Source organism: Anabas testudineus, chromosome 2 (genome assembly GCF_900324465.2).
Source record: "Anabas testudineus chromosome 2, fAnaTes1.2, whole genome shotgun sequence".
Taxonomy (NCBI): domain Eukaryota; kingdom Metazoa; phylum Chordata; class Actinopteri; order Anabantiformes; family Anabantidae; genus Anabas; species Anabas testudineus.
Window position 1 is genome coordinate 4,959,498 of NC_046611.1, and position 70,477 is coordinate 5,029,974.

Genomic DNA, 70,477 nt, shown 5'->3' on the forward strand with positions numbered 1-70,477 from the left:
GGACCATTTTCCTCACTCTGTTTAAGCCTATTTTAAGCCGTGCATTAAAATTCTTCAGGAATAAACTTCAAGTGACGAAACACTGAATCATTTTGTTTTTGGCTTTCAAAGTGGTAAAATTAATGAGCTTAGAAAGTCAGCCTTGAAATATTCATGATTCATAACAATTGCACTCTGTGTATTTATCTCACTAACTTTTATGTTTTGGGAGGAAATAAGCAATCAAGTCCGATACTAAACCGTCACCACAACGTATGCGTAGGTTTGGTAGAAATGGTAGTAGGACGTGCAGAGAGGCCAAAAACCAAAAGTGCTCCATACCAGGGAGCCCAAATCTCATCCAAGCACTTAATAAATTTGCTGCAGGGGTGCGGGAAGGAATTCTGAGCCCTCATGTGGAGTCACCACACCCCCTTTTCCATTTTGTCTTAAATTGCATAATATTAGTGACATTCCTTGGCTCCTGTCCAGCTATGGGGCCCTAACTGTCACACCTCTCACCTCTAAAATCACACTAATTCTGTGTTGTTGTCTTTTTTTTTACTGCTAACACAAGAATCTTTGAGTGAAAATGAAAAACTACGACTTCTCCAGCATAACAAGTAATTACTTTACTCTGTCCGTGAATAAGTCGGGGTAAAAAGGTGCAGGTCAATGAGTTCATGCATCACTTGGACCACATTTGAGAGCTAAAGGAAAGCAGGGAGGATAGTCAGTATGAAAGGAAGCTGGGATGTGGCCACGGCGATTTGGCCGGGCGCACACATCTGGCCTGACTCGACTTCCCACAGCTTCCTCCAAACATTTCAGGTCCTCTGGTAAATCAGGAGCACTACAGCTGCACTGTGCATGACAGCAAGAAATCTGTTGTTTTGCTGAGCGCTCGAGTCAACTAAATTCTTGGATGGTGGGCCTCCTCTTCTAAAAGCTACAGTCACGCAGTTCTCTGTCAGGCCAGTGGGCTGCCAAACTGTGGTCCAGGGGATAACACGGGGTCCTCAGCAGAAAGAGAAATGATCCTGGTTAGGTGGAGCCGCACGCACAAAAAGCAACGACATCGTTCCTCTGTTTTCACTGTGACGTATCTACTGTATCCACAAATGGATCAGGAGACAGTGATTCTCTGGGCACAGACAAGTAAAAGTCCCTCATGGACAGACAGACAGACAGACAGTCTTATTTTATTTGTTTAGCATCTCTTTGTGATGCAGTTCCATCTCCTTTTAAGGATTTTAAATCTCTTTCAACTTGTCTTGTGTCCATTTTATCTCTGTAGTTATTTTATTTCTTTAGTCAAGCTGAGGTTTGGACATCAGACCGGGGTGTAAATGTAGAATAGACTGTTTTCAGTGCCTCATGGTATTTTCATCTTCTATGAAATTCCTGAAAGTCCCCATGGAGACATGAAGTTTAACTGTGACACTTGGAAAGTATAATCATATTATAAAAGTCCTTTACCGTGAGGGCCCAACGGTAGCGTGGTGCAGCTCAGGTTTCAGGCGAGGGGCCTCCTCTCCTTGAATGGAGGAGGTGCGGGAGGAGGGGGGGGCAGGAGCCTGCAGGATTCAGAAGTCTTTCTTTTGTCCTCTTGTTCGGGACCGCGACACATGGGGTCAACGCGGGCTGTGCGGGTTCACACTGACGGAGCCTCGGACGCGGACGCACGCAGACGCCGATGAACGCGCGCGTTAATTAGGAAAACCTGGTCGAGCAATTAAGCCCGAGGAGAGAAGACGCGCGGATTGGAGCGCTGAAGGTGGGTGCATGGCTGCAGGAAAAGTTTGCTGAGCTGCTCCAGTGTCTTTTTTTACTACTTAATTAAAGCTCGTCTGAGTTTTTCTGACAGCCACAAGTTTCTTTTACGAGTGGGTTTAGTCTGAATTTACCAAGTGAGTTCCGCGTAACCACTTTTGGATCTGAGCTTGCCGGAGAGCGGTAAGTCGTCGTATTTTCGTCATTTTCAAAGCCAAAGGGAAAAGTTTAATCCAGGAAGAGTTTGTAAAAGTCACTGTTAGTGCGGCTCCCAATGTTGTGAGCTCATATGTTTAGGTAACGGTGCCAAAAGAGCTATTTTAATACCACAGGAGGTTGAAATGTTTCCACGTCGGAACGGCCAATTAAACTCACACCAGACTGAGCGTTACAGTGATTTTCCTTAGTTTTTAGTTATTTTAACCAGTTGTTCTCCTACTAATAGTGGTTTAACTTTCCTAACCAGTCGTGTCTGTGACTCTGTTCAATGATGGCTTCATCTTCTAATTCATCGGATTCTTGTTTCCCCACTGAAGCTTGGCAGCACTTTGTTTTCCTCCAGGAATGCCACAATTTCCAAAACAGCTCAGTCTGACTAAGCAGAGCATGTTCAGAGCCTTCAAAGCCCTTCTGAGGATCACTTAAACCTCCTCTCAGCCTCCTTTTACTGCTTATTTGAAACAGATAAATGAATATATCTTGTGGATCAAGTCATTTCCTCCCTCATGACAAACTATTTTTTCCATGTTGACAACACAGGAGAGCAACACACTGACATTTATAGCTTGTCTCTTTCCTCTGTTGTTGCTCAGACTGCTTGGCGAGTTCATATGCCCTCTGTCTGCTCCTTGAACCCTAAAATCCAGCTTTCTGCTTTTGGTTAGGCAGGAATGTTAACTCGCCTTTGCTTTGTCCAGAGCCTTTGCCCAAAACTCTCCAACCCCCTCCATCTCCTCCTGGAGCCGAGTGGCTCCTGAAGCAGAAAAGCCATTAAATCAGTTGAGCTTGGTTTAGTCCACATGAGCAAATAAGCTACTGTTTAAAAGCTGTCTTTAGTCAGCTGTTGGGATGGTGGCATTGCAAAAATGTTTGCATTTACCTGAGCCATGAAAGCAGTTTGTCTTGGACAAATAGACAGTTTGGTGTCGATCCTTTTTCCGCTTTGTGTGTTTATCTAGAGGGGAGGAGAGCAGTGGAGGCATTTAACACGGTGTTAACAAGGCGTGCAGTAAAGATTCTCATCTCGGCAAATGTACACTGTGAAGGGTCTCTAACCTCAGCCCTGCACCTCTGGAAACGCATCAAGGACTGAGCTAAGCTCATCTTGGAAGCAGGAGCACCTGCTGTACTTAGTTTCTATCACATAAAGCACAAACAGAAAAATGGTCAAATGTTGGGACAGTGTTGAGATATGACTGGCGTATTGGAAGTGTTGTGGAAAATATTAAACGGTGTGACCGCCGTGTTAAATGCTGCACTTCTAACCACTGATTTGGTGAGACCAGGTGATTCAAGGTGACTACAGAGTAGTGATTGGTTTGTTTAAAGGTTGATAACGGGGTGACGTAGAACCCTGTGAAGGTCAAATTCAAATGTCATCCACTGGCCTTCTGTTTTGAGAGTTCAAAATGCCGTTGCTGTTTTTTTTTTTTTTTGTTTTTTTTTATTATACCGATATTACCGTAAAAGACAATTAGTGGCTTGACTGCTGTGGACTTATGACCATGATGCCTTTCACTTCAGCAGAAGATGCTTTTGACCAGTATTTTGCATAACTTGTCCTCAAAGCCGGGTTTGAGCTAGAGAAGGCTGAATATCAGCAGCGCTAAATGGGACAGATGAAGTTAAAAGGAACAATGTGCTTCTGAATGTCAAATGATGAAGCTGTGAGATAAACAGTGAAGCTTGTAAAAACGGCCCATTTTTGTGTTTCCAGCTGCTATACAGTACCTCTAAACACCTATGCCACATATACTGAAGGTGGGGGTTGTAATTGTAGGGTAGGGGTAAAACAGAAGTCACGTTGCAGCTGTACTTGTTTTTCTCTCGTACTTTACCTTCAGGGTCATAAAGAGGTCTGTTTTGTCAAACATGTTCACCATTCCCATTCCTGAAAATCTACGTTCAGCAGGACTTTAGCAGAAAGAGTTAATGGTGCTATCCTTGGGGGGTGTTTTTAAAAGTTTAAGTGATTTAGTTTTAGATTTAATACTTTGGATGTGAGCTGAAGTGTTTCAAGTTCATCATCTAAACACGACAGCCTAACCTACAACATGTTTTACGGTTTTGATGCAGCTGGTTACCCTCTGAACTTAAACATGAAAGCCGGTAGGTCAAGCACAGACAAGCCTCACGCCTCACTTTGTCTCAGCATTTGAAGACATCACTTTGGAAAGTTTTGTGAAGGAAATGATGAGTAATCCGGTGAATGAGGGCCCATATATCAGGCACTGATCTGAGGATGCATACCAACAGATGCTTGTTATGGGCTAAAGCCTTGTCTCATTGTAATGAGATTTCTTAGCTACATGCCGTTTTCTGCAGAAATGGGGAGAAGGTAGATCCTTTGTGCTGGTGTAATTCGGGCAATCCTGGCATTAATGAGTTAAGCAGTGTTCTTCCTCCTTATGTCAGTACCAATTTTAGACCAAACTGATATTAGATACCTTTTAAACTTTAGAGATTAGAGTTTATTTGAAGCCTTTTTGTGCTCAAACAAGCTTGAAGGTAAATCTTTTGGGTAGTTTTAAAGGAAGAAACCCAATCTTATCACAAAAAGATATCAAGCTACCACACAAATATTTTTCAAAAGTTTTATTTCCTGTTGGCCTCCAGAAAATGAGGTAAATCAAGTTGTGATTATTTAGTTATCCACATCGTTACTGAGCTGGAAACGGTCCAGCTCTGATCTTTTCTTTGTGGTAAGGCGTCAGGTTGTGGTTTTAAAGAATTTAAAGGGATCATTCTGGCATAGTGACAGGAAATAAATTCCTAACTCCATTCCCTGCTTTAGGATCCTGCAGTCCAAAGCCACAGTGGGTCTCCTCCACAAGCTGCAACTTGCCAGCCCACACTTTGATGTTTGATTAAGCAGCTCGAGCTTGGCGTGGCAGGGAGCTGTAAAAATGTGGGTTTACCAAACTGCTACCAGGACTAGTTTGCTCCGACCAGCAGGACTGATTGTTGTGTAGTTGATGCACGGATAAAACAAAGCATGTGTTTGACCTGCACGACAAGTTACCCAGAATCCAAGGGTTCTGAATGTGCCTTATTTATCCAACAAACAGTCCAAAACTCAGATCAATGTACTGAAAAAAGGAGGATATAAATCTTAGATATTTTTGCTTTAAAGTGACTGAAGCAGCTGATTTATCTTAATATCGTTGTCATGTTATGTGCACAGAGTGCTGTAAGAAGAGAAGTAGTGGAAAAAGTGGCATCGCTGCATAACTCGTCACTATAAATTAGCCCTGTAGGTACAACACACTGTAAGAAAAGCAGTATTGACTTTGTCACCATCTATCTGTTTTTAAAGCCAGAGCTCATTTAGCTCCCCAGTCACCTTGGCACCATGAGTTGGAGCTTCCTAACTCGTCTGCTGGACGAGATCTCCAACCACTCCACCTTCGTGGGGAAGATCTGGCTGACAGTGCTCATCATTTTCCGCATCGTGCTGACAGCTGTCGGGGGTGAAACCATCTACTACGATGAACAGAGTAAATTTGTCTGCAACACGCAACAGCCTGGGTGTGAGAATGTGTGCTATGATGCGTTTGCGCCACTCTCACACGTCCGATTCTGGATCTTTCAGGTGAGCTGCATCTCAGGGTTGAACGTAAAAGATGGAGATCTCCTGCAGTGTTCTATTTCTGTAGAAGTCCAGCTACGTTTGAGTAACATTTGTATGTTTTTCTAGGTGATCATGATCACCACTCCCACCATCATGTACCTGGGCTTTGCCATGCACAAGATCGCCCGCATGGAAGACGGTGACTACCGACCTGGCAAGAAGCAGCAGCAGCAGAAGAAGAGGATACCCATCATCAGCCGCGGGGCAGCTCGGGACTACGAGGAGGCAGAGGACAATGGAGAAGAAGACCCAATGATCATTGAAGAGGTTGAATCAGATAAGCCTGACAAAGCAGAAAAAAGTATGGCTGCAATATCTCAGCCACATAACACGTAATTTTGTCAAATTGGTTTTAAAATAAAGATTTGTGACTAAACCAGTATTTCTCTATTTCAGGCCCAGAGAAAAAGCATGATGGTCGTCGGCGGATCCTGCGTGATGGCCTGATGAAAGTCTATGTGTGCCAGCTCCTGTGGCGCTCTGCCTTCGAGGTTGCCTTCCTTTTTGGCCAGTACATCCTCTATGGCTTTGAGGTGATTCCCTCCTACGTCTGCACTCGCTCACCTTGCCCGCACTCGGTGGACTGCTTTGTGTCGCGCCCCACCGAGAAGACCATCTTCCTGCTGGTGATGTACGTCGTGTCTTTCCTGTGTTTGCTCCTCACCATCCTGGAAATCATCCATTTGGGGGTTGGCGGCATCCGGGACACCTTCCGCAGGCGAGCCACCCGCAACCCGCGCGCCCCACCGCCACGCTCTTCACGTGCCTTGCCGACAGCCCCACCTGGATACCATGCTACCATGAAGAAGGAGAAACTAAAAGGAGAGCTGAGGGATTCACCAATTGCAGATTCCGGAAGGGAGAGTTTTGGGGACGAAGGACCCTCGTGCAGGGAGCTAGAGCGCTTGAGGAGGCACCTGAAGCTGGCCCAGCAGCACCTTGACTTGGCCTACCAGGCAGATGAAGGAAGCCCTTCACGAAGCAGCAGCCCGGAAGTCAACACTGCACAAACGGCTGCTGAACAGAACCGCCTCAACTTCGCCCAGGAAAAGCAGGGAGAGGCGAGTGAGAAAGGTAAATAGATGGTTGCTGCAGCTCTTTCATGTTTATTTGCAACATTTTCTGTATTTATCTCAGAATTATTAGTCACATAGACTGGCTGCAGAAAAAATGGTTATCCATAGATTTATTTTTTTAATCCATGTATAGGTGAGTATATGTGCTGAATATTTTCTCTTCTTTTTGTAGGAATACATGCCTGAGCATGCTTCCTGCCTCAGATGTCTGTCCTTCACTCCTACTGGCCTTTAAACACATGGGGGAAGCACATATGGGAATGCAGTCAGACCACTGAGGGAGACCAAAGCATGTATGTGTGCGAGCGTGTTTGTATGCATGTGTGGACGACAGAAATGAGCCTTTCAGTATTAGGGGTCAGTCCAAGAGAAAGGACAAATGCTGACCAAGCTGTGTTGTGACAAATGGTTCATCTCCAAGACTCTAAACTTGAAAGCCTGCCACATCTCATGTTTCTGCTTGCCAACCTGCATCCAAATCTTGACTGTGCCTTCAGCTGAAACCTTGTCTACACCTTGTTCCTTCACCCACTCTGTTTTGTGGCAATACAGTAATCCTTGTCCATTTCAGATCTTGCCAGGATTATTGTAAGCTTTAAACTCCCCTGGTTAAGTGTACTTTTCTCGTTTTATTAAATGTTGCAATATGTTAACATCTCACTTTGTTGAGGCTTGTTGGTCTCGGAGAGAATCTCAAAAATACAGCCTTAGGTGTTGTCTTTTTTTTTTTTTTTTTTTTTTTAATTGCAACAAGGGAGATTTAACCTGTTCGGGATGAGTCATGTTAATGGAAACAGATCTGATGCTAGGGATTATTGGTGTTCATTAGCCAGAAGAGACACCATTTCAGAAATGTCTGACAGATCATTGAAACTTCTACATTTATTCCAATCGGCCAAAATGTTTACCTGGGAAATGCTTGAATCCTTTGACAGGAAATGTGACAAATTTTCAAGATTCATGTTTTGTAGTTCATTTAAAATACTCAATTTTACCAGAACCTTTTTACTATGACTTGACCAAAGCTCTAAATTAGTTGCCTTTTGTTTATGAGGTCTCCAGAAATACCACGTCTCATGACTGCTGGAAAGTAGGCACTTGGATGTTGGTAAATGCTTTTCTTCTCTAAATTATGTAATATATAAATGATTCACTGTTTGTAATTTCTCATCATTTCAAAAAGATTACACAAATAATTTCACTTTGTAAGGTTTTTTCTAGCCAGCTGAAAACATCTGTCTCCTAGGTTACTGTCTCAAACTTCATCCTCGTCTTTTGAAATTTGCATTCTTCTTTGATGAGACATATTTTCCATCCTTGACACGCACCGCCACTCTTTGTGCTAAAACATGGATGTTTTCATGCATTCTGAGGAGAGAGGGGGAGAAAAAAAACTTCAACCCAGCTGAGGAAAGGATGACCGCCGCCTGCTGACGCACAGCCTGGTGCCATGTAAACAAATATAATCTTCAATTCATTCAAGTTTTTTGTTCAGTTGACTTCAGTGTTCACACAAAGTTCATACTTTTCATATCCTGTCAGTTGGTTTTATTGTCTGGGGCCGGAAGAAAAAACCACGGATTGCTGTATTGGTGCAATCATCTCACTTCCGGTCTTGCTACTTATTGCAAGGTACAACATTCCATTTTGAAAATAGTACTTCAATGATTTCTTGGTTTTTTGTTTTGTTTTTTTTTCCTATTGCAAGTCTTGTAGTTTTTGTAACTGTAGAGATTATTTTGTCTTAAGAGTAAATAAATATATTTGAACGACGTTTGGTCTTTGGGGTCAACTCTTTCTGGATCTTCAGTATTTTTTTATTTTATTTTTTTTTTTCACTTGGATGTTAATCAAAATTTTGTTTTTATATATACTTTTTCTTTATCTAATATTTAAAGAAGTATTTTAAAGTTAACACAGGGATCTCATTTGAAATGTTCACATGTGCACATGACCAAGGTTTAATTCAAAAAGATCTAATATACATTGTTGTCCATCAGTTAACCATTAGAAGTAACACCGAATGTGAAATGATGCAGTACAGAAGTAGGCCTACACTGCCCTCTAATGGTAAGTCACTATACAAACGAAAAGCAATACAGTGCTGGAGAGAAAACACAAGGAAATGGAGTTAAAAGTTAAAAGGCTCTTCCCCTAAAATGTTAAATATGCTTTTTAGTTACCCCTAGTTGTAAATAATATTTACTATGGCCCAGTTACTTAGGGCCTATTTGCTATGGAAAGTTTTGTTTGGGTGTATTTGAAATCAAATCTTTATACCTCACCACATGAAACCAAGAATTTGTGCAAGGCTAAATGGAACAAAAGCTAAATGGAAAATTACAGTTGTGACTGAAATCCTAACTTCACATTAAATCAATGTAGCTTTTATGTGTGCACTGGAGAAGAGACAGTTTATTTTGAAGTAAGTTGGAATGCATTGTAAGAAAAAAAGTTTGGTTTTGAGTGTGCTGTTGAGGGACATTAAAAAATGAACAGATGAAGTAGAAAACCACTAATAAAATATGGAAGGAACTAGCTGCAATTTGATTGGCATGCAGTGGCAATAATATAAACAGTTATATATACTTTATGTTCTTTTGTATATTAATTCCAAACAACAATAAGTAGAGTAAAATTCTACAATTTGTGTGTAATAAAGTGAACACTAAATAATTACAGTGAAAGGGTTAAATCTTAAAACCACAGCACACAAGAACAAAAATCACATATATCAAATCACATAAGCATAAAAGAAATGTCCTTTGTAAAATAGGCGAACTGCCCCTTTAGGATTTAATCTTCAGATGCAAGTGCACTCTTCAGGTATGATATTGGGCAAAATCTCATACTTGAACGAGTAGCCTCCATCAGATGTGGTGGTGATTCTCAGTGACTTCATAGTACCTGGGACAGGGGCGCAGCACTGAGTGATCCCCAGCATGGTAGTGGTTCGATCCCAGGCCGAGCAGTTCCCGTGACAGTAATAGAAAGTCAGAACCTTCGGATGCACGATCCAGTTGTCCCAGCCCAGCTCCTCAAAGCTGATTTCAATCTCCGCTCGGTGGCAGTCACTGTAATGAGGCCTGTCCAGAGAGGGGCGCTGGAGCAGGTCGATAGCAGTAGGAGACCAGGGAATGGTTACTGGTGCATGACGGGGTGAACGGACAGGACCACGAGGCTGAGCATGGACGTGAAGAAAGGGCATCTTGTCTGATTCGCTAGGGTGGCAGTGACAGGTCAGACAGCGCACCTGGAGCAGAAAAGGGCCTTTAGCCACAGAGGACAGCAGATTCTGATCCAGGTGATAGGTGGTCCATCCATCAGAACTCTTCTTTGATGGAGCTTCTGCTGCCTGAAGAAGCTGCTGCGCTGCAGTAAGAATGAACAACGGGGCCGAGGAGTTGTCCGAGACACCTTCACCTACATAGAACCAGAAGTGGGCAGATGTGGCCACAGTCTCATGGTTGTTCATGGAAGGCTGGAAATAATATGTGAAGTGGTTGCTGGTGGTTTCTCTGGGAGCAGAGTCAGACCTGGCACAAGATGAGTCTGCCAAAGAAAAAAGTCAGTAAGTGTTTATTTATTCCTGATGTTTTTTAGAAGCCACACAAAAACAGGGATTTACTATGCCATTAAAAAGTCTTGTTTTTACTTATTTGGGCGATGGCATTTCATCATTACGATAATCAAACCATATGCAATACACAAATGACTTAAATGTAATATTTTATGAAGTTATGCATGTGGAATATGTCACATTGCAGTAGTCTTGTGCTCAAGGGCCCTGTATAAAAACATAAAATATTTGTGGCTTCAGCTCTTCCATGCAAATCACAAACAAGTCGAGTGGTTCTGCATATGACAAAAATCTTCTAATGCCACTCATACTCTGCATACCCATCTTTTTCCAAAGAAGACTGGTAAAATGTGCTTTTAGGAATAAAATCTAATGACAGTCATTAAACAGACTTTATGTAATAACGATCGGAGAGAGCCTCTGGCTTATTTTCACTTGATCTGTTTTGTTGTGCTATTAAAAGAAAACTATGATATGAATTGTGCTGTATTGGAATGTAATTGTACTATTTTTTTCTTTTGCCAATAGATGTAAACAACAAATAAGCAAATTAAACCAAGTTTCAGTGCATAGCAGTAAAAGCACTATTGGAAGTTGCAGTTTTGAGCATGTTAACGCCACATATCACCGTAGAATGCATTGAATTTATAGCATACATGATGACTTTATCACAGTCTCCCATAGAAAACAGGAATTTACATTTTACATATGTAGCTATAATGGATGTTATAAGGTGAAAAACAACAATAATAAAGCTTCTTACCAGAACTGGGGAACAGAATAATTTGAGATGTTTCCTGGGTGGCACTGCTTTTATGGTTGACCCACGCTGTCCTGCTAATCCTGGAAGCCATACGATGCAAGTGCCTTGTTTCTGGCTGTGCCACGTCTCCATCAGGACCCTGAGCTGTGGCCACAGGAGACTCCTCCAGCCCGAGGCCCTTCAGAACCCGCTCTCTGAACCAGGACAACACCGCTTCCCTGGACAGCTCCTCTCCCCTGCAGGCTTGAATCAGGCCGTAGAGCCATAAAGGACTCAGGATAAGGAGAGCACAGGAAACCATGACTGTAGAGTCTGACAACCACTTTACACTAAATACCTTGCAGGTGTAGCAACAAAAAGGTTAAGAACTCTGACTGTTTATACTGGTCCGGAGTTATTCTATGAGGATTAAGTTCCAATCAGAGCCAGAAAACTGATTAGCGTCTGTGACTTCCCTTATTCCCACACGCATTTGACTCTGCAGCTGTCTGTGTCTGAGCAAAGGCTGCAAGCAAAAACACAAACGTGAGATAGCAAAGACTGGCCTTGACAGTTGGGATATTGCATTATCAGTTTTTGTAGCTGTTTCACACAGTATTGGAAGAATGTGTCCACATGTTTTATTTTCTTCCTTTTTGTTCTGCAGAGTTGCTCTTGGTTGGGTTAGTTCAGTCATAACTTGAGGGTCAACACATCCTTTAACGAGCTCTTTACGTGTGTTGTTAACGTATTGCGCAGAAGACAGAAATGTTTAGCCTTGGATTCTCTGGTATAAATATTTCTACTTTCTATTATTTACTGACTTTAGTGCAACATCCTCTTCAGAGTGATTCTGCTGTATGTGAAAATCAACCACTGTGATGTAGTAGGAGAAGTGTCCATTAGACATTCCTATATCATAACCATTACTGTCTTTGTGTTTGTGTTCTCTGCAGCTGAAAACACTCGGTCATATCTCACACGACGCACCCGTTCTCCTACTAATAAGAAAGTCATTGTCTACTGGGACCTCTTTATCGGACTGGCCTTGAATCCATGAATCAATCTGAAAAGTATTTTTTTATAATGTATCTTTATGAGGACATTTTATCAGTGATTCAACTGGACACAGACCAGATGTTTTCAGGAGTTTTTCTGTGAACCGACCACTTATTTGTTCTTTGTAGTTCTAAAATGAATTCAAGAGCTTTTAAAAAGTGTGCTGTAAAAAACTGAAAGTTCAGTCGGAGTGAAGCTGTCAAACTTTATAATATAATAATATATAATATAATATTCAACTTTCACACTCAAGATGTTTTATTGTTTAGAATAAAATTAACAAAGGAAAAATATTTGGTCAAACTGCAACAGGAAATGAAAGCTAATGATTAATTAAACTGATAATTTACTGAAATATTACATAAACTTCATACGCCATACATACATTTATATCCTATATAAATAACAATTATAATAATTATAATTATAATTATTATTATTATTATTATGACATGGTGAATAATATTGCATTCATACATACTGTTAGCAACTATTAGCACCTGTCCTCTTCCCAGTACAACATGACGTTACATTACTGTCTGAGAGAAACAAACAAAAAACAGAAACAACAAACATCTATGAAGTATGTATGATACTTTTCCTTTACTGTTGTTTAATTGTGTGTTTAAAACTGTGAAATGTTTGAATAACTTACCAAGTTGCAGAGGTAGAGAAGCAACCTTTGCTAGTGCTAACGTTAGCCTTTAGCCACCATAAGTTTCTGGTCAAACCAGACAAAGTTAGGCTAGGGAAACAAAACTTTTTAATTTGGATTTTCTTTTAACACTTACAGATTGTTTAAAGAACAGTTTATTAAAATGACACATAATTTAACTAAGGCCAGAGAGCAGTTAGCCTAGCCTAGCTTATCATAAGCAAGGGGTAGCTAGCATGGCTCGGTCAACTCCAGAAATATGTCCACCATCGCCTCTAGCATTAAAGCTTATAAATTAGCACCTTGCAGTCAATTATGGAATTAAAATATTCACTTCTATAGTCACTTCTACATACACCTTGCTTGTTTTACAGGGGTCCACACTTGTGCACTAAGCGTTGCCTGCCCTCGGTCTTCATGCTAAGGTAAGCTAATTATCAGCGACAGCTATAATCTGTGACTTTTATTATTTTAAAGGTACATTTATTGATATATGCTGGAATTGTAAACATCTCATGGTCTATGTTCTTTAGCTGGTGATTGTGAAAACAGTAAAATGTGTTTAATTTAAAAGATATAGTATATTTCCCGGTATATTCAGTAAACTGTCAGCACAGTTCAGATGCAGGGGCTCAGTACTTCTTCATCACTGTTGTATTTCTCTTAAAGCTCTTTTGTTTCTTGTTGCTTTCTTCATAGTATTGGATAAAAAACACATACAATAAGTATCTTGCCTTGTATCGTACTGATGTTAAAGTACCACAGAGTGTGTACCAGCAGAGGGCGTTAAAGTAAAACACGAGTCTGTTCACTGTTTTTATCACAACCCTTTGAAAAAGCACTTTATTCTAAAATCTACATAAGTCTACTGTACTGATATAATAAATTCTCACTCACCACTAACTTTGATCACCATATTTAAATGAAGAGGACACTCTTTCGATTTGTACAATTATGCTGTAGATCTGCAAATCCTCTGAAATGATCATGATGAATGGAAACGTGGCTGCACACTTACGTACTTAATAAGCATTATCTCAGCTGGTGCATTTGCAAAGCAAACATCCAAGTGGGAACTTGTTGAAAACCAACTACTGTACAGTACTCAGTGTTTACAGACCTATATACGTTACTTACATTTGAAAATGTTGGTATTTCAAACTTTAAACTTTTTTTATGTTTCCATAATATTCTACATAAATCATATCGTATTTCAAAGTAGAATATTCTCACCCACTCCACTGCATTTATCTGACAACTATGGTAAAAAAAGCCTGTCAGTTGAACATGTTACACACAAAGCCATAGCTTACTAAGTGTTGTTACCCAACAGTATATATCAAATAGTTTAACGTAGCTCCATTTCAAGCAGTTAAAGCTTTAAATTGCACTTGTCATGCATCAGTAATCATAGACAAGATATACCATAACAAAATGTAATGGAAATGGCCATTTCCAGTGGCTACTTTACTACTAAAAGAGTTTTGCTTGATGACTACTAGACATAGCCCACAACTGCTATAAAAGCCTCACAATGATGCTAAAATCCCACGTTTGGTTCTGTAAGGCTGTGTCCCAATAAAACACTGGGGATAGTTGAATGTGGGGCAATTCGACAGACTGTCCTTGTATCAGTTGTCCTTTAGTCCTTTGACAGTACACAACAAAAGACAACATGACAGCGATAGAGACAGCTTGTTTTAAGGCAGAGGGATTATGTCAGAAACTGTGGGGCTCCAGCATCGTGGTTACTTACAGGTTCATCAAGAATTCATGTCAGAATTCATTCATGCCTGTCACCACAGCGACCTTAAAGTCAAAGCTGCCAAAACTAGGGTAAATTCAGAGGTGACCTGAAGCATGTCTAGACCCCTTCAAGTTCAGTCAGCCATTAACGCAGCTCCAAACAAAGTGGCACTTTACCTCAAAGAGGTGTCAGTGAATCATAGTGTTAGACTGAAGTGTCCTTACTGTATATACCTCCAATAAATAAGGTCAAACAAATAAATTCTTTATTATTTAAGAAATACATTGATTTTATGTAACTGAATGATTAATAAACTCATTTTAATATACTACTAATTCATAATTAGATTGGCATATAATCAATGCGATTACTTCTAGTAGTAATAAGATCTACTGCATATCTAGAAGTTTCAAGGAAAAATACTACAGCAACTGAAATAAATGGGAAATATATGAAGGAAAAACTGTCTACTGCTAGTCATTACTTAGCCAACAAGTTATTTTTGCCTCAGTGCATAGTTGTTGCGTTGGATATTTATATATAAGTATATAATATATAAATACATAAAGGTGTAATATTTATTTATTTCTTAGGTGGTCGAATAAAAGCCAATGAGCAGGCTAGAGAGGATTTGAAGAAAACTGGCAGAAATGTCCATTATGTTTTTGTTGTGTTTGAATGCTTATTCCAAGGCTTACATGTTAAATAGACTGAAATTTACTACAACATAGCTCCCTGTTCGACACAGCTTTATTACTAAGTAAAGATAGACTTTATGACTGTCAAAATCTGTATTATTTCAATGAAGTTGACAGATATGAAGATTCACAAGCATCTTAATAGCAGTAGTATTATTTTTAATTTGGTATTAAAGGTGAACATAAAACAAGTTTATTGTTGTAAATCAACATTTAATATGTTCATAATTTCTATACTGTAGCAACAAAAGAGTATTTGAAATAAACTACTCAAACTGCATCACGGTTTGAGCATTGTGTTCTATTGTGTCTACTGCAATTGTTCCAACCTGTTATATTGTATTGTTATATCACTGCCCTACAGTTGTATGAATCACTAAGTCCTGTCTTTATTCTTAGACATTCTTTTTATAGCAACTCCAACTGTCACACGCATCCTGTCTCTGCCTGTCTATCTCACACACATACACATGCACAGGCACCCACATTTTGTAGTTGATAACATTATCTAAAGGTCTTTGATGTGTGTGCGCGTGCGCTTGTATATGTACGCATGTGTGTGTGTGCGCGCGCGGGTGTGTGTGTGTGTATGTGAGCGTGTGTGTGTATAGGTCATACATGGCAGCCTAAGAAATGTGACCTATCTCTGGTGGTGCAGCTGTCGTTTCCAACCTGAAGGAGTTGGGGGTGAAGCAGTGAGATGGGGAGACTGGAGAGAGAACATGAGCTGATTTCTGTACTTAGAAGCCTAATAAGGCTGCAATTATATTTTCTTAACTGAAAACATACTAAACCTGAAGACTTAAGTAGTTTGGCATATAGAGAAAAGGATCTCACTCTCTGTCTCACCTCTCTTTACTGGGGCTGAGTTTGTTGAAAGGGACCATGGTAGTGACTGCTAATGCTACATGATCTAGGGTGGACTTACACCTATGGCCGATGCTTGCTAAAGGACAAACAGAGACACGGGCAAGCAAATTATTTCGGATGAAGTATTTTGCTCCATGGATCTTGTTACCACAACTTGGACTTGTCCAAAGAGATTCCTTTCGGCTTTAATAGCAAAGGTGAGGTAAGGTGCATTTTTTTCTCATTGCATAAAGCCTATTTTAGGCAACTTGTTGGATCAGCTAGTGGAATACTATACATTAGTATGTAAAGGCAATCCAAATTATAATGTATTCTTACACCAGTAATGGAACTTTAATAGTTGTTTTGCTAAAAATTACTGAAGTAAAATTGCTAGTTATACTTAAAACATTAACAGTGATCTGGGTACATAACATTTATTTACCATGTGAACTGTGTGACACAACCTTAGAAACTTCATTATAGGAAGTAATAACCAGTTCATTAAAATTAGAAAAATGTCAATGCTGAATGTGGGTGAGAGTAGAAGCAAATCCTGCCCTTCATTGTCAAAGTCAGACACATTGCAAGTCTATCTAATGGTAAGACTTTTATAACTTATGGTAATTGGTATTATTTTCATGGTAAATCCACATAGCACTGTGTGTCACAGATATCTTCTTTGCTCCTTGGATTGTCACATCCTGGCTACTGTCCCTTGACTATCACTGAGACATCAGGTGTGTACCATGGGTGTCAAAATAACAAGATGATTGGTATGTGTTGCACTATATGGCGTGAAACAGACAGGCACACATAAGTCTACAGATTAAATCATGTTACTTTTTGCTTTGCAAAATAGTACAGTACTGTAGCAGACGAGTGAATAAATATAAGTTGGAAGACAATTAAGAATGTTCAAAATCAATATAGCTGAGGTTGACATGTTGTGTCTTTACATCACTAGAAAGCATTAAGCTTCAAAAACCCTGACTGTAGATGACTTTCTCCTCAGCCTCATATATAAATAAATCACACAAGCTTTCACAGACTATGAAGTTAGGCCTCATCATGACTAAGTTAAAATTTTACATGCTGTTGATTTTAGGTTCAGGTTTTTGGATGACCAATGTCATCATATTTTGGAATTGGGCATATACAATACAAAATCTTAAAATGCACCAGTGCTTCATCTGTTATCTTTCTGATAAGCACAGTTAATGTTGATCTGATTCATGTTCTCTATACCTCTGTCTCTTGCAGTCCTATGTCCAAAAACCCAGGTGTATCATCTTCTGTGCTCCCATTGCTTCCTGGGATATCTGAACCCATGGTTTACAATAGCTGCAGCTTATTGTGAAAGCCAAATCGATTTCCATAAAAAGTGCAAAAGAGTGTGAAAAAAATCAAGATGGCTGAAGGCTCTGGATCCAGCCCCATTCTGAACATCCCTTCCAAAAGAGCCAAAGTCATAAAGGACCAGGTTGTTCCAGAAACTGGGGCTGCAATACAGGAACCCACGCCACCAGTCTTTATCCGTAAACTTCGCAAGGCGGCAGGCGGAACAGGCTGTGATATGCGACTGAGGGTGTCTGTGGCAGGATTTCCAAAACCTTCACTGACTTGGTACCACAATGATGAGCTCATTCCTCCATCAGAAGCCCAGGATTCAGGGGGACTATGGATACGGGACTGTCACACAAGTGATGCTGGCTTGTACACCTGTGTGGCCACTAATGAGCTGGGAGAGTCAAGCTGCAGTGCTGTCTTGGCAATTATGGACCTTGGTGAAGGTAATCCATAATTGTTTTTTTATAAACTTCAATAACAATAGGAAGACAAAGTTTATTCTTGTTATTAAAATAATAATTTAAGATACACTTAACTTGACTACACCCACTGACTTGAAAAACTGGAAGAATAGTGTATTTCAAGAAAGAAAAGAATAAATGTATCATTAGTAATTAGTATAATTTGTTTGACCCCTTATCTCTCACCCAGACAAAACAACTGTAGGTTTAATACTGTATTTTATTACTGGCCATTAACACTGTTGTCTGTGTATGCAGAGCTGCACTGGAGTTCATCACTATTTTTCATGACTGTGATATGCAGTGTTTACTGTCTGTTTGTGTAGGTTTTACCTACAGGATTATACTGCCAATACAAAACCCATTACAACTGATTCAATAGGACAATGCCATGTGGGCAACAAGGCACCAGTTAAGCTTTAAAGATGATCTCTAACAGTTTATTACTGCTGTTGCGGCTCTGTAACCTTTCTAAAATTAGAATGCTTTGGTGAGACAGTTTTACTTGATGTGGACAGCATCAGCATAAAATCACACAGGAGAGCATGCAGGACATAAATCATCATTTTAAAAGGGCTTTAGTAGAAACAGTCTCATCATGTCCCATTCTCCACATCATCTTTATCACATCTCACTTATGTCTCTTGGAATATAAGCTTATCATTTGCCTTGTCAGTGTAATATAGATACGCTCCTATTTATTTCAGGTAAACTTATAAGTTGGTGGCTGTGTCCATAGCTGAGGAGCAGTGTGAAAGTGCATGCCTAACTTGTTGGGTAATACTTTCAGAGTCCTGCTCCTACACTTCAGCATTATAGATTTGAATAGATTGTTTATTATTTTCCAGTTTACCTTCTCACCTCTGCCTTTTCATTCATTAAGTGTGGCTTGTGTGGGTTCCATTCTTATGAGATGCAACATAAAGCCTTACGTACAGTTTGCAGCAAAGGTTCAATTGTTAAACATTGTTGAATTGATTGAATCATTGACATTCAAGCAATCAGGCATACTATAATTGCACTTCTGTTGCGTTGGATTAAAGTAATTAGAAACTGCCGTCACTTGTATCCAAACGTCAGATTCTAATGAGTGATGATTTTCTACTTTGTTAGGGAAATAATAAGCAGACAGTGTCTTGCTAGTGATTTTGAGCTGCTTACTCCTGACCGTTTCTTTGCATTGAAAGTACAGGTTTTTGTAAGTTTTTTTCAGTAACATATTGAAGTATATAAGTTTTTTGGGGGGTATTTCAGCTTTTATTTGATAGCATTAATAAGAAGGCAGACAACAAATGTGGGAAAAGAGAGGGGGACGCCAGAATGCTGCAATTACATGGCATGTGCTGTAACCATTGGGCTACTAAGACCCTCTGATTTCTACATTTGATCATGGACTTGTCCTGTGGAGAAAGTTTACAGTTGAGCTCACATGTCAGCAGCTCTCACAGTATGAGCTGGCAAACATAGTCCAGCTGGCATATCACTCAGCACCTCTCAGTCTCGCTCTCCTAGTTTTCATTTTTTCACATGAATTTCTATGTTATGTCAGTTTCTTATTCCATATGTCTACACTTTCTTTTCATCTGTCTCTCACTGACTCTTCTTTTGTCTTATTGTGTTGATTTCAGCTTGGTCAAATAGTATGAAATAGTACATATACTGTAGCAAGCACACAAAAAAAATTATAATTAAAGTTTTTATTCCCTTTGTAGTCATTGTTCCTAACTTGACTTTTTGAGACTTAAACCTCCCCTACTATACCACAATGCCTCTAAAACTAACTAAAAGCAACAACAACAACGAGGTTTTGACCTTAAAAACTCATAGAACAATAAAAACAATAATACAATGGTTGAGCTTGCATAACTATAAATCTTAAATAATTAGTTTTCACCATATTTAACAACAACAACAACAACAACAAAAAAAACCTCAACCTCACACAGCTTTGAAATGAAAATATTGAAATGTGTTATTAAAAAAATACTTATGAAGACTCATAGACTAGACTTTGACTTTCCTAAAAAAGAAAGCCATGGCTTGGGAGTCTCCAAAAGATTATCTTTGTTGTTTACCTATTCTTTGCTAATGAATATAAATAATAAAAGATCCAAAGACAGAAAAGTAACATGTTTTTTCACCACTGTCCCCCCATTTTTATCAATTTTGCTACGTCCTAACTGTCTTACTATCTGTTTGACCTCTGCCTTCCTCTTACATGTCCCCTCCTCTCTCTCTCCTTGTGGTTATTTATGGCCTGGTATGTGCAGTACCAGCCAGAGGGCTCGTGCTCTAGTGATGTGTGGTTGCCGCCGGCCTCCTTCTCCGATTGCACCAGCAGACATCACAGATAATTATAGCATCACCACGGTCAAGACGTGGCGCTGTCACACTCAATCACGGTCAGCGTGATGAAAGAGTTGGAGAGGGTTTGCTGAGTTAGGGGGAGCTGTGAATGTGTATTTCTGTTGGTGTCTGTTAGTGTCTACCTGTGCCTGTGTGTGGCTAGTTTTAAAGGCTGTTCTGGCTGCTTTTGAGTAATACTCAATTAGTCAGTCAGGTCTGTCACTTTAAGAAATCACTCTGACAGATCAGACCAACCAGAAACCAATGGTGTTGTGGCACAAGTCTAGACTTCTGTACTGACGTCACCCTCTGGCGTACATCTTTTGATTAACATACTGTCAGGCATCTGTTGACTGGGTGCGCAGTTTGACTGAAGCACTGAAAAAACAGCGCGTCGTTCACCTGTGGTATTTTACTTTTACAATAGAAGATTTTTGTGATGCAGGAGCATGAATGTCCCAGACGTGGCTTGGTGTTACCTATAAGATAACATTTGAAAAGGTCATTGTTAAACCTTTTTTAAAGCAGCTGTTCCCATGCTGGGGTTTAGAACCCCCTAAGGCCCCGCAAGATAAATCTGAGAAACAGCAACATGACTAACTAAGACAGAAGAAAAGATGAAAAGCATGCTGCTAAGACATAGACTTTTTTTTCTTGAAAATATTGTATAATATCTTATCCTCTGGGCTTTAAAGATTATTTTTAGAAGAAGACATGACTTGTCTTCTTCTTTCTTGACATTGTTTTGATGAAAAATAAATTGACCTTTTAGTCAAAAGTTATCATTCTTTTGAGAATACAATAACAAGCCTAATGGTGTACACAAATGACTTCTGCGCTTATCAGCAAACTGCCTGCCGTCATCAGTCAGAATTGGCATCTCACAGTCTGGTAAAAATAAACATAGGAGAGCAACAACAGAGACATGGGTGAATGGAGAGGATGATGAGATGAGGAAGTTTCCGATTTGTTAGACATTTATGGATAACCTTCTGTTAAAGCTAGACTAAAGGAAACTGTGTGATTTTCTGTGTGATCAGTCTAATTCAACACTAAAATTAACCCTTCTTACTGGAGACACCTGTTCAGATGCCGTCATTTCCCAAATATGTCATTTTCAGCAGCATGGACACCCATTATGAATGCCGGAACATCTGTTACATAATCTGAGAGACATTTATAAAGCAGATAGTTTGGTTAAAAAAAGGTTCAGTCTTACTGTACAGGGCAAGCAGGTCTATTAAAGCTTATAGCCAGAATGTTGTCAGCATTCACTCAGGAGACATGACATTGAGACATTCATGAGATATGTTCATATTCATATTTAGATTACAATGAATTCCACACATGCAAAGCATCGGTATAAATACTTTTTATGTCTGGGCTTTATTATTAACTCATACAAGGCTACAGAGTATTTTTCACCTCGAACTCCACGCTTTATGAGCACTTAGCTATCTGAAATAGATCCATCACACTTCAAGTGATGTCCCTGTGACTGTATTGTCCCAAAATCTATGTGTAGTTGTAGCGTATCATTGTCATCAAGTTGCCTTAGTCACGCCTGCTTTGTGCTAGAGTTTCAAAACTTCTGCAATTCAAGCAAGTGACCTAGCAAGGGACTGCAAAGGTCGTTTAGTTTCTGTGTGGACGTGTGTTTAATCTCTGCTTTAACTGGGGGCAGGCCTTCTGAAAGGGGGTGCATAAGGAAAGCACAGAGCAACTGAAGGGGTTGTACTATGCAGGACTCGAAATAGACTACTGAAGTTAGCAGTGAAAGTTAGGGAGGACTGGGGGAAAACAGAGCAAGTAAGACAGCCATGGGTTGAAGAAGATTTGCTTTAAGGCCTTGCACCCATCTTAAGGTGGCGTATCCTTGCACTTCATTTGGTGCTACAGAGGAGGCCATTTTAAATCCATCATTATAAGAAAAGATGAAACGGAGAAAATTAGGACTGTTGAAATCATTATTAAGGAAGTTAATTTGTTTTAGTGATGTGTCTCAATGGAAAAGACTCGGGGAAGACTTGTTCTTCAGGGCAGAAGTAGCCATCTAGATTGTTTTTAAAGGAATATAAAAAAGAAGACGAAGACAATGTTGCGAAAGGAACTGCTGGATGCACGGAAAGCTTTGAGGAGTGTTAGGGAAGGTGAGAGTGGGCCGAGAATCGAGAAACAGAGAGGTGAGTGGGAGCTGGTATCAATACAAAATATGTACTGCAGTAGCATAAAATGGTTTGTTGAGGATCATGCTGTAGCAGGGAATTACACAATGCATACTCAACTGAGTGGAACAGATACAATGGAAATTAAAACAAGGTAATACACTGGAGGTTGCCATTGTGCTGCTTAATTGGATTGAGTTTGTCTACCTTGTATCGTCATGGATAATGTTTTTTACTGCAGTTTTTTTGTTGCAGGTCTTCCATTTCACATGGAAGATCTCAAACTTCTTTAATAAAATGGTAATAGTAAAGACTGTCATCTGTAAAGACTACCAAGACATTCATAGTGTCATGTTTTAACTCTGGTTACCAACATATTAAATTATTTTTCCAAACAAAAAGGAAAATATAGTTATAATTGAACTATTTATAGGAGTACAACTCAATGCATTTTACAAATGTACACATAGGGGAGTTTATATGTGAGAGTGAGACTTCAACTGCTTACTGCTACACTATAACTGCTTGATGATTTCACATTCTCTAAATATTATTGTTAAGTGGATTAAGGGTACAGTACAATTAATTAGGTTCAACATTCTCAAGAGGCAGCTGAGACAGTATGTGAGGGTGAAGCCAGAGTTGTTTCCCTGGTGTTTGGTCTGGCAAAGCATGTGTTTGTGTTCCATCCCACTGGTACACAGTCATTCACAGGAGCCCTGAGGGATTTGGTCTGGATTAAGTGGTAGGATCAGATTGCAGTGTGACTGTCAGCATTGGCCAGTGTCATTTGGGATTTCCAAACCACTTCTCCAAGTGAACTGAATCAACATACCATCACTCATATTAACTTCTGAATTGTTTTGGTGGCACATAACAAAGTGTTAGTTTTATCGCAGTTTTTGTGCAGTTTGTGCTCTAAGTTGTCTTCGTGGCCTAAGCTTTAGTCTAAGACTACATATGGACTTCAAATACAGCTGCATAACACTGCCTACGTCTTCACACATTTCACGCAACTGTATATTTAAAGCAAAACATTTACCACAAGTTCTGACACCAAGCAGAGAATACTACCTGTCAGTATTTTTTAGGTATGATGCAGATTGTTTACTTAATGTAAATTACAACCAAAAAAAAAAAATATATATATATATATATGTATCCGTATTTTTTCTTTTTTTTGTTGCAGTATTTTTGATTTAATATCACTTTCCAAAACTCAAACCCGTTGTTGTATTTTGTCCTTTATAATAAACAACTTAGTCTGCAATGGAAAAACCTAAACAGTTCGGCCACAGCACAATAGAACAGCAGCAGAATCGGTTTTCAGTTACAGAGATTATGCCAGGCTTGCTGCTGATAAAGCTGTATGCCTGGAAGGCATCCATCAAGGCAGCTCCAGAGAACGCAACCTCTGTCACAAAATCAATGGGTTTCTGTGAAGTCCGCTTTCTCTTTTGTTGTTTTAAGCTAATTAAACTATGGCATGCTCCAAATTGCACCTGTCCAAAGTATTTTTCGTGCTCATTTAGTATCTGTGTCGAAATTGCATTTGTAGGTGAGGCTCATTCAACTGATGCCTAATTTCACTCCCCAAAATAAATATACATCAACATTTTGTTTGCTCTGGTATGTCTGATACATATTGTGGGTCAGTAGTCACAATTAGCCTATGTCCAAATCTGTGTATGCTGTAGGTTTAAAGTGTGGCATTCTGAACCTTCAAACAAGCCAGATTCTGAGTAAGATAAATGACATGCACCAGTAAAATCTAATTATCCTTTCTAAATGGCTGATGTTCTATGATATCCTAGCCAGAGACTGGTTGAAGCTGGGTCATTGCGGCTTTTTATGAGCATAAAAAATAACCTCATGAGAGGTATTTCCAAGCAGCATGAAATGGAATCTTTGCCACTGTTATCTGGCCTCTCATCAGATGATGGTCGAGGAATCTTGTGTTATGATGGGCTTATTGATCTGGGGGTGTTTGAACTGTTGCTTGGGGGTGTATCCTATATCACGCATAAAGCATTGGTATTGATTGCTGCACTTTATACTGGACCGAATACCTCTCACTGGTGATGGATGTGGAGGAGGTGTGCAAGGCGGGTGACGGTGAAGAGGGGGAGTTTTGTTAAATTAGCAATAGCAGATTTACTGCAGGTTTGTCTAAAGTGAAAAAGGATGACTATTACATTTTAAATCTAGACAGGGATGTCCTAAATAGTGGGAGCCCTTTTGTAGATAAACATTGGCTAGTTTGATGTAATTAGGCTGGTTAGATCAGTGATCACTATCCAGTTTCAAGCACTGAGAGATGATCCTGTGTCAACTAGGATTTGTCCTACATATATATACTCCTAATTCATGACAGGTATACAGTAAGTCTCACATTGATTTTTTTTGTTTACAAGGCAAGAAACATGTATATACCTCACATAACAATGCTAAAAAGCACATTGCTTAGCAAAGCAAGGCAACAGTGGGAAGTGATGAGGATTCTGGGTGGCTCTTTGGGTAGTATGACCTGGGTTGGCCTGCTATTATTTTCTGTTTCATGATGGAGAAGGTGTGGGCATCACAGCTGTGTCTGAAAGAATAATTAATGTGTCAGAGTATGTGTTGGAGACACAGAGGGAGTGGAGGTAGATTGTGGGAAGCAGTTACATATTCTTGTCACGTTTGCTCAACAAATCAGGTATACTGGAGGAGGGAATTTCATGCTATTCTTTGTCTGATTTACTCAGGCCTGTGCGTTGAAATAGAAAGCATTACAATATTAATAATGGTTTAGTGAGAGGAAAATAAGATAACGATGGAAGAAAGAGCAAACATTTGATTTCTAATTTATCAAAAAAAAAAAAACATATTGCGTTGAAAATTTTCAGCAATATTTTTATAGCATATTTCCCTGGATTTGGAAATTTTGATTGCTAAATTGCTAAAAATGTCAAAATTCTAATCAGTATTTTGCTGTATGTTTGTCATTTTCTAGATTAAACTATCAATCTAAAATGACTATTGTTATTAGATTAGATTGAACAGCAACTTGAAATACAGTAAGTAGCATGCATCATGTTGTAATAAAGTAAGGAAAATGTATTTGCTCTACTATTCCAAACAGCCCTCAGCTGCTTGAGGCAGTAACCTTGACCCAATCAGTGGTAAATGCAAACAGACATGGAACATAGATAAATAATTTATCGCTTATGGGTTTTACTGAGGGCTGCTAGTTTAGAAATGAAAACAAAAGAGGAGAATACAATGAGGGGTAGAGGCTGCAAGGATTTGTTTTCGTTTGTATTCAAGAGATTTACATATATTTATAGTTATTAGTAAAGTGAGAAATATTTCACCCCCTCCCCCCATGTCTAGCCATTTCATCCCCTCCATCGTATCATTTGTTCTTCTTCCTCTAGCTTTCTCAGTTTCTCCCCTGCTTTGCATCCTCCCTTGTGAATCTTTTCCCCTCCATCCTTGTCTCTTGCTCCCGCCTCCGCTCTCTGCTCTTTGTCTGTTTTCCTCTCTCTTTCTTCTCTCTCTGAATCCTTCTTTGCCTCAATCTTGCTCTTTGTCACTTTTATCTTTCATTCTTGCTGCGCAGGAACAAAGTCAACATGCTCTGCTGAAGACAGTTGTTTTCTTCCTCATTTTTTCCACCTCCTCATTATTCTTCACACTCATCACTGCAATCAAGACCGCGCTTCTGCTCAGACCTCCAACCCCCACCTCCTCTTGTTCTGAGTGCGCTCTTGATTGAAGCAAAGCGGGCAGCGGGGGGACTTGGATGGACAAACCAGCTGAGAATTGTCCCTCTAAAGGCAGCCTCTACGTCAGAGAGGGACGCTGTTCACATCAGCGGATACGCACTCAGACACAAAGACACCTGGCTTCATCTTATTTGCATTCTCTCTCTCGGTTTCTCCTCGTCTTCGCTGCCAGACTGGAGAGTAAACACACCCACGCATAAAAGGCACTGAATGCCTTTCTGCATTTTAATCTTTTGTTATTTTGTTGTTGCTGCCACACCCTGTTTTTTTTCTCGGTTGTACGGATGTTTTTGTGAGCTCATGCCACAGGTAATCTTGCACATTTGACAGGAAGCGCTAGTTGAAGATGAAGAAGATTTGGTCCAAGAAGAGATTTCAGGTCAGTTTGCTTATTTTTAAAACACATTTATTGATGTTGTTACTAAGCTACATCCATGTCATTTTAGGTATGTTGTTTTTACATATTTGGATGTCAAGCCACACCCTTTACTTGATAATTAGATGTAAATGTAATAATTTTAAACCTATAACAGTGCTAAAATAAAGATTTGACACAACCTAGTACTGAGTTCTGCTGGCAAAATGCTGAAGGAGCAAAGTATGGATAAATACAGTATAATGCATACTATTTGTGTTTGTTGAATGTCATAAAAATATGACAAATTAGCACAGCCTAACCAGGAATGCCAGCCCAGGAAAAGTCTATTTTCCAGACAGAAAATTTTATTTTAGGACAGTATAAGTGATTAATATTTTTTACAACCATCACGCTGAAATTCTGAAATTACTGTAATCCACATTGACAGCAATAAACAGTCCGGATTTCTGTTGTACTCCCCCTGTCCCATTGTGCACATTCTGTGTCGTGAAATATGTATCTTGCTTCGGCAGTCATGACAGTTTTGTTATTTAATAAGTAATTCAAAATTTGAGGCAGGTGAAAAGTGTGTCAGTAGGCTACACTCCATGGAGACATGAGAATTAGGGCAGCCAGTCACAAGGGCTACGAAGTGAGCAAAGCATAAGATGTAGCTGGTTTCTTATGGTTACTTTCTGCATTAGTGTCAAAGCTCTGAGACATGTTCTTTTGTTTCCAGTGGCAAAAAATTAGAATAATACTGGCAGGATTATTATTTTTTTTATTTTTTTTTTTTTTTTTTTTTTTGCCAAATCGCCTTCTCAAAAGGATGTCATGTGTGGCTGGGCTTTGCTGATATGACTGCCTTGAGGCCATAACAATGGAGATCACCACAATGATGGAAGCTTCTAGTGGAGTCTGTCAAACAGCAGCTGCCACGGGGCAACAGTTAATCAAATTGCCTAACGTGAAAACATTAACCACTGGGGAGTGTGCAACAAACCTAGAGGGGGAAATTTGTGTGAAATGAGTCATTTAAATTTTTGCTACTTTTGCTTTCCCTTTGCTGCAAGGCTGTGAGTCATTCTGAGGAGCTCTCCTTGGTGCTGATTGACAGACTGTCCAAAGAGCAGTTTTACCAACTGTTTTATCAGCAGGAATTCACATTATATATATATTTAATTCTAGAATCTCGTCTTTATTATACATTTGGCTAGGTGATGATTCGCTGGTATCATTTATCAATTGTCGGAGTGATATGCTGGCATCACGTTATACTTTTAAGGTCTGTCACGTATTATAATTGTAAGCTAAATCGCACCAATCGATGATGAAATAAGTAGCTGGTTTAATTATATGAAAACAAGGCAAAAGGTTTCAAAGTAAATGAGGACAGAAAAGAAGGACATGAGTTCACATCTGACTCAACAAATTGTCAATCCCCAAGCTGCAATTTGCAACATGCGATTTTCTCTTCCACCTCACTTTGACACGTCACAATAATCATTACGAAATCCGTATTTGCAAACCATGCAAGAGCCCCATAGGACTCCAGATTTCCTTTGACTTTGCAAGTGAGAATTATTGGGAAACCATTTGTGAACTATGTACAAAATGCCTTTGTGAAATTGGATCTTTCAAACTTACATACCTGCAATGTTACTGGAGAAATTTAAAACTTAAACTTGCAGGTCCACTACAGGGGGTTATATTGTTACACATAAATGATCTAGTGCATAATGCTGTACAATGTAATCGAATTTAATCTAATGTAAAAAGTTTATAACAGTTGATCTTTAAACCTTTTAGGCATTTCTTTCAGTATAGGTATTGCATATTAAAAGTGAAACCGCTTAGAGTTAGATGTGATAACAACAGTACTTTCGGGTTAAAGGGAATTGTTCACTTTGCACTCTAGTGTTTTGTGTAAAACACATTTGTTGACTGTTTACTGTTGAATAATAGATTGTACTTTGTATCTTGTTTCAGAGAACTGGGCATTCTACACGGACATTTGGCAGATTTACCCATGGTGTGTTGTCAGTATGAGCATTACACCAATTCTCTTCTATTCTGTTGTACTCATGTCACATTTCTTTCTGTTAAAACTACTGCTAGCTAAACTACTGTACCATTATGATTTACTCAGGCCTTTTCCCCTGGTTGTGTTTGTGTTTAAGCCTTCAACAGCATGTGTTTCATTTTGATTTAATTCTCTTGTAACTCTTCTATATATGAAAGTTGCAGTTGTACAACATCTGTATTGCTGTAGTGTATTTGTTTTACCGCTTGACTGCTTACAACAGTGGGTTTTATTGTTGTACATCCACCCCCATAGAGCAGTATTTTTGTAATCTCACTGTTGCCACTCTGCATAAAATCCTTGAGTGAATAATGTCATGCCTTGATGGTTTATGGTATAGTATTTGGCAGTGTTTGTGCAATCTATTGTCTAAGCCAAACAGAGACTCATGCACTTGACTCCAAATCATATTTAGATTACAATTCAGGGTATACACTGTGAAATATATTCTTGCATAATTGCATTGCTGAGTTGATCTCCCTCGCCTGGTGTGCAGGCTATTTAACTTTATTTGATACAGCTGGGTGGATCTACGTACACACACCCATGAAAACACACACATGCTGCTAGCACTGTAATGAGGTAATGTTTACTGTTCATGTTACACTGGCTTTCTTATCATTAGGCAGACCTTCTGGAATTATCTAATCAGGATCTGACTTGATGTGAGGCGCAATGAGGTGCAACCTATTTTGTGGTTGTCGTCCTCCTCCTTCACGAGCTCTCTAACCAGTAAACATATCTGTCAGCCACCCAGCAGTGTGGCTGGTGATTTTAGACTCTAATGGGTACGAAGAGGATTGGTCGTGTGGGTGAGAGAGATGCTGGTTTCCATAGTAACGGTGCTCTCCCGTCTGCCCTCTCTTGCTGCCACTATGGAAGCGAAGTTTTCCGCTCCTGCCGAAAGCAAAGCTATGGTAAACCTGCCTGTCTTGATTCATCTTCTGTCCCTTTTTTTCCCCTTCCCATCCATCCCTGCCTGACTTCATCTGTTCTCCCTGCTAATGTAATGTGATCTCAACCACAGAGATCACATTTCAGTTCTGGAGATGAAGAAATCTCACTTTTCAGAGATGTGGTTCCAGGCCGTTTATTATGACCCTGTCTGTAGTTTCTGTTTTCCTCAGTCCTGTTCTTTTTATTGTGTTTTCTTGTTGTTAATATTTTTGGCCCGCTTCCTACAGATATGAAAACTGCATGATGTTTTACTTTTCTGCACTGACACCACCTCATTTTTCCTTTGTTTTTGAATTTTGTGGCAAGAACACAATAAAATGTTGTCCCCATTTCTCTTTCTTGATGATACATATAATAATTTGTGGTTGATGTGGTTTAAGTTTAATTTTCTGTAAACTGTATCTACCATTTATCATGTCATTTCCAAAATGGATGACATTTCCATTTCTATAAAGAAAAATCAGTTCTTGTTGTTTCACATCCACTGATTCTTTATAAATGTTACCCAGTTAAAACACCATTATTTATCTCATAGTTTGATGTGAAAGTCTTTTTTAAAATGAAAATTAAATAATTATTATCTGCTGCTCTGCCTTGAAATTTGTTTAAAACATGTACGTAAGAGGTAGCATCTTTCAAATTAGTTCAATAATGATTTTAGTAGAGAAAATATCTTAATCAAACAAGATTTAAAAAAAGAAACAAAGGTCAAAGAATGAAACTAATCTCAGTAAATTCAGCTCACCCAGCCATTTTGTTAAGTAAAACCAATCTATACCCAAGGGATCAACATCTATAGCCCTCCCCTCCATGTATCAGCCATGCATTTTTATACGCCACAGCAGGCTTCATGTCAGGCTCGGGTTTCAGCCCATTTATTTCACTCTGGGGGCTCTCCGTGGCTCTGTTGGAGGATTCATCAAACTGCTAAGCAAATGTGAAATGTCATTTTCACCAGTACTGTGTTTTTTTTCAGTCTCCATTTTTTTTCGTTCACCTCATTTCTTTTCCTAAATTTCCTCTTTCCATCTTAACCCATTTGCGTGGCTTCTCTTTATTTCAGACTCTGAGACCACAGAGGATGAGACCACAGAACCTCAGATGGAAACCAAAGAGGGGCCTGGGAGGCACCAAGACAAGGCTGGGCGGAGAGGACCTTCAGGTATTTCATCTCAGATCTGTTGGGGTTTATGAACACTTTTGGTACTTCTGAGATTAGTTTTCACAACTGTCATTTTTTTTAGATGTACATGTTTTTATAGCTGCAAAGAAGCAATTCTGGTAAAAGATGATACCGTAAAATGAGACTCTGGAGTGCAGCATGCACATATTACAGTAAGCAGCTCTTTTATGAGGCATTAGTGAATGTGATTTACTGCAGCACCAACACTGCTGCCAAAACACACTTCTTCTAAATCAAAATTAGGATTCAATGCAGATCAATAGATTTAATGGAGGGTTGTTACCAGCTTGGCCTGAGACGAGTTGGATGAAATCCGATATTGCAGAATGCATTAATCCCTCATGGTGTGATGCAACAGTGTGACACACTGCCCTACTTTTCAGGAGGGAACCTTTTTCAGGTCTGGATCTCACCTTATACCTCCATAGAGAATGCAAGAAACATGAAACTGGTTCTGTTAGATAAATGAAGATAGAACTAATGGCGCCAATGATACACTGCCCTACACTGCAGTTTTATATAGTGTCAGTGCACCTATCTATAAAACCATCACAATTTCCTAAGATAACCCACTTTTAATTTATCTCAACTATTAATGTAAATAATCTCTTTCAGTAGCAGACATTACCCAGTCTGAACCCAAGGACTCCTTCCCTTGCACCATTGCTTAGATGACATTTCCAAAGATTCCTAGAAGAACATTTATTCATCAAGTGGTGATGGAGCGTCGGCGTCACAGAACCTGCATATCCTATTCCTAACCAAGCAACAAGGTGTCTGAATATAGATCAGAAATATTGACACCCTTCTCCTCTACCACAAAGAAATTTTGCATTCTTCCCTCGCTCGCACACAGTGTTTGCACTTTCTAAGCTTTTGTGTTGGCGGGCTGACTACGCCCTCATCACGTCCCTCCAGAGACAAGCACAAAAAAAAATAGAAAAAGAAAAAGAATATCAAATGAGGGACGGATGAGGTGATACATCATTTGTTCTCTTCACGAAACAGAATCTGGCTGCTTCTGCATATAAAAACTAGAATGCCTTATTTAACTCAAACACGATGCATTGTTCTTCCCAGATTTCTGCAGACTATTCGGTTTGGTATCACTTCAGTCAGACCTTGTTTCGATCCCACAGATGAATATGAGACAATGCTGGTGATAATTATGTTCTCCATTAGCTAAACAACACTTACCCTGATCTGGCTGTTCAGCCAGTAATGTTAAAGATTCTGATGAACAGTAGTGAAAACAGAGTTGTAAGGCTCAATAGGCTAAGGCCTTGAGTTTGGTCTCTGATGGTAGCACTGAGTCAGTCAGCATTTATGATTGCAGTCAGAGACTGTTGTTTTATATCCTTGACTCCAGTGCTGTTTCAAGGCTTCCATCGTTAACAGAAGATGCTGACTACTGTTTCTTTTTGCTGCCAAGGCATTCCTGTCTCTGTTGCTCATCACTAAAATGTCAATCATTGGCTGATTTGCGATGGGGGAGGGTCTGTCTAAGTGGTGCACAAACCATAACACAGTCCTGAGACTATCTGCTTTATTTCCTGTTTTCAAGCAATCAATATCTGTCTCTTTATCCTGCCCTATATCACACTTATGATGTTCTTGTACTTTTTTTTACATTGGTATTATGTTCTACCAACTAAAAGATTCTTGATTTTTTGACACATCTTTCAGTTAATTAATCAATACTTTTTAGTTTTGATATAATAACTCGATAAATGATCTTCAGTTCCTTTCGATTTTCAAATATTTAGACTTTTTTTTTAGTAAAGTTATATATTTGTGACCTATGTTTTGTGTAGAGCTAACTGTTTTTAGGGTTTAGACTGCATTCTTCTCTTTTCCTCTTTGATGACATTAAGAAAAATATAGCAGAACATATTTAAAATATAAACAAGCTTTATTGAAAGAAAGTAATTTGTTTCTCTCTGTTATCAAACGTCTCTCTGTATGTATCCAGCTGAGGGAGCGAGGATGATGGACTATAACCCAGATTCTTCAGACCGCAGAGCTACCCTCCCTGGTGCCTATGACCCTGTGGTGGAGCGAGAACTGCGTGCTTTGGGATCCCGACCTCCGGGGCCCCACTTGGATCCCACTAACCCAGCCAGGCAAGCTCTCGGTGGGGGTCCCACTGAGGGGGCCCCCCCTGTCCGTCACCTGGGTGTGGAACCTCTGATCCGGGCGTCTCACGCTAACCTGGCTCGGCCTGTTCAAGGGTCAGAGGAAAGTGTTTCTGTAGGCAGCGACTACTATGGGAGCATGTTCAGTCTCTACAGAGGGAGAACATTTTCTATGCCATTATAGCACATGGCTTTTCATTTCCAGGATTCTCTAAAAACAAAAAAGACTGGCCACAAATCTCAAATTGCAACAAGAACTGACACATAGGAAAAGACATAATATCCTCCATAGACTCAACTCGCAAAAATTGTATTCCATCAAAGTTATTAATTTTATTTTACTCTTATTTCATATAATCAAGCTTTAATTCCATACAGTGTTGTTTCTGCCCATTTTTATTTTGATGTCACACTTTCCTTTGACTCAGCGTTTTTTATTGCAGTGAATGTGGTTTGAGTTTAATCTAACAACTGTTACAAGTCTTACAAAATAATGTTAGTATTTCTTACAGCCATTAGAGAGGACACAATAGTACAATCTGCTAATATGTATTATTCAGCACTTCTGAGAACTGTGATTACTCTTTTTACCCACTGCATGTTTTATAGAGCAGCCCCTCACTTTTGAATTAATTTCATATCTTTATAGTTTGCTATGGCATGCATGGGTTACCGGCTTTGATCCAAGCTAATATTAGCATGAATGTTATCACAAATTAACGATCATGTGATTCAGAGGTTCTGTTAGGGCATGTTTTTGTATTTGAAGTTAAAACAGGGGCACCTATTCTGGCATTTTGTCCGAGTTCATATTGTAAATTTGCTATTTTTGTTGATGAAACATGCCTCATTTCCAGGTGTTACTCACACCTTCAACCTTCAAGTTCTTAAGAAAGCCTAAAGATAGGCACTATTATTTTGTATTTCTTTCTTCACCATTTCATTTTTACACTGATGTTTTGCTCTCTTAAAATGAGACACAAAGAGCACAGACAACACAAAGGACTCACTGGTACAAACATAACATAAAATGACACAAGTGGACATTCATCTGCTTCTTTATTACTCTTCCAATGTCTCCAGCAACTCCACTAGATCACTAACATCACACCTCCATTTCCCCTCAATGCTTACATCTCTAGGACTCAAACTCCTGATGAGTCAAAGGCACTCTCCTCATGTGTCCCCCTGCCTTCTCCTCCGCCATTTATCACTACACAACAAAACAGCATCAGTACCCCAAACCAAGGCCTGGATAAGACCAAATCCTCGGATCCTCAGTCTGGGAAGATAGACTCGTCATCTAGTGTTAACAGTGTTGTCATGACGCCCAAACTGGCTCGCGCAGGGCCCAAAATTTTTGACAAGGTCCGGGCTTTTGAGGAGCGAAGGGCGAGCATTGATCTGCCAGGAGGAGTTGGATCTGTTTCAGGATTTGGACGGCGACCCTCCTTCGACTCAGACAACAGTGGAAAGAAGACAGGAGGCCCCAGCAAGGAGGAGGACCGAATCCTGCAGGACGCAGCTGAGAAGCGAGCAGCATTCAAGCAACGAGCCTCTTCCTTAGAAGACAAGACAAGTTACTCTCAGAGGGTGCAGAGCTACCAGAACAAATTCACTGAAGAACTCCAGAGGATCAAGAAACTCGTGGGGAAACCAAGTTTAAAGAAGGCATATTCCACTGAGCAGCTGTCCCAGAGAGAAAGATTGACCACAGGGAAGCTAGAACCAATTCCTCTTCAAGTCGTTAAAAAGTTGGAGGCGAGGGAACAAGTCCTGCAGAAAAGAAAAGTTGAGGAGAGCGAAGGAGAGAGGAGATTGCAGATTTCTCCACAGGCCCAAGGCAAAGGTCTGTGTAATCAAATTAACAGCCCTGAGAAGGATAAGATGACAAAGGCAGATTCACAGGGGATGCCAGTGGACAGCTCATCACGAGGAAGCACAGGGAAAATCTCTGTTACCATGGAGACAGCACCAGTTCACCAGTTACCAGGGAAACCATTGCCACAAGGCACAACAGCCACAAGGACGAGCCTCTCCAGGTTTGAAGATGATCTTTAGTGATGAATTTGCCAGAATTCAGAATTATAAGTATATGCCTTTAGTGTGTTTTCCTTGTAAGATTAGTAATTTGCAACAAAATGGAAATGATTTACCACTGTTTCACATCACACATTTATTTCACACTGCTTGTCAGTATTGCGTAACAATTCTAACAATTCTGGTCTTCACACACAGGGAAACCCTACAAAGCTCTTCAGTAGCTGACAAAGACGCACTTGTTGCCACGTCCCACAAATCCTTATCCTCAACCAGAGTCCCGGGGATGGTTTCAAAGAGAGACACCAAGATGGATAACATATCAGAGCACAGATCATCTAGCCCGAATGGGAAGAGGGCATCCCCAGTCTCTGTGAGGGAACCAGGGTCCCAGTTTCCACCCAAGCCCCCTCGGCTCAACTCTTCACCCACTCCTTCCATCAGCCCTCTCCTGAAAAGGAGGAAGGCAGAGGTGGGGCGGACATCTCCAGCCATGAAAGTGAACATCCCCACTGTCCTGATAGAGGATGAACCGATGGAGACAGAATGTCTCGCAGACAGACACAGTGAGGAAGACAAGACAAGGAGGAAAGTGGAGACAGTTCGCAAGAGCAAAAAAGGACGATCTTCTCAACCCCGGTCTCCAGAGAAAGGTAGGACATATTATCAAATCTTCATTAAACAAACGTCAGCCACCACAGATGAAAACTGAAGGCAGTCCACTGATGGCTTAACAAGTGTGACACATTTAAACGCACTAAAAGATATAGATCTAATACTAAACAAAGTAGAGCATGTATCTGTAACATGTTGTCCACCATGGAAAATTAATCAGATACTCACTGATAGAACTTGTGAAGACCCAAAAAAGGAAAATAGCCCATGACTCATTTTGGGTATTAACCCATTTACAAAAACAGGTAACAGAGTACATGCAGTTCCACATTACTCGACCTGTTGTTTCCAGGGGGCTCATCGGATGACTCCTACTTGTCTGCCGATGAGGAGCCAGCTGAGGGTCCAAGATTTGAGAGGCCTCTTGAGGACACTACGACACCTTGCAACTCAGAGGTCACACTGAAATGTATTGTCACTGGGAGCCCAACCCCTACAGGTACAGCTGTTTCATTTGTTAAGTTATGACCCAATTAAATATAGCAATTAAATAAACTTTTAATTACTATTGAATAAGAGACAGTTTACATCTTTACACATTTCTTACCTTTTCTGTACTGGACTTTCCTTATATATAACACAACAGCATTCATAGTGGGACATAAAAAGGACAAAACACTTAAAATGAGCAATGAACAATGAGCCTTCTTTATTACACATCTTTTTAAGGTGGAATGCGCTATATTTGTTCTTTCAGTGGGAGGTTTATTGGGTGTTTGTCATGTGTGTGAATGTATTTCTCTCTACACTCTCAGTGACATGGAGAAAGAATAATGTGGAAATTCGGAGTGATGCCTATCATGTGGTGAAGGCCGAGGGCGAGAAGCATAGTCTGGTGATAAAGCAGATGAGGCCGAACAACGCAGGGTCGTACTGTGTCACAGCCGTCAACACAGCGGGCAGAGCATCCTGCAGCGCCACACTCTACATGCAGTCAGGTGAGTCCGTTTCAGGTCGCTATATATCTAAAAACACAGATGGATTTGTTAAATCTAGTGTTACTGTGAAACATTTATAAGCATGTGACAGTAATTTAAATGAAGACAGGAACATTGGGGCACATGAAAACAATGCTTTCCTTGAAATACATGAACATGTTGAGTCACACACAAAATCCATTGCCAACCCTCCTCCGCCTGACATTCTGTCTTAATGACTACAAAGGCCCGCTGGAGCTCAGCATCCCGACCAGGGCTCCTCACAGCGATAGTTGCCATGACAACCCATTAATTCTTAAAGGCACTGAGCTCCCCTCGGTAAAGATTCAAAACACGGACCTGTCCTGTCACACCAAGGTCTCCTGAGCCTTAAAGGCAGCCATGGCATACAGAATCAGGAGTAAACAAAATAAATATTCTTTTTGGAAAAGGTTTCTGTTATTAATGTGCCTGCAGTGGGTATGTTGTTGCTGAGATAGTTGATTTACTGCATGTAAATGCAATGCTGTTCCTCAGTTTTGTCAACAAATGTGAGCGTATGCTCTGGTACTGTCTCTTCAGCAGACCGGGGCCTGTGTTGCCATATTAGGCCAATGGAGTCTAACTTGCAGGAGTATTTTTAGCTGCCCTCTTGTTCTCTTGAGTAATTCCAGTCTGCTTCATGTCCCTGTATGAGCTTACCGCTGCAATCATGGAGTTTTCATCTCTCTGGAGTTGACTCTGCAGTGCTTGGAGTTGGAGTTGTCAAAATGTGGTGGGAGATTATGTGGGTCATTTTAGCTGGTTTAGCTGGGCTCAGAGTAGATTTCTGGCATGGTAAGCCAAAATAGTGGGAGAGAGTGATTTATAGGCTACAGAGAATGTCAAACCTCAATATGGCGAAAGAGATTAACGCTACATTACTGTAATTTTGCATAAAGCATTGAAAATCCTCTGTGAATGTGGATCTCTTGGTATAAAACCATCAAAACTCTAATGAATCTACATAATGTTGAACTTTTCTGTGACTAAAGCATTGACATCCAGATCAGTAATGTTAGGTAAAATGGACCTGACAGCGACTGGAAACGGAGGAGAGAATAGAGGATGAGACTGAAAAGGAAGGTTAGCTGGCTCAGATTGTGCTGCAGTTGTGTAAGAGTTGGCAGGTTTCAAGTAAATACTCCCAGGAGTTATCCCCTGGTGCACAGACGCTGCTCAGAGATGTGACTCTAGGTAGGTTATTATGTTATTTTTCCTTTTTAATGCCACTGTGATGACAACTCAACAGTATATCCACCTACATAAACATTGATTGTAAATTGTGTTTTCTATGCAGAGGAAATCAGTGTCTGTAAATGCATGAATCTTTACATGAGAACTATCTATGACCTGTAGCATAAAGCAGAGGACTTTGCTTTCTCTCTTTTCACACTGTTGAGATGATTTAATATGAGCAGTTAGGCACTTTTATCAATCTGCTCTACTGTTGTTGCTCTAGTCTTCATGTGTCAATTCTGTTCCACAGATGGATTTTAGTAGTTTTCAGTTGTCACAGTTGTTTGCTCATGCCAGATGTGAGTTTGAAGCTTTAGAGAAAAAGTGCAAAGCTGAGATAAAAATACAGTCACAGAAGCAGGAAGAGAAAGCGTCAGTAAGAGAGGCTGTGTTATTATATTGCTCCATCCAGTTGTGAACTAATTCTGACTTAAGTAGAAGTTGCCAAGAATCACTGTATCTTCCCTGGAACTACGCTGGAATAAGAGAGTCAGGGATTAAGGGATTAATTCATTATTTGTTCACTTATGGTTTAGGAGGTCCCTGTGCTCTGTGTGCATGCTTGTATATGTGGGTGCATGTGGCCTACTCATCTCTAACGCAGTGCTCTATGTTGCCAACTGCTCATCTTGGCAAAGAGTCTTCTCCAGAAAAGCAAGGAAAGACTGTAAACATCAGAGCTCTGACAGATTGTTTCCATCTAAAGGTTTAACAAGCCGCTCTGATGCCATGTTAACCATATTTCAAAGAGATTTGCAGTTAATTAGTCAAATTAATAATACGTGTGCAAATCAGAGTTGACTTTTTAATGAACGTAAGAAAAGTGAATTAGATGGTGCTGCAGTGTGCTTGCAATTCTTTTAAATTTACGTACACTCTGCTGTTCTTCCAGATCCGACCCACATACAATGTGGGAAACCAGCTTTATCGTTGGAAGTTAGTAGTCCGACCCAGTCAGATGAGGAGTATTTGAGCCCTCAGGAGGAGGCGATGGAGGTCGGGGACTCGCCTGCTCTCAGTAAAAGTGTCCACTTCAAAGAGCCTCCCTCTTTTTGGGTATGAGAGTCTCATAAATGAATTCTTAACCTTTTAAGTATTGTAAAGTTGTCACTCTCTGCTTTTTTGGTCAAATTCAGGATAGATGAATGGAATCATCTTAATTATTTTTTCTGTTGATTAACTGGATGAATCGACTAGTTGTTGCAACTCTAATTCAGTTACATTTTTGGATGCTTGCCTGGAAGCCAAAATCAGAACTTTTCAAGCCAACTACATCATGTTTACGATTTTGTTTAAAGGCGGCACCATGTGATCAAGTGGTAACTGAGGGTCAAGATGTTGTCATCTTAGCCAAGGTGGAAGGACATCCCAAACCTATGGTTTACTGGTAAGACTTCCTTTTTATTATCTCAAACTAGGTCACCAACCTTCCCTGTTACACACGTCATTTTATAACAGCAGACTAGAAATGATAGTGACAACCTTTTTTTTGACCAAGGTTGAAGGACAGAGTCACGTTGAAGACAGCAGGGCGCTTCACTGTGCAAGACACAGAAGATGGCAGCAGTGAAATGAGAATCAGTTCAGCTCAGAGGTCAGACACAGGGCTTTACATATGCAAGATTGTCAACGAGTATGGAACCAAGCAGGCAGAATGCAGAGTGGACGTTCAAGGTGAGTAATAAAGAACTCAGTGTTTCTAATTCAGTCATATAAATATCTTCCGATATTTCTTTGCTAATGTTCTTTCTGTGTTTTAAACGTCATGTTGCAGCACAAACAACACTGAAAATCATAAGGGAGGTAAAAGATGTGGCAGTGAGGGCAGGAGAATCGGCCATGTTTGAATGTCACATTACAGGACCTGTAGATGTTGACGTGGACTGGCTGTCCAACGGGAAGCTGATCCAACCAGCACTGCTCAACTGCAAGATGCACTTTGATGGAAAGAGGTTAATTTATGTCATTTGGTGGTGTCCTTTGTTGTCCCTTGTTAGATAAGATAGAACCAGCCTGGAAACAGTGCATTATTCTAAATTTTCAAATTGCGTTATTTTACAAGGCTGTTCTGTTCTTATCACACAGGTGTCGTCTGTTGCTAAATTCAGTACATGAGGATGATAGTGGGGCATACACGTGCAAACTGAGCACTGCCAAAGGTACAGGAAAATGCATATTCACATGTTTACCAGTTTCATTGAAATATGATGAAAAGTGACCAAGAATTTATGGATCAGCCACCATTTTTTCTTCATTTTGAGTTGATACATACCATTTAACACTGAAGCTAAAATTAACATTAGGGAAAACTCAGAAACTCTTAGTAAGGGATGTATTATTGCCTTTACAGAGGAGTTGACCTCAAGTGCAAACCTGAGGGTTACTCCATCTAAGGAACCTTTGTTCACCCGTAAACTGGACATCTTGGAGGTCATTGAAGGTCGCGCTGCACGGTTTGACTGTAAGGTGAGCGGCTCACCTGCCCCAAGAGTTACTTGGATGCATTTTGGTAAGAATCTCTGTGCTATGTCTGATATTTCATTCACGTGGCTTTCTAGATAGCTAACAGCTAGAACTCGCCACAGGAAAATGTGTTAACTTTTTTTCCCTCTTCTTCTTCAGAGACAAGAGTGGAAGAGAGTGATAATGTTCGCATCCTTCAAGAGGGGGGGCGTCATTCACTTGTCATCACTCACGTTAGCAGTGACACAGAAGGCTTCTACACAGCAATCGCTCAAAACATTTATGGAAAGTCTGAATGCACTGCTGAGCTCTACATGCAAGAACCCCGAGCTGCCATCTCTTCTCACATGTAAGAGAAGTGATTCATATGGAAAACAACTCTATGAGCCATGGTGTCATTTTGTCAGACTTTGAAAAATTAAAACAATATAATAGAAAACATCAGAGGATCCATTTTTGCTTTCAAAGGCAAAGAAAAATGCTTTGAATTCGAGGAAATCTCTCAAAAGGAGGGAAGACGTGCGGCAGAAATTAAATAAACCCATTCATCTTTCAGTGTACTGTATGTTCTCACATTTCAGTCTTTCCTTTCTTTCTCCAGGGCGAAGTTGGAGAAGATGCCGTCGATCCCTGAGGAGCCTGAAGTGCTGGAGAGTGAAGTGGAGAAAAGGACCATGCCAGACTTTGTCAAACCGCTGGCTGATGTGGAAGTGATCGAAGGGAAAGAAGCAGTGCTGAAATGCAAAGTGTTGGGCATGCCTTATCCAACTATTGCCTGGTACCACAACGGCAAGCGCATTGAGAGCAGCGAAGAACGCAAAATGACTCAGTGTAAGTCAAAAATCTAAAGATAAACAAAGCTAAGCCGTTTTCTAGAAATAGTACAGTAAATAAGAAACCTTTCTGTGTCTTTCAGACAGGGATGTCCACAGTCTGCTTATTCGCAGCGCGTGTCATGCTCATGGTGGCGTCTACAAAGCCGTCATATCCAACAAAGTGGGCAAAGCTGCTTGTTATGCACATCTATACGTAACAGGTAGAGGCTTAATGTCTAACTGCTGATAGAGTGAAAGACGTTCCCTTACAGCCTTTATATGTGTATGTTAATGGATTTGTGTGTCTGAAAACAGATATTGTTCCTGACCCCCCTGATGGCCCTCCAGTGATTGATGCCATAACGGGGAAAACTATAAGCCTGAGCTGGAAGAGACCAAAGAGGCTTGACCCTTCATTTGGTAGGTTTTTCTTTATTTTTTAAATCCTTTCTTTGGCCTAGATCTCGCACAGTTTAATTTCTTCTGCAATCTTGAGGACGGTTTTATTTTATTTAATAAAGTAAACATGAAACATGTCCCTGGAAACACTATTTAGCACAGTTTGTGTTGTTTATTGGCTTTATTTTCTTTGAGATGATTTTAATCCCCTTGGATTTTTATATCTCATCAGCTCAGATTTGAAAAAAAAAACAAATTAAGTGTCTCTCTCTGTATCTTAGCACTGCACTGTCGGTTAGTGCCCAGATAAAGAAATCACTAAATGTGTCCACAGATGCCAGCTCCTTGATGTATGTGGTTCAGCAGCAGCCTCTTGGCTCTATCCAGTGGTCTGTCGTGGCATCCAACCTAAAGGAGACTAACTACACGGTCACCTCCCTGTCTAAGGGAGTTCGTTACGCTTTCAGAGTCCTGACGTCTACTGGCAAGACATTTAGCAAACCATCACCTTCCACTGATCTGGTTCAGCTGCTGGATAGAGGTATTAGGTCTGCAGAAGGCTTACACTGTCACTGGTCCAAATATTGAACCTTAAAGAACGTGATATATATATTTTATATATTAATTTGTATTTACTAAGTTCCAATTTTACATAGTTCATTTTTAATTTTACTCCTCTATAGGACCATATTTGAGGAAAGCACCAGTGATTTTGGACAAACCCGACACTGTTTATGTGGTTGAGAACCAGTCTGCCAGCATCACTATCACACTGAATCACGTACATGCTGTTGTCACATGGAAGAGGTGTGTACTTGTTTCTTTAATGCCAGATTACAGGTGCATCTGTAAATAATTTTGTTCATAGAGTTGGTAGTTTCCCAGAAATCATACACCAAAGAAAGAATTCTACGGGATGAGAGAAAGCCCAACTGTGGCTGAGGCGTGTGCTGAATTAATGAGTTTTGAGTCTATGTGTCAATACAGTGTCGTATTTCTGCTATCAAAGCAATGTCTACAGAAAGAGTCTCTCAGGAGCAAGAGCCCTGCTGGTCATCCTCATGAGGGAAAAGTTTTAAAAATTGTGGGATGGAATATGTAACGATGCTTATCATAGCTGAAAAATAGGACGAGTCTAGATCCAGAGAACCAGGAAAGAGAAGCACTGCTGTGCAGTTGCTTATATTGCTTTGATGTAATTTAGCATTTGACATTGAAACACATGAGCTCTGCAAGTCCCTGGAGAAAGGCTTTCTGTACTCAAGATTTACCTGTCTCACCTGATTTTTTATTTTATTTATTTATTTAAAGAATACAAGTCTCCATTAAGTGTGTGTTGTGGAAGTTAGTGAGTCTCAGTGTCTTAGATCTCTGATCTTTGTTTATAATACATAATCCAACTGTAAAAATAACCCCAATGAAAAATCCGAATGGCAATGTGACAGCATCTTAAAGCAGAGAAATTGAGCTGCTTTAAGGACATGGGAACAGGTCTTGACTGTTATATACTGCCTTTGTGTGCTTGCCAGGAGGGGGATGGTGCTGGTCAACAAACCAGGGATGTATGAAATGAGCATGCCAGATGATGATCAGCACACCCTGAAGCTTCAGCGAGTCAGGAGCACAGACCTTGGGCAGTTGATAGTCACTGCCAGCAACCAGTTCGGCAGTGACCTCTGCACCCTTCAGCTGGCCATGGCAGGTCAGTTTAGTTCAGACACAGAACCACATGATAAATTTAGCATTTTAGTGAGAATCTAAAGAACGTACTACTTACTCTTGGTAGTATTAAATGCCAACAAAGAAAGCTGCTTGTAATTTAACTTTAGCTGTAGCTATTTTCAAGTAATGTAATCATACATTTTATAACTGTTCTGTTTTGAAATGTAACCCCTTTATGTGAATGTTTAAAGATTTTAAAATAGAAAAACATCAGCATCCTTGTGGGACTTTAATTTTAATTAATTTAAATTTAATAATTTAGTGACCTAAAGAAGAGAAAATTGAGAATTTATTTATGATCCGTGTAAGATAAATTCATGGTTATTAAAATCTAAAAACATGAACTCTAGAAACTGCATTAAGGGTGATTGTTTCCCTTATTCATAAATTTTGACCAGTTACAGTGTTGAATGCTTTAGAGGTCTTAAATAGGTTCTTGTTGTTTTTTTTTTTTTTTGCTTTTTCTTTGTAGTGGCTCCTAAGTTTGAAACCATCATGGAGGATGTGGATGTTCACACTGGGGAGATGTGTCGTCTAGCTGTTGTGGTTGAAGGGAAACCAGACCCAGATATTCTGTGGTATAAGGTGATTGAGAGTACAAACATTAAATAATAATTTAAAAAAGACAGTTTCATATCATGTTGTTTCCTTCGCATACATTTTGCAGTGGTGCAGCACAACAGACAGGAAAATGCTGCATTGATATTAGCAGTATTATTACTCTAATTTAAACCATTTTGATAATTGCTTGATCTGTTGCAGGATGACGTGCTTCTCTCTGAAAGCAGCTACTTTACATTTGTGTATGATGACCCAGAATATTCCCTTGTTGTCCTCAACGCCAGCACTGAACACTCTGGTGTTTACACATGCACTGCGAAGAACCTGGCTGGCTCCAACTCCTGCAAGGCTGAGCTCACGGTCCATACAGGTCTATAACGACAACAACACTGTGTGCACAAACACACTGCTTTTACACACGTTCAGTTGAAGAGATAATAAAATTGTGAAACCAAAAAAAAGCATGATGAGGTAGAATCTTTTCATTATAAATTAATTCAGTTGTGCAGAGAGATAATCATTGGAATATAATGAGAAATAAAAGAAGACCTGATTACAAACTGATTTACCAGAGGCCTCTCCTCTATTTGCTGATTATATTTACCATTTAGTTCAAATTATATTCATTTACTGTTGCATAACACACCAGTATAAGCTAGTTGTAGTTGAAAATTGCGCCTCTAAATCTACACCATATGGGCGGGCCCACAAGGTGTTTGGAGTCTACAGTATGAAACCATCTGTCACTGTGCTGGCACACATGTATTGTACAGTGAAGCACACACGCCCCAAATAAAGATGCTTATGTCGCTGTTCCCCGCAGAGCAAAAAGAAGTGGCAGAGCCAATGGAGGACGAGAGAACCATTCTGAGGAAGATGAGGCGTTTGACAGATTACTATGATATCCACAAAGAGATAGGGAGGTGAGTGTGTGTGTGTGTGTCTAATGTGTGCACGGTCACACAGTCATGGTGTCTGTCATCCCTCCTCATACTGCGAGGGTTGGGCTGTGAGAGGGGGTGAGTGTGGGGGATTGCACCTGCTTAACAAACAGTAGACAGAAGCAAGAGATGAGTCACCAGCTTGAGCCGAGTGAATACATTAGCTGACAGATGATTTGTTTTGGTCCGCCTCGGTAGAGACGTGCATTTACTGTGAATTGTTGAGCGATCGGAGCGGGAAAATCTGTTTCCCAACATGTGATGTGTTTTGATTATTAAACAAAGTGGGAAACTCACAAATGCAAATCAGATTCTGATTTCTTCTAACCAACACTACTTGAAACCATCCAAGGAGAATGGAGGTTAATTAAACAATACCAGAGTCTCCCCTTTTGTCTTGCCATTTTCCTGGAATAGTGGTTTTAAATTGAAGGGAAAGCACAATACTATCAGTAATCCGTATTTCACTTTCAGTTATCCTATTCATTTCAGTTAAAATAATCACTTAAATAATAATTATTAAAATAATTATTAAATTATGTCAATGTAAATGTGGCCTGCCACAGAATAAGACGCATACACTCTTGGTTGCTCAAAATGCTATGGTTGTGATATTTTTTGACCTTTTAAGTATCCTTTACATTTAAAGTGATTTAGATTAACATACCCCCTGAAATGAAGTGGTTTCACTTTTTACCCTGCTTCAGTGCTGTAGAAGATCTAACATCAGAGATCATCTTCCTTGCATTTCATAATCTCACATTGTAGCTATTTTCCACATATTATGAGCTGTGAAAAGCTGTTAAGTGGCTTTTTGAACTGATGTTATCAGACATAGTGTTCACAAAGGTCAAGAACGAACGTCAATGATCTAACTATAGTTTGATATGTGGACTGCAGCGATGCCACGGCAAATTACATAATTATGTTAAATAAAGGTACAAACAACCTAAAATATACATGTATGACATTAATTTGTATTCTGCCTATCACATTTGTTTTATTGTGGGACTACTGAAAAGAATCATAACTGACTCAAGCTGAACAATTAACAATATATTTAGTGCATATTAAATCCTTAATGCTTTCATTGTGTGACTGTTGGTGCAGGGGGGCTTTCTCCTACGTGAAAAGAGTGACTCAGAAGAAGGGAAAGGCAGAGTTTGCTGCCAAGTTCATTTCTGCACGAGGAAAGAGGAAAGCCTTGGCCCTCAGAGAGATGGACCTGCTGTCGGAGCTTGACAATGAAAAGATTCTCTATTTCCACGATGCCTTTGAGAAGAAAAATGTGGTGGTTCTAATCACAGAGTTGTATCCTTTCAATGCAGTAGTTCTGACTGAAGCAAGATGCTGTATTTTAATATGCTGTTCTATTGTGCTGTTTCTATTTCTGAGACAATTTTCAAAATTACCCACATATTTCTGTTAAAAAAACACACTCATCTGTGCAGTGCAGTTCAAAATGTCTCTCATTGCTGACCAAAAGTGAAGCTTAAATCCATCCCGAAGACACTCAAGATCCAAAGCATTAATCCTAATGTCTTACAAAGTTCCCTGGAGGCATGAATGAAGTGCGGCACAGCTTTTTCTTTTTCTGACTCATCGCCGATGAGTGGAATTAGCAAGAGATAGGATGTGTGGGAGTTTTGCTCATTTATAATTCATTGCTCATGCACCTACCACTTGGACTGTGAATTCAAGTCACAGCTTTTTTTTCCCTCAACTGTTGTGTGAAGATGTCACGAGGAGCTGCTGGAAAGAATAGCCAAGAAAACAACAGTCATGGAACTGGAGGTTTGTGTGCTTCTGGCTGCACTGTGCTATCATTATGTAAGAGGACTTTTGAGTTAATTAGCTAATGTTTCTCTACAGATCCGCTGTAGCGTTCAGCAGGTTTTGGAGGGTCTTCGTTATCTTCACCAAAAGAGCATTGCCCACCTCGATATAAAGGTGTCTGTCCATAACAGTGTTGCTGTATCAAATATGTTAGAGTTGTGTCATATTAATTCATTCCTACCTGACATTGTTTTCTTTGGGTACGCCCCTGCAGCCAGAAAATATTTTAATGGCAAGTCCCGGGAGTGACCAGATCCGCATTTGTGACTTTGGGAATGCCATAAAATTAGAGACTTCGGAGGAGTACTACTGCAAACATGGAACGCCAGAATATGTCGCACCAGAGATTGTTAACCAAACTCCTGTCTCCACGGCAACAGACATATGGTGAGCCACCTGTTCTTCAGCATTCAGAAGTGGCTGCACACTGTAGGCACCATGTTATCTGCTGCAAAACAGTGTTTTGTGTGCTTTTATGTTGTTCCTGAAAGACTTCTAATTAATCTGTCCTGCTTCCCCACAGGCCTGTTGGTGTCATCACATATCTCTGGTATGTTAAATGGATTGATAAACGGATTAGCACTATAATATTAACCAGAATAATTACTCATTTTCTTTCTTGAAAATGTTGTTCTTCTTTATTGCAGCCTGACTGGTGTGTCACCTTTCGCTGGTGAGAATGACAGAGACACTGCCCTAAACATCCGTAACTACAACGTGGCATTTGAAGAGAGCATGTTTTCTGACCTCTGTAAAGAAGCGAAGGGATTTGTCATCAAGCTTTTAGTAGTGGACAGACTGTAAGCATATTGATAACTGTCCTCTCTTTTTACACAAAAAAGCATTTAGTTTAACCATACTGTTTGACAGTGACTAAACTGTGATATCCCCCTCTGTCTTTTTCCCTCTACTAGGAGGCCCAGTGCCATTGAGTGCCTTCGTCATTCGTGGTTCAAGGTGCCCTATCATTTGAAAAGCCAACATTTTTCTCGAACTTCTCAAAAGGTCTCACGTTTATATTTATGTCTCCACTAAGGCTCATGATGACTCCCGTCTTTTTGTCTTTCAGTCAACAATGAACAAGAGCATCAGCACAGCTATGCTGAAACAAGTTTTGTCTAGGAGACGATGGCAGGTAAGCCATGTGGACAAACAGCCTGCTAAACACTCACTTAGTATGTGGAAATGTAAAAACATACATAAACATAAAATAAAGAGAGAGAGCGTAATTAAGGTCAATTTCTAAACTTACTGTATATAAGATTTCTCAGACTGTATTTTACAGAAGATGTTTACTCTTCACCGCAACTAAATAAAAAGTTAATTAAATTTAGGGCTAAGTAAATTATTCAATGGTGGTAGATTTAACCATTAAGAGGGAATTCTTTCTGTCTAATTGCATTCTTTGACAGAAGCAACCCACTCATTTTGATTAAATCAATTTCTGAAACCACTTTCGCTTGTCCAAATGCAATTTTTTAGTAAATTAATATTTTACAATTTAATAAAATCTTATGCTCTGCAGTTAAATTGAGTTTTATTGTGGAGAACACTAAAAGTTCCCCCAGGAGTCATCAATATTCAGAATGTCATAGCTGAGTTGAGTTAGGCCAACAGAATATACGCATGCTATATGAGGCAAGGTTGCAAAACTGGAACAGTTGATTGTTTCATGGTGACTACAGACTTTCCTTTGTTGCCTTTTTTCAGCGTTCCCTTGTCAGCTACAAATCCAAGATGGTGATGAGGTCCATTCCAGAGCTACTGAATGACTCATCCAGCCACGTCTCCATTGCTGTGGCTCGGCATTTCAAAGAAAGCTCCCCACCACCTTCCTCTTCTTCTGACTCCGATGCAGATGTGGATGAGCTTCCTTTTGTTCCTATGCCACTGTCCATGGTCTTTTCTGGTTCCAGGGTCTCCATTAATGAGATCCCAGGGGACGAAGATGTCGCTGGATGTTCCAGTGTTTTTGCTGATGCGACAAGAAAAAAGGATAGCATTGACGTTACAGGTGCAAGAGGAGTGGCTAGTAAAAGGGCCAAAAATGAAGTGGAAACTCCAAATGAGGAGAGAACGGAAAAGACAAAACAAATTCCCCTTAAAAAAGGGTCAAGTATAGAGTCAGACAATTCAGAAATCAAAGCCAAGCGAGCTACCATGAGGAGAGGCAGCTCTGCTGATTCAGCACTGCTTCTCCACATTGACCCAGAAGAGGCGAATGCCAATGAGGATTCAGAAGCGAGTAACAAGAGTCTAAAAAAGGCTGTTTCTATGGAATTACCAAATCGCAGCCCAAGCCCTGGAGCAGCAAAGTTAAGCCAGGAGGATTATGCCCTAAAACTGGAACTGATGAGACAGCGGCTGCTAAGGGGAGCAAGCATGGACAAAAAGATGAGCGGCCTGCGAGGACCTCTGTTTGAAACACTTGGCATGGATGAAGAGAGGCAAACAGTGTCTCTAGATCGCAATTTGAGGAGATCCAAATTGGGGCCATCATCACTAACCAGAGCAGCTTCTTCAGACAGTCCTGGAGAGGACACACCAAAGACCAAAGTTTTTCGCAAAAGCTCCTCCTTTACTCAGGGGGATTCTGAACCCATGCCGCTGCACCGCAGGTTTGGAGCCCCCTTAGAGATCCCATCTGTTGGCAGTGATAGTGTAGAGGGCAAGAAGCTCCAGGAGGCAACCTCAATGTCTGCACTAACAGAACAAACAGAGGAGTCTATGTGTGCATCCGTTGCAGAGAGAGAGACTTTTATAACCCCATCACCAAGAGTGACAACAGAGAAAATTACCCAGATAGTAAAGGCCGATAAAGTAGATTCTGAGTCTAGATCACACTCTATAATTACTCCTATAATTGTAATAGAGGAGGACGATGAAAAACAAGAAAAGAAAGAAAATCAGGAGTTAATAAATAATATTGAAAAGAATTTGAAAGGAAATGAAGAAGTGCGACCAAATAGTCGGCTTTCATCTTTACATGAAAGGGCCACTGGGGCAGTGCTATCTCAGTCATCTGACGAGGTCCAATCCAAAGATCCTTTCACTATAGCAAAGTCTGCTACATCACCATCACCTGAATATCCAGCAGTATTTTCCAGAGTAGCAGCTGCAGCCCAGCCTCCTGGCACTGTTTCCACATCCTCAAACCCTGACGTTCCTGTCGCCCCACGCCAGCCTGTGCTAAGAACAGATATTAAAGACATAGATTCAGAGGAAGTGTTTGAAGCAAGGTTTAAGAAACGGGAGTCGTCTTTGACCCGTGGTCTCAGAAAGTTGACTAGAAACAAATCAGAGGAGAAATCACCCGTACTAAACCGGAAGAATGTCGACAGGGGCGAAGAGGTTTACAGACCAGGGCCAAGGGGGGCCCCTCTTGAAATGATATCCAAAGGACTACAGGAGAAATCCAAATCGGTCCAAGATTTAAGGGAAGAAGACAAGGATACAGGACTTAGCCTGATTGGGAGGTTCTCCTTGCGGGGAAGGAGGTCAACATCCATTGAAAAGAAGGGTGAGAAACCCAAAGAAGAAAAGCATCAGGATGTGCAGTCAGCGGCTGTAAGCAAGAGGGTTTCATGGGCTTTTGGTCGCAGTAAGTCCCTGGATACAGGTGCACAGAAGCAGCCCGATGACACCGAACATCAAAAAGCTGAGGAGTCATCGGTGTCTGCTATGAGGCGCAAGTTTGAGTCCAAAGTAGCAGGAATCTCTGGCAAAATAAGGACCCAGTCAGAGGAGAGGAAGGACAAAGATGCCCAGGGAAGTCAAAAAGATGTGAAGAAGGTTACAGATTCCCCTATCCTGGCAATGCGACAGAGGTTTGAGAACAAAGTGGCAGGAATATCCTCAAAAATCCGTAGTCAATCTGAGGAGCGAAAAGGAGATGAAGAGAGAACAAGGACACCGCTGTTTACCCGCCATCGTCATTCACAATCTGAAGGGCGCGGACTCAAAGGAATGGACCTCCCAGAGAATCAGTTAGCAAAGCAAACTGGCACTGGTGCATCCAAGGAATCCGTTGAATCCACGTCTAGCATCCATTCTGAAAAAGCCTCAGAAAGTGACAGAAGATCACGGTGGGACAGGTGGGGATTGACAAGGGGCAGAAAAGACAAAGCTCCATCCCAGTCCGATCTACCTTCATCTATTCACAAAGAGGATGGTTCGTCAAAAACTCAGCAGTTTATCCTCTCTGCTTCGGATTTTGCTCCAGTGTTCCACATCAAACTGAAGGACCAGATTTTATTGGAAGGGGAACCTGTCATTCTTAGCTGCCTTCCAGCTGGAAGTCCACATCCAGTAATTACATGGATGAAAGGTATTGTACTTAAATTGTTTGGCATCATAGTGTTTTTTTTTCTGAAACCTGCTGGACGGTTGCTTAAAATGTTGTGTCTTTCAGACAGAAAAGCGTTGGAGGTAGATGACAGAATCCACTTGATCTCCCACCCAGATGGCAGGCAGCTTCTTAAGATCACAAAGTCCACTCGAAAGGATGCTGGAATTTATGAATGTCTAGCTACCAACCCCATAGCTAACACCACCACTTCCTGTATACTGTCCATAGCTTGTAAGTAGCTTATTTAGGCAAAACCCTATTGAAATGTGTTATCTAGTAGTTCAATTGTTATGTTATTGAACATGGGACACGGAAACTCAAAAATATGTCTTAGCTTTTCTTCTGTTACTAGAGGTACAACTGTTCCTTTGCCTTTCATGGACATGCAGTAATTAACTTCATGCTGGGATGTATTTAACATAATTGAATTTTTATTGCAGGGACAAGGATATGAATATTAATACAGCTGAAATTAATGTGAGAAGATTAACTTTACTGAAGATTAACTTAATGGATTTTTGGTTTTCCTCATATTCACCTCATATTCATGAAATGGGAACAAATGATTTTTCCTGCTAATTGGTAGATATTGCCCTTTTGAAATTGACTATGACATGGCACATTCAACACTTTAAATGTGACCTTACATGCCTTTGCATAAAATTCAAAGTGTGTAATAAGAACTAGAAGAAGAGCTTAGATATTGCCAATACTGCACAAATGCAGCCATATTAATGACATTTCTGCATGTCACGTGGAGTTGATAGCATTTGAACTTTATTTATTTGTTATTTGCTTTGGACATGTAGTATTACTTAAATAGCACTGATGCTATTTGTCTTCCCTTGATAATTTATCAGTAGAGTGAAACATACAGCTTATCTCCCCAGAGGCATTGGCTCCATCGTCCATACCAGCTTAATAGATGAATCATTGTCAAATTTGACAATGACACTTTGAGTTTGGTTTCGGCTACAGCTGCCCAAAATTACCACAGTCTTCTCCGTCCACTGAAAAGCCAGCAGCACTATGGTCTGGAACATGTGTCTGCATAAAAGTTTACTCTCACCTAGTTTGTAATTTTTCACTTTTCTCTTATACAGATGTTCCTAAACGACCAGGGACCCCTGAAGTCCCACAGACTTATAACAACACAGCTCTGGTGCTCTGGAAGCCAGCAGATACCAACTGTCCTTGCACCTACACACTGGAAAGAAAAACAGAAGGTGAGTGAGTACAGAAATTTAACCAACCATGAACTACCTCCTCATTACTTTATCATTTAAGAGCATCCAGCTTGTCATTTAGGTATAGGTAGGTCCCCCCCAGTCTATAGGTAGATATAGGTAGTTGGTGACATTTAAAACTATATTCAAATCCTGTAGTAATATAATGCATGAGATGTAATACCTCATCTATTATAGTGATATAAGGAAAATTTTAATTCAACTCAGTTTTTCAAGCTCCTCCTTTGTACTGTATGTGGTAAGTGCACAGATACCACAGAGCAAATGAGTCAGTCCACAAGGGAACAGCAACTGTACCAGTGCTGCTGTCACAGCTGTCATTAAAAAAAGTAATTATACACAGTGAGTCATTGTAAGAAAGAGAGTCAGAGTTGTTAATATTTATTGAACATCTTGTTCTGACAGGTTCAGTTCTGGCTTGTGTTGCTTTTAATCTTTGCTGCACTGACAGACATAGGTTTTCACTACGAGTACTTCACATTTTAATTCAGGTCTGTTTCGCTGAGTCTGCATAGGTAATTGTCATAATAAGACAGGCAAACTGTGCATTAACTTGTTTTTATATACTGTACATACATTTCTATCCATGAGCCAATCACCACCGTATCCGTTTGACAACACTGCCATCATGTGTTGAACATGTGAACTAAAACACATTTTACCATTCAGTTTTGATTTGACTTGTTCATCTGTTTTTTTAAGAATCTCATCTCATTGATCTCATTACCATAAATACTCAAATCTAATGTGGATACTGGAACGTATATAAACATCTACATAATATCTGGTGGCTTAATGTGCGAGCAGGATGTTATAGCAGTAATATCATAGAAAGTATACTCATCTCATTTCCCACTGTCCTGCAGGAGACTCTTCCTGGGTGACAGTCGCAACTGGAATTGTTGACTGTTACTACAATGTCACAGACCTGCCACAAGGTGGCACCTTTAGGTTCCGTATCTCCTGTGTCAACAAGGCCGGACAGGGACCGCACAGTAACAGCTCAGCACTAGTCAGCCTGGACCCAAAAGGTATTTATACCTATATATAGCTAACATCAGAGGCACTGGAATGTAGTGTATCAGGATGCCTCTGATGTCAACCATCGGCTTTTTAAGTTGCTGGAAACAACTTTACACTGACCTTAGAAAAACTGTATGTGTAGTAGGAGAATTAGCTAAATGGCAAATTTCTATTGTTTCAAAAATACATAAAAATGGGTAAAAGTCACAGCAGGATAGATAGAATAAGTAAAAGCAGAATTGGTATTTTATTTGGTTTTATTGCATCTGTCACTCTGTATGTGCAGCTGCAGGAGTATCACCCACCGTAGCTGTGGAAAACACAGTCTCATCTCCACCTGAACCAGCAACCACCACCTCAGTGACTGTGCCCACAATCAAAACAGAAACAGTTCAGAACAATGCTCCGAGGATACCTGTCCCCATTACATCTACTTCCACCCCTCCAAAACACACAGCCCCCCCTACTGCTTTCCCTCCACCAATTGCATCACCGTCCCAAATGGCGGTCACTCCCACCCCTCCATCTTCTCTGCCCTCCAGCCCTTCAGAAAATCCCCCGTCGCAATCTTCAAACATAACGACAGAGCAAGGTCAAAAAGCAACCACTCTACCTTCTGCATCCACAGTTAAAGCACCTCCACCCTTTGTCCTCCTAAAACCCCAGAGTCCAGTAAATGTAGTGACGCCTATGACCCAGACTCCACCCATAGCTCTCTCACCTACTCTTGTCACCCCACCATCAACACCAACCAAACCAGCAGTGGCCTCTGTGCCCACATACATCCCTACAACCACAGTCACCGCTCGCGTGGCCCCAACTCCTGTGTCCTTTACCCCGCAAGTGCTCCAGACATCAGGTCTGAGCCCCATTGGTGAAGGAGCCAGCACCCCCACTAGAGGCACCCCGTCAGGACGCACTACACCCTCTAACACCCTAAAACAGGGAGTTCCCCAGAAACCTTACACCTTCCTAGAGGAGAAAGCCAGGTGAGACAGATCATTGATGGCCTTTAAACAAAGTGGATCTTGATCTCTTACTGTTGTTTCTTACTAATATGCTCCATCTGTTGCCAGGGGCCGGTTTGGGGTGATCCGAGAGTGTCGAGAGAACGCAACAGGCAAAATCTACATGGCGAAGATCATTCCCTACAGCCAAGAGAACAAGCAGGAAATTCTGAAAGAGTACGAGATCCTGAAATCACTTCACAATGAAAAGGTCATGTCTCTGCATGAAGCCTACGTGACTCCACGCTACCTGGTGCTGGTGGCGGAGTACTGCACTGGCAAAGAGCTGCTTTACAGCCTCGCAGACAGGTAGATGTTAGGGTTTCATTACATTTTACCATCTCTATGTAGACTTAGTTAAACTTAGTCCTTAAATGATAAAACAGACATTTAATTCATCTCTTTTAAGTCATAATTTAAATTCTGTTAATATCTTGTTAAATCATTCAGTCGTCTATTAAAACTGTCCGTTTGCTCTCATTAGGTTCCGTTACTCTGAGGATGATGTGGTACTTTACCTGGTCCAGATCCTCCAGGCAGTAGAGTATCTCCACAATCGCCGGGTCCTCCACCTGGACCTCAAGCCCGACAATATCCTGGTTACCAATCTTAACGCCATCAAGATTGTGGACTTTGGAAGTGCTCAGAGCTTCAACCCACTCAGCCTCAAACAACAGGACTCAAGAAGAGGAACCCTGGAGTACATGGGTCAGGAAACACACCAGGGTTACAGATGTTCATGCTGTTGTTGGTTTCTTCCTTTTATTAACACCAAATTGTCTTTTTCTTCTTAATATATGTGATCCAAGCTCCTGAGATGGTGAAAGGTGAGGTACTTGGTCCTCCTGCCGATATTTGGACTGTTGGAGTAGTCACCTACATCATGTGAGTGGGACTCTTTTGTCTTTTACTGTGTTTCTTTTCATTACATTGACAACGATGACAGGTAAACCACTGTTTTTAAAGTGTCAGCAGTGTTTTATACTCAAACACACTGTACTGTACACCTGATTGTAGATAAATTTAAGGAAAGCATGTTTATGAGTTTTCTTAGTGAAGCGCCCAGTCAGTGCTTCAGTATATTATTATAAAACTCTGTTTGGTGCCACATGAAGGGAATTTTAAAAGTTGGAATTTGCCTCTATAACCTTGATTTTTCTGTGTTCACAACCAGGCTAAGTGGTCGGCTACCCTTCGAAGATAAAGACCCTCTCCAAGTTGAATCCAAAATCCTCATATCAAAGTTTGACCCAACAAAACTGTACTCAAATGTGTCTCAAAGTGCCTCTGCTTTTCTAAAGAAGATGTTGAGCAGTTACCCCTGGTGAGTTTTAACAAGCTCGTTTACATTTGACATCTTTAGACTAAGGAAGAAACAGTTTTAAATGAATAGTTTTACATTATTTCTACAAGTCATCAAATAAAAGCTGCTTGAAAATGTATGTTTTTGAATTGTTAAGGATGGTTGCAACAATATACTTTGATATTTAATGTACGTATGTTCAGGGCGCGACCAACTACACGAGACTGCTTCACGCATGCCTGGCTGCAGGACTCCTACCTGATGAAGCTGAGGCGGCAGACTCTCACCTTCACCTCCAGCCGGCTCAAAGAATTCCTGGTGGAACAACAATCCCGTCGCACAGAGGGCGCCACCAAGCACAAGGTGCTGCTGCGCACCTACCAGAGCTCGCCCCAGTCTTCGTCGTCTGGGACTGCGCCACATGTTCCCAGCTCAAAGTGAGACGATGGGGAAAATGCAGCACCCAACGTGGGCTTGTAGACACTGCACAAAGTGAAACAAAATAACACCTCTTTCCATCTGAAGTCCTCTGTGAATTACTGATGCATGAAAAATGTCAGCCTGCCAAGTGAGGCTCAGGCAGACACACAGGGGATGGGCCGACAGCAGGATATTGCTGAAATATCTTAGAAAAAGACAAGAGTCCGTGGGTTATTTTGGGAGACTTCAACATTCAACACTAATGGGATTCTGAGATGAAACATAAACACAAAAAGGAAGCAAGCAACGTGTTTATTGAATTGATAAAGTTCAGAACTGCTCATAAACCGTTCCACTGGAAGGACGCAGGATGTTCGTTTGTTATCTTTCACGGATTGCACAATTTCTCAGTCATATTGTGAATTCTGAAATTGCACATTGTTTGATTTAGATAGACATTGTTCTCTGCATGATCAGCCTGGAACATGTGTATCATTAACGTTTCTACAGTGTAACCTTATTTATGTCACTGAATTTACTAGTTAACTACTCATGTGAATGTACCATGATTTTAAGCTGCTAATTTATTTTTGCATTTACTTACTCATTTTAAAACTCAAAACCAAAAATAGTCATTTCTTGAAACTGTTTACTTTTTCCATGTTAATTTATTTGCATGTGTGCGCGTGCATTTTTGACTCACTTTTTGAATTAGCTTAGAGGCTAAAGAAATAAAAATAAAAATAAGGAGTGTCTTTGTGATTGGTGTAAAGAACTCGCGCAGTAACATTGAACTGTTTCGGGTGAGATAGGAATTTGTGGTACAATTTCTTGTTCTGTGGTTAAAGCTGAACTCTAACTGTAATACAACTACAAAAAGCAGTCTGTAATGTAGATAACATTTTTCTTAGAAAACCCATACACGCTGGTAAATTGCTGTGGTTTCTCAGTATTCCTATTGGTTGGTCAGGTTTCTCAATTCATGATCACCCAGTCAGTGCCTAAATTGGATTAACATCCAAAACACTTACCTTGTAAATGTGTCTCCATTGGTTTTAATTCACAATTAAATTGTTTGAACAAAGCAAAAATTTGACTACAGCATCTGGATTTTAAAGGAACAGATGGATCCGTACAGATTCTTACGTACATGCACACATTTACACATGCATACACATACAGTACATGCAGTCCTTGTAATAATAGAACGTCTTGTGTATTGCTCACAGTGTTCCTTTTTGTATGGATTTGAATGGTTGGAGATTTGTAAATGTACCAATTTGCAGTGTTTATATGTGGAACAATGTTTTTATGAGATAGTATGTAATAAACTATTGATACAATTGGGAAGATCTAGTCTGTCTTTGTGTGGGGTCTTCATATGTGAGCTGACAGTCCTCTGGAAACCTCAAGGACGTTCTAACAGTTCAAACACAGAGGTGTCAAATAAAAAAGAAAGGCAAAACATTGATTGATTTCAGAATTTGGTGTTTGGTGACACGTTGAATTGTGAAGCCCCGGTGTTAAGTACTAAGTATAACAGACCCGTCACATCCAGGTGGTCCAGCACCAGGAGGCTGTTCCAGGTTTTTCATAGTTTACAGGAACACACACACGAAACGGAGCCAACGTAAGAGATGCTATCTGCATTATAGAAATCCAGTAAAAGCCTGCAAAGTCAATGGTATGTTCCAACAATAGTCCTGTTTAAAATGTTTACTGACAGTGCAGTGTAGGGTTGTTGTTTTTATTTGTTGTTATTTTTAATATACAATAAAAATACCATCTGATCATGTGGCATTTGATATTTGTGGTGTGACCATCACCAACAAAGATAATATCAATGAACAGGAGTGCTTTGTAACAGTATTGGATTTTACATCACAGTGATGAAGCACATTGATTTGTCAGGTTGTATTTTATCTTAATTTTACCTTTATATCTTTACCTTAACTTTGTTATCTGTTTAGTTTCTAAATGGACTTTCCCCCACAAAATACATGAGATAAAATCTATTTGACCACATGATTACCTGTTACAATGCATGAAAAAAGCTCAGGGTCGCTTCAAACTGTATCTAAATGTTTGTTGGTGTTTAAGCATCATAGCTGAGCTTATTTTAACTACTTTAACCTGAACTTTATACACTGTTTATTGTGAATATGCTGATTTGTGGGTAAATTCTTAACATACAAGGTAGCAGGTCATTAGAGGTGTCAGTGGAGGGGGGGTATTTGCATAAAACTCTACTGTGTTCCTGTTTTTGTATGAACAGCATTTAAAACAAAACAACAAACAAAAAGAAGAATTAAGCACTTATCTCACCTCTTCTACATTTTGGACTAGAAAACACTGCACGCTTGAGGCAGACGCGTCACTTGTGCGACGCTCCCTTACTGTGGGCAGTTTCAAGGGGACCCGAACTGGGCGTTTCTTCGCCTTTAGTTTTTACTACTTTTGCTCTTTATCGCGTTTTAATAGCAGGAATTATTCCACTGCGACTATTTTAGCGCTGTGCAACATCCACTTCTCGGTTTTTTAAGAAAGGAAAGTTGTAAATACGGTGTCACGTTGAAGCCCGGTGTATCGTAAGAACAGAAACGAGCTGAGATAGCGAGTTTACTTTAATATTGGTGATTATGACACTTTGTTTTACTTCATTATCACTAAAGTGGTCGTGTGCATGCGTCCTAGTGATGTGTAGAGGTGGTTTGTCTGACTCGCTCCGCTGCAGCTAGCCTGTTAGCTTAGCCAAGTTTGGAGTAACTTTGCTTCGTGTTACTTTAAGGGACCGTCGTCCAACGCGTAGACGCCAGCAGAGGGGAGTGTGGCGCACGACCATTCCCTTACTGCGCCACTTTAAGTGAAATGGGACGCCTTGAAACCTCCGTGTTTGGATCTTGAAATTGCGAGCGGAGTTGAGCACCATATTGAATCAAAGTTCCCAACTCCTCCACAAATGTTTTACAGCTTCCAGACTTGAAACTCCAGCGGGTACCCGAGCGCACGACGCCAGCCGGAGCGTAATGGAGGAGCTGTAGGCGACTTGTTGCGACGTTTCCCCGGAGCGCTTCAGCTTTTGTTTTTCCTCCACGCTCAGTCGGTTTCATGCAGCGACGAGTCGGCGAACAGTCTCCGAGTTTAAAGTGTGAGCTCAGCACTCTGGACCAGACCTGGATGTGATGGACCATCCGTCCTCAGTAATCACCCAAGTCAGCCGGGATGAAGAGGGGAGCAGAGCCGCAGGGGAGAGGGGTGAGTGTGCGCGCTCTCATCCGGAGAAACGGAAAGAAAAGAAAAAGTTTTGCAACTGTGAGTCAGAGCTCGGTCACAAACCGCACAGATCTCAGTGCGCACCGAGAAACTGGCTGCAGCCCCTGAACTGTGCGCTTCTCTGGTTTGCATAGATCATGGCTGCGGCCCTTTGGCCTGTGCTGAAAGTGAAGGAAATGACGCGCGAGTGCTTATTTGAGAGAGCTGTGAACTTGCATGTGATTATAGAGGCATCAGAAAAACACATGCAGAATGCTTAAAGCCCTGTGTGTAAGGTTGAGGTCAGTAATCCCAGCTCTCCTGGAGAGTATCACCTGCGTCCTGCTCTCATTGCTCTGAGCTCTGCGTGTTTCCCTCCTAACCAACTTAGTGGCATTTGAAAAACTGCATTTCCGCAATGTAACACTCACTTTATCAGCTGTGTGCTCACTAGCATGGGTTTCTGGCTGTGCCACTGTACACACACCAGCGAGATAGCACAGAGTGTAAATGCAGGTTACTGAATAATCAGGTGACCAAACAGGCTGCGTTGTTGACTCTGCAGAGACCAAGACCCGTGGGTGGGTGGGTGGAGCAGGGGTCATGAGAAGAGATGTGAGTGCTGGGTGTTGATGCTTTGGGGGTCGTGCACATATCTGAACACTGTACAAGCAAGTCGTCATCCTTCATATCTGAACGCTGTCACATTTCAGGGAACCAACATCGATTCTATTTAAACGGCAGCTGTAGTTGAACATGTGTTCAGGTGCTGACGGGAAAGGATGAGCCGAGATGTGAGTGGATGATAAGTGATGGGCAGGGGCCTTCTTGTAAACCTGTGGTAGCCTCATCTATTACCTAACCACGTCCCCACATGCTTACTCTAATTGTGACACACGCCCACCGCCTCATACGGCGTGTTTGTTTTGTCACGCCTCAGAAATAATAAAAGATTCAGACTTGATGGAAAGCGTCATTTGTTAGCTTAATTAAATCCGAAGAAAGCTTTCAGTTTCAGTTTAGCTGCGGGGTCAGGTTGCGTTGAGAGCATGTTTGCAGTTTTGTTTTTGTGGCACCCACTCAGTTCACACACACTAGCACCAATTATTCAAATTTTGCCCATGAACAGAATCAATTTAAGCACCAATCCTGTGGTTTGTTCACCGCTAAGAGTGGTTAATGAGGATATATAACTAACTTAAACCCATATTCAAAGATTAGCTGAAGTTCTGTGAATATTTCTTTATAGTTTGACAAATACAAACAGTTGTGTGATGATCCTAATTTCTCTATAGTCACAATAACAATGTCGGGACGTGAACATGGGCTCGAAGGCTGGAAAAGGTTGAGGAACTCCAGTATGTACCTATGTATTAGATTTTCTTTGTGTTGTTGTTCCAGTTTTCTCAGTGTAACGACCTATAAATAACGCATCACATTAATCTCGGCTGTCCAGCCAGTCCATCATTTATCAATAATGATGTTAATTATCTAATAATCCTGCATCTGCCGGAGCACATATCAGATTACGATTGAAACAGGCACACATCAGCATCTTTCGCCTTGATGATCGACTGTAAATCTGCACCACAGTGCGGATTTTCCCACATTTCATCCATGTGTTTCATTAGTATAGTGTCACATTTAACTTGAGAAAGGTTGTTTGTGTTTTATTGGAGAGTTTTATTGCTGCTTGAATCTCTAACAGCTGTTTTTTTCTTTCCCTGAGAATCTCGTCCCTCACGAAGGCAAATACAAAATACATATTTAATATTGTTAGCAGCTCTATACCAGCATCAGTCAGACAAATGAAAATTCATTTTTTAAATTCATGTTATGTTTGAAATCACAGACACAGTCAGATTTACAATATGATTAAAGCCCAGGTGTCAGAAATGACAAAGAGGAGTGGAGGAGTCAGTGGACACCGTCAGCCTTTAAAATATATCCTGGGATGACAAACTGATCTGATAAGACAGACGCAGGGTTTGAGTCACTCTCTACTGTTTTCACGCAGATGATAAAATGCTTTCTGAATTATTAATCTTCGGTAAAGTTATGAGACAGGAGATGACACGTTGAGTCAAAGTGATGTTTAGGAAATAAGGTTTGGAAAGAGCTGCCTTTAATCTTCTGTTATTTGGAATTTAACACATTGGAGTCTGTCTTAAGTTTAAACTTTTGTCAGTGATACAACAACAAACAGTCTAATTCGCCGCTATCTAAAGTTTGTATTTGCTCGGTCGACTGGCAACACGCTGATATACTGTAATTAAACTGATAAATGTTTCTCACGCCTGACGGTTGCTTGTGTATTGTGAGTGTTTTTCAGCTTTCTTTATGCATCGTCAGTGTTTAGAAAAATGACTTTAGCAGCTTTAAATGTGTTTGTGCCCCAAGCTGAAAGACTGAAAGACGCTCTGACGACTTTACATCGACTTTACGCAGCGGTACACATCAAACGGCTGATTCATCTGTGTTAGAAGCCACGTGTGCTGGAGGCTTTTTCAGCGTCAGAAACCACAACTGCAGCAATAAATAGTCCTTAACTAAATGTATCTGTGCCACTTGTACTTGTTGAACTGGAACAGTACAGTATATACATAATTCATTTCCCCAAACCTGATACTCACACTACACCATGTATATGGAGTATTTCATGTGTGTGTATGTTATCTGGAACAAACTGGGTTTGATTTTTTTTTATTCACATGTCAGAGTATGAAGAAGGCCCTCTGTTGAGAATAGTATCACAGGCTTACCTCCACTACACCACTGCATGACAGCAAGTAGCTTCCTCCACTGATACCCGTCTGTTTCCTCTTCCTGTTTTGGCCTGAGCACGGCAGAGGCCAGCGGCGGGTCAGACGGGGTTTGAATCCACAAATGGAGTAGGAGGGAATGGCAGAGAGGGAATGAAAGAGGCGTGAGAGATGCACAACAGAGGTTTGTGTGTTGGTAACACAGTCACGTCCGGAGAGACAGAGAGAGAGAGTATGGGGCATAAAGAGACCGAAACACAGTCTAATCTGAAGCAGAAAAGCGTGAAAGAGTGTTAATGAGAGATTTATGGGACCTGGAAAAGAGCTGATTGGAGTTTCAACCATATAAACATTTGTGAGAGCAGAAATGATCTCAAACTATTTATTCCACCTTAACACCGATTCCCTTAAGAAGAAGCTGTTAACCCTGCTGACCTGAAAAATGACATCATGAAGATGATTAACTTGTTGCAACATACATGTTTTGAAAATTCAAGTTCAAACAAGCTAATTTAGTGCAGCTCAGAACAAAAGCTGTGTTTCGAATTTAAATATCATTATTATTCATTAGAAGCCAAATAAACTAAATCTATTGGAGTAGAACTGCCGCTAATAATTAATCTGTTCACTAATGTTGTTTCCTCAGCTTATAAAAGTGTGTTGCAGAGTGTTGAGAAATAGCAGCGAGAAACCAAAGATGTTCTAGAAACCGGTGCAGAACATACAGAACATTAGCGACATTACAATAAATACGAAACCTCCAAGACTTAGTAGCAGATTTATCTGTTTAGAAAGGTTGAACCTCTGTTCATAAAGTTAAAAAATAAACAGTAGAAATATGAAATGATTCCTTATTAATTTTCAGACACAGTAGATTTATAAGTGTCAGAGTTTGTGCATTTTTCTAGTACTTTGTTTCCAGTTGCTGTTAATGCTTAACCTCTATGTGAACGGCACTATTTTTATATTACCAATTTTCATAAGTGTGTACAATGTTGTCATCATTGCTGCTGTTGTATGGTTGTCATATGTGAACATGGCCGTTTATGTCTTAGAAGACTAAACCAGATCTAAACACCGTGTCATGTGCAGAGTGCTGCATGTTCATTTCAAGCTGTTTGACACCAGAGGGAAGATTATGCAAGAGCTCCTGGGAGGCGGGTGTTTCTGGGTTTCTGCACATGACAGACGTACGAGGGAATTGGCTGGATGTGCTTTTTTTTTTTTTTTACTGTTTTACAATCACTCGTCAGTTGGGTGACTGTGTAATAAGTTACTACAACAATGTTTTGTGGGTGTTTTCCTTTTTTTTAGGGTGGCGGGGTTACTTTTTAAAGGCTGAAATCTGTTTGTGATTTGGGAATTTAGGGCTTATTTGTTAAATTATTAACGTTGGAGGCTGGTTGGTTGACTGCAATTTTGAAAACATCAAGCAAAGTGGAATTTGATTAAAACAATAGATGGAACTGATGTTGATATTTGTTATGGATTAATCAGATGTTTAATTTTTTGTTGTTTATTGTTTAATCTCTGATAAATGTCACAGACAACCATTGTATAATATTTGGTTTGTTCGACAAATGATCCAAAACCTAAAGATGTTTATAAAATACAATATAATAACAGAAAAACCCCTCACTGGAGAGACACTGTCCCCACACTGAGTAACTTAAATGACTATTCAATAATGAAGTTAGTTTCCAATTGGTCTCTCCAGCTCTAAAATAATAATAATCCATGCAGTACCAAAGTTACAAGTACTGAAAATAAACTTTAGCCGACTTCTGTGGATCTTGAGGCAGAGGTCAGTTCACGTTGTACGTGTCCTTAGTGATCTCCTCCTCCTTCTTCTGCAGGTTCTTCTCCCTCTCTGTCCTCCAAGAAGCCGAGGAGCGGAGGCCTCTTCTCGAGCCTTCTCTGCTGCCTTTGCCGGGACCAGCAGGAGACGCCACCAGTCAACAACAACGCTCCTCTGTTGGCCGAAGAGAACGGAACAGTCTCCAAGGTGTGTTCACCTTTGTCTCATTTACTTTAATTCAGGTTGGGGATGTTTTTTTTTTTTTCATGCTTTGACAACAGTGCAAAGATAAAATCAGTGCTTTTAACATCCTGTTTATTGAAGCTTTATTTAACACTCCACACTTCACCACTGTGAATTGTCGAGTATTCTGTCATACACATTGTGTCCAGGCTCAGGTAAATGTGCTCGTGTCCTTTTTTAGGCCCAGGTGAAACCTCTGCTGCCTCCAGTGAAGTCAAAAGATGCTGGAAAGATCTGCGTGGTTATAGATCTGGATGAGACGTTAGTGCACAGTTCTTTTAAGGTACAAACTGCTTTAATTTTAAGTCCTGCGTTGCAAATGTGTTTCTTAGTTTCCTAGGTGATACAGGGACCTGAGGCTTTAAAAGCACATGATCAGGTTGTTGTTGTTGTTGGAGGCTCTGACTGTGACATTTCTGTCATGGTGGCAGATGCCAAACCTAAACTAGCTGCTTCTTATATACTCACACTGCAAACTGTTTGTCTTGACTGGCTCCTGTGCTGCAGTAAACACCAAAGTCACTTTGTTTTTCTTACGTGGTTATATTTTTCTTCCAGTGTTTAATATCCAGTAATGTTGTTTGGTAAAATCATTTCTGTGGTTTCCTCCAACAGCCTGTGAACAATGCAGATTTCATCATTCCTGTGGAAATAGATGGAACCGTGCACCAGGTAATGTTGCCATCACGCTGCAGCTCAGTATGCTCAGCAAAAATGCTGGTAATGTAACTTGTCCTGTAATGTGAAAGCGTCACTCAGTCTTTGTGGTTGTGTGATAGCAGGCCTGTCGACTTTAAATTGCTGAGTGTAGTAGGTGCTGCCGGCATTTAAGGGATTTGAAGATCTGGCTTCTTGGAGACGGATAACATACCGTGGGTCTGGGCCTGATTCAAGTAATCCAGGATAGGTTTGTTCAGACAAGCACAGCCTATTCCGGGTGACTTGGTTCAGGAACGCTGCCCTCAGCCGCCGACACAGCTGAAAGAAAATATGGAGGTGGAACTTCATGGAAACAAGTTGTAGTTTTTACTTTTTAGGGCCAAATGTTTGCATGCAGTTATCTACAGGAGTGCTCACTTAAGTCTAGAAAGCCTGAAGCTGCCTTGACCCTGCAAGATTCATATGCTTACAGTAAATATTCAAACTGTCCAGTCAGCATTTACACATATTAAACAGCACAAGACAACGTCACAGGTCCTTAGGCAGTTTAGGTTTGTAGAAACATGCATTTTGAAATATACAGTATGCTCTGCAGGGACTTGACTTAAAGATTCCTATGTGTTCCAGGTGTATGTCCTGAAGCGGCCCCACGTCGACGAGTTCCTTAAGAGGATGGGAGAACTGTTTGAGTGTGTCCTGTTCACCGCTAGTTTAGCCAAAGTAAGAAACATCAGATAGTGAGATAGATAAATAAACATGTTAACATTCAACAGGAAGTCACACATGCTCCTGTTCAGTGGCCACTTTTCTAAAATTAAATCTGCAAAACAGAAAAAAGTTATTAAACATTATTTAAAAAACAATGCAATACAATTATTTCATCACGGGTTGGAAGAGACATAACCATGAATACTAGTGAAGTATAGTATAGTATAGTATTTATTCTGATCTATTCTGACCATATTCAAATTGTTTAGATGCATTAGTACCGATATCTGCCCCATATTTTACCTAAGGAAACCAGTCTCCACCACATCCATTCATTTTTTGCCTTTCCTCTAGTATGCAGATCCAGTTTCAGACTTGTTGGACAAGTGGGGCGCTTTCCGCTGCCGCCTCTTCCGGGAGTCCTGCGTCTTCCATCGAGGGAATTACGTCAAGGACCTGAGTCGCCTGGGTCGCGACCTTAATAAAGTCATCATCGTGGACAATTCCCCGGCCTCCTACATCTTCCACCCTGACAACGCAGTGAGTATTGCACACGAGTCATGATGGTGACAGTGATAAGTTTGGGTGGGACAGAGATCTTGGGAATCATCCACACACTACACGTAGAATTATTACGTTAACTCTTATTTTAATCAGCTTCTTTCTAAAACAAAACACTGCACTTTTCCCTGATGAAGTTCAGCAGGTTGTTTCGGAGTTAGGCGTGTCATGAGAGAGGGCGGTACTCTTAGTCCTTCAAAGACTCATTCAAAGTCTTATTTTACATCCTTTTAACCTGGTTAAGTTGAATCTATAAGTATGATTGCTGATAAATTTGTGGTTTTGTACAGGTGCCTGTTGCCTCATGGTTCGACGACATGTCAGACACCGAGCTGCTGGACCTCATCCCATTCTTCGAGAGACTGAGCAAAGTGGACAACGTCTACACGGTCCTCAAGCAACAAGGGACCACAAGCTAACAGTGTTCGACTTTTCATCTCAGCTCTGAACAAAAACGGCATACAAAATGGAAATGCACACACCAGCACGGCTCCGGCACCAGCTCCAGCTATCACTGCCCAACAGAAATCAGACTGCTTCCCAGCTGACAGAGCCATCACCTTCCCTGTATCGAAGCAACATCATGTTTTGGGAGTCTTCGTTGACTTTGACGGCTTCATCACTGCCACCTTCTGGTGAAACAGAAACCTGCCTGAAACTGCCTTGTAACTTCCTCCCTGAACCATCTGATGTAAGTGAATGGATGAATGTTTAAGGACATCTCTGCAGTGTCATTGAACTTGCCGTAGAGTAGACAAAGCAGAGATCCGTAGCCATGAATCCTCTGGACACAGACTGGGTACTGGATACAGACTTCTCATGGATTCTGCAGTCATCCTGCAAACGGGTGCAGGACTTGGTAAGCGAAATTAGGTGGAAAGGAATCATTGGGAAAGGTTTAAATGCAAATAAACTTGATCAGTCTCGTCATTAAAAGAGCAGATGGTGTATACGTACTGTAGGTATCGTTTAAAGGTTTAGAAACAGCGTCATCTTCTTCACACACCCTACTTTAGTCGATCTTCACACTATTTGTTTTCTGTTAAAACCATGTGATCCTGGTGTCATTTTACAGGTTTTAGATCATGTGATCAGGTATTTTAGAATAATAAGTTCAGTGTTATGGATGAATCTGAAAAAAACTCTCCTCAACCCTAACTGTGGTTGTAATGTTAAATATATTCAGGAGTTAAATTCTCTAATAAAAAAAAAGTGGGACAGCACTTTATAGTCTTTAGAACAGTCCTTCCTTTCACTGCAGTTTGGAAATTGGCCTTAATATAATTTGTATAATTTGTTTACTAAACCCAACAAAAACACATTTACATCTAGCAGCAATCAGTGTAAAAGTGTAAAATTGGATTTTATTTTTGTGAAATCGGTATATACAATAAACAATGAGCTCCAGTGTCCACATCCAGTGTCTTCACTGAATTACTGCAGTATGTTTCCTAAAAGCCTGACACTAATATGAGTATCAAACCATCTGCCTGTGACAGACAGCTGCTATGCTTATCAGATGTGCCTTTCCAAAGGTGGTTTAAAGATTGCTGGACACCCCTAATGCAATGTATCTGCAACTGTGCATTAATAACCAGTTGACACCAGATACAAGAGGACCAGGGTTGACTTGTAAAACCACCTGGAAATCAGTCAGTGTTGTTAATGCTGCATCAGAACAGTGGCTCCACTAGTGTATGATTGGTCGTGTTACTAGTTTTAAAGCCACACACAAAACTTGAACTTCTCACAGCATTTATAAATGGCTTAGGAAAGTTGCAAAAAATGTTAGTTTAGATTATCAGTTTGGTTCTTTTTTTGTTCTTTGTTTTTTGAATCTAAGCGGTACACATGGGCTGGAAAAGATTTCAGGACTTTGTAATGAAATATGTGTTACTGGGAGAGTTGACATTCGAGCTCAACACATACCTTTGAAAAACAAAAGAGAAATTAAAGGACAAATCCACCCTGAATCAGTGAGATGATTTGGTGGAATTTTCCTTTAAAACTATAACATTTTAACATGTGGAGTTGTGCCTTCGGTCTGTACTGCTTTATTTGAGCTCTACATGAAGATGGTAGTTGCCGAGTTTCTTGAGTTGGTGAGTTTTAAGGAGCAGCCCGGCCTCCAGCAGGCCATTCAGACTCACGTCTCCCTCGTTTGCATTGACAATACTATGTGTTGACACTGATGAATGAAACTGTGGATTAGATGAAGAGCCTCGATAGCAGGCCTGGGATTTGATTTATCCTAAAATGAGGAGTGGTGACTGGATTAAATCCACCATATTAAGAGCTATTACATTATTTTTTCTATGTTTAACAAATTATTTTCAATCAAGTTAGCCTTCTTGGTTTCTAAGTAATTACTGATTTTAATTCTTTTTCTACCTATGAGTGGTTTTCTGATACAATATTTTTAAGCTTGTTTTCCGGAGGGGAAACATTGTTCTTGCTGTTTTTGAGCAAGACCCGGTTGGTTACCTCATATATTAATAGGTAATATATGAATCACAAACCCCAGCAGATGAATAATAGAACATCATCCTACTGTTATAGGCACATAAGAGGGTTAATTATTATTAAAAGGTGTTTTTCCTGTAAGCCATCATATGTTTCAATTAGATTCAAGTCAGAGTAAGAGGAGTATTTATAGGAACATTTGGCCATTTGATTACATATAAAATAAGTGTTCTCACTATGGGGCCCATTTGCTGATACTGTACTTCTTACACATTCAGTAGATATGTATATTTTGTTTTGCACAGTAATAAAGCAAACAAATGTCATTAATATATGGAATATTCATGTTACTGTACTCATGATTCAGTAGATGTAACCTAATTTTTGACCTTTGTTGTATTATCATACCAAATTATATGAGGTCTGTATGTAATAATGCCATTTTTTCCATAAATGTTTAATGAAAGATGGTCCAGACGTTGTTTTGAGCATTTCTTCTAATGCAAAGCAAATATGAACAAAACTTTCATGTTACTTTGCTTGATATAAACATTAACATTTAAGAGCAGCCTGGGTCACGCAGCATTAATGAAGACTAATTAATTAATTAAGGCTAATTGACTGCTGGCTAATTAGCTACTGGCTAATTAGCTGTTAGCTAATTAGCTGCTGGCTAAACACCTGTTAAACAGTCGGCTAGTTCCACTGGCTGCAGCAAAAGCATATAATGCAGCAGATAATGAAGCAGTAGCATTTATTTGGAGCTGTATTTCTACGTGTAAGTCTAATAACTCTCGGTTTGCTGTCTATCAACTACTTATTAATTAATTATCTGTCTTTTAAAGCTGTCCTAAAGCGTCGTATACATTTTGTTTGCTACATGGGTGGAACAAATGTGGCTAGCTAACTCGTTAGCTGCTAACTCTGACAGTAAGTCCTGACCGAATTAGTGAAGTTAATAATTGACCAGAACAACTGCTTTATGCTACAAAGCTGTTTTCTTACCACATTATAGCATTATGTTAAAGAATAACCTGTGCTAAAAAGTTATTTCCAACTCAACATGTGCTGTTATTAACTTAACACCCTACAGCAGAATGCACTGCACAGTAACATTCAGGTAATGCAGCACCTTTACTTGTAATGTTTACATGGTGGTTTTCTCATCACTCACAACTTGACTGGAGAGAAATGTTGATTACATTAATTTGGAGAGACCATACATTTTATTACTGGAATGTGTCAAATGCTGTGTATTTTTATACAGGAGCATATTAAAATATATTAAAATCCCTCTTGGAAGCAGTCATCACTTCTTATGAGAACAAATTGTGTAAACACCGAGAATGAAACTAATAATATTTTATTTTATTCCTGAATAATTTGTAACTGTACTGAGTAAATTTCTTCTTCAATCTTCTGCTATTAAATGCCAGAAAATAGTGCAAAGTTTCTGTTATAATTTCCTAGTGTAGGAGGTTTCTTACTATCATCTAAGGCACATTAACGAAATGCATCACATTCTCGCTTCGGATAAAATACAGCCAGCGTTTGACATTTTTTAAAAATGATTAAAACAATTAAATACATTTATTTGATTGAATTACCATTATAAAAATGAGAACAGTTAATTTTGCGCTCATAGCTCTGAATATTAACACCTCGTTCAGAACATTTGAATACACCACTCTATGTCATTGACGCCATCGTAGTCAGAAAACAAATTAAAAGTGTTAGAATTAATGATTGTTACTTTATGTTTTATTTTGGGACATTATCATCAGAATACAAGAATGTAAAGTCAACTATTAATTGTTATCAGGTAAATAAATATAATCTACACTGTAAAAAATGGAATAAATGGACGTGCCTCAGGCTTAAAATGCAGTAACTCAGAAGATGGAAGTGCAGACCATCCAAACACAACAAATGGATTTTAGAAGACACAAGTAATTTCCATTTTTGCAGCCCGTTTCCTCACTTCATTTCTGTCTTTTAGAGTCACTTTCTTTTCTCTATCTCTGGTTCGCCTACTCTGACATAACAGTTAGCGTTGCACTGCTTTTGGCCTTGCCCATGGTAAACTTGACCATCCCACTCATGTCAGCACTGGTGTTTTTCAGAGTGAGTTTGTGGACCGTCCCGTGGGTTTCCATGCGGACAGAGGGGCCTGACTGGAGGGTCTCTCCGTTCAAAGTCCAAATGGGAGGCTTGTTTAT

General features: G+C 40.2%; 5 protein-coding genes across 8 annotated transcripts in view; 3 read left to right on the plus strand and 2 right to left on the minus strand.

Moving 5' to 3' along the window:
- Positions 1–1,559: 1,559 nt before the first annotated feature.
- LOC113164446 (gap junction gamma-1 protein-like) lies at positions 1,560–8,446 on the plus strand. Of its 4 annotated transcripts, none has more exons than XM_026363751.1 (5): positions 1,561–1,756; positions 5,288–5,563; positions 5,669–5,903; positions 5,999–6,676; positions 6,851–8,446. In XM_026363751.1, exons 2-5 carry the CDS (start codon positions 5,324–5,326, stop codon positions 6,862–6,864), a joined length of 1,167 nt encoding a protein of 388 aa, XP_026219536.1. In that variant the 5' UTR covers positions 1,561–1,756; positions 5,288–5,323; the 3' UTR covers positions 6,865–8,446. The 4 variants fall into 4 exon arrangements, with proteins under 4 accessions (XP_026219539.1, XP_026219536.1, XP_026219538.1 ...); XM_026363753.1 differs by having other exon boundaries at positions 5,292–5,563; XM_026363752.1 differs by lacking the exon at positions 1,561–1,756 and adding an exon at positions 1,764–1,935.
- A 187-nt stretch (positions 8,447–8,633) lies between these two features.
- inha (inhibin subunit alpha) lies at positions 8,634–11,519 on the minus strand. Its single transcript, XM_026363506.1, has 2 exons — positions 11,022–11,519; positions 8,634–10,230 (listed from the first exon to the last, which is right to left on the minus strand). The coding sequence occupies exons 1-2, from the start codon at positions 11,320–11,322 to the stop codon at positions 9,482–9,484; spliced, it is 1,050 nt and encodes a 349-aa protein (XP_026219291.1). The 5' UTR covers positions 11,323–11,519; the 3' UTR covers positions 8,634–9,481.
- A 5,894-nt stretch (positions 11,520–17,413) lies between these two features.
- On the plus strand, positions 17,414–57,153 carry spega (striated muscle enriched protein kinase a). Its single transcript, XM_026363995.1, has 41 exons — positions 17,414–17,801; positions 30,562–30,660; positions 32,654–32,804; positions 33,959–34,858; positions 35,055–35,509; positions 35,824–35,970; positions 36,287–36,469; positions 38,619–38,782; positions 39,025–39,113; positions 39,225–39,400; positions 39,501–39,678; positions 39,812–39,885; positions 40,077–40,235; positions 40,349–40,538; positions 40,791–41,020; positions 41,106–41,225; positions 41,320–41,424; positions 41,738–41,944; positions 42,087–42,210; positions 42,933–43,105; positions 43,598–43,710; positions 43,888–44,056; positions 44,510–44,609; positions 45,738–45,938; positions 46,364–46,421; positions 46,500–46,577; positions 46,678–46,850; positions 46,987–47,013; positions 47,111–47,263; positions 47,378–47,420; positions 47,533–47,598; positions 48,174–50,790; positions 50,875–51,042; positions 51,915–52,037; positions 52,925–53,089; positions 53,368–54,070; positions 54,158–54,397; positions 54,573–54,796; positions 54,898–54,973; positions 55,263–55,412; positions 55,595–57,153. The coding sequence occupies exons 1-41, from the start codon at positions 17,420–17,422 to the stop codon at positions 55,830–55,832; spliced, it is 10,191 nt and encodes a 3,396-aa protein (XP_026219780.1). The 5' UTR covers positions 17,414–17,419; the 3' UTR covers positions 55,833–57,153.
- Positions 57,154–58,204: 1,051 nt separating this feature from the next.
- LOC113163702 (carboxy-terminal domain RNA polymerase II polypeptide A small phosphatase 1-like) lies at positions 58,205–68,735 on the plus strand. The gene is made up of 7 exons (XM_026362565.1): positions 58,205–59,066; positions 63,682–63,830; positions 64,048–64,149; positions 64,482–64,538; positions 65,154–65,246; positions 65,589–65,774; positions 66,086–68,735. Exons 1-7 carry the CDS (start codon positions 58,994–58,996, stop codon positions 66,212–66,214), a joined length of 789 nt encoding a protein of 262 aa, XP_026218350.1. The 5' UTR covers positions 58,205–58,993; the 3' UTR covers positions 66,215–68,735.
- Positions 68,736–70,130: 1,395 nt separating this feature from the next.
- obsl1a (obscurin like cytoskeletal adaptor 1a) overlaps positions 70,131–70,477 on the minus strand; it is a 12,291-nt gene continuing 11,944 nt past the window's right edge. The window contains exon 24 of the mRNA XM_026362564.1: positions 70,131–70,477. This exon is cut by the window's right edge and continues 89 nt beyond it. Within this exon, the coding sequence (XP_026218349.1) occupies positions 70,289–70,477 (189 nt within the window). The 3' untranslated portion in view covers positions 70,131–70,288.

Excerpts from the sequence above, each read along its gene's own strand:
- LOC113164446 (XM_026363751.1), top strand. The coding sequence starts at position 5,324 with ATGAGTTGGAGCTTCCTAACTCGTCTGCTGGACGAGATCTCCAACCAC. Across the intron at positions 5,564-5,668 it reads TCCGATTCTGGATCTTTCAG|GTGATCATGATCACCACTCC; the intron begins GTGAGCTGCATC and ends ATGTTTTTCTAG. Across the intron at positions 5,904-5,998 it reads GCCTGACAAAGCAGAAAAAA|GCCCAGAGAAAAAGCATGAT; the intron begins GTATGGCTGCAA and ends TCTCTATTTCAG.
- inha (XM_026363506.1), bottom strand. The coding sequence starts at position 11,322 with ATGGTTTCCTGTGCTCTCCTTATCCTGAGTCCTTTATGGCTCTACGGC. Across the intron at positions 10,231-11,021 it reads TATTCTGTTCCCCAGTTCTG|ACTCATCTTGTGCCAGGTCT; the intron begins GTAAGAAGCTTT and ends TTTCTTTGGCAG.
- spega (XM_026363995.1), top strand. The coding sequence starts at position 17,420 with ATGGCTGAAGGCTCTGGATCCAGCCCCATTCTGAACATCCCTTCCAAA. Across the intron at positions 35,971-36,286 it reads TGGGAGCCCAACCCCTACAG|TGACATGGAGAAAGAATAAT; the intron begins GTACAGCTGTTT and ends CTACACTCTCAG. Across the intron at positions 46,851-46,986 it reads TCCACGGCAACAGACATATG|GCCTGTTGGTGTCATCACAT; the intron begins GTGAGCCACCTG and ends GCTTCCCCACAG.
- LOC113163702 (XM_026362565.1), top strand. The coding sequence starts at position 58,994 with ATGGACCATCCGTCCTCAGTAATCACCCAAGTCAGCCGGGATGAAGAG. Across the intron at positions 59,067-63,681 it reads CAGAGCCGCAGGGGAGAGGG|GTTCTTCTCCCTCTCTGTCC; the intron begins GTGAGTGTGCGC and ends CTTCTTCTGCAG. Across the intron at positions 65,775-66,085 it reads TCTTCCACCCTGACAACGCA|GTGCCTGTTGCCTCATGGTT; the intron begins GTGAGTATTGCA and ends GGTTTTGTACAG.